The following is a 72089-nucleotide window of genomic DNA, read 5'->3' as shown; positions in this document are numbered from 1 at the left end:
GATGAAAATTACAGGCCTCTCTCATCTTTTTAAGTTGGAGATCTTGCTCAATTGGTGGTTAACTAAATATTTTTTTGCTCCAATGTATATACAGTGCCTTGCGAAAGTATTCGGCCCCCTTGAACTTTGCGACCTTTTGCCACATTTCAGGCTTCAAACATAAAGATATAAAACTGTATTTTTTTGTGAAGAATCAACAACAAGTGGGACACAATCATGAAGTGGAACGACATTTATTGGATATTTCAAACTTTTTTAACAAATCAAAAACTGAAAAATTGGGCGTGCAAAATTATTCAGCCCCTTTACTTTCAGTGCAGCAAACTCTCTCCAGAAGTTCAGTGAGGATCTCTGAATGATCCAATGTTGACCTAAATGACTAATGATGATAAATACAATCCACCTGTGTGTAATCAAGTCTCCGTATAAATGCACCTGCACTGTGATAGTCTCAGAGGTCCGTTAAAAGCGCAGAGAGCATCATGAAGAACAAGGAACACACCAGGCAGGTCCGAGATACTGTTGTGAAGAAGTTTAAAGCCGGATTTGGATACAAAAAGATTTCCCAAGCTTTAAACATCCCAAGGAGCATTGTGCAAGCGATAATATTGAAATGGAAGGAGTATCAGACCACTGCAAATCTACCAAGACCTGGCCGTCCCTCTAAACTTTCAGCTCATACAAGGAGAAGACTGATCAGAGATGCAGCCAAGAGGCCCATGAGATCACTCTGGATGAACTGCAGAGATCTACAGCTGAGGTGGGAGACTCTGTCCATAGGACAACAATCAGTCGTATATTGCACAAATCTGGCCTTTATGGAAGAGTGGCAAGAAGAAAGCCATTTCTTAAAGATATCCATAAAAAGTGTCGTTTAAAGTTTGCCACAAGCCACCTGGGAGACACACCAAACATGTGGAAGAAGGTGCTCTGGTCAGATGAAACCAAAATTGAACTTTTTGGCAACAATGCAAAACGTTATGTTTGGCGTAAAAGCAACACAGCTCATCACCCTGAACACACCATCCCCACTGTCAAACATGGTGGTGGCAGCATCATGGTTTGGGCCTGTTTTTCTTCAGCAGGGACAGGGAAGATGGTTAAAATTGATGGGAAGATGAATGGTGCCAAATACAGGACCATTCTGGAAGAAAACCTGATGGAGTCTGCAAAAGACCTGAGACTGGACGGAGATTTGTCTTCCAACAAGACAATGATCCAAAACATAAAGCAAAATCTACAATGGAATGGTTCAAAAATAACATATCCAGGTGTTAGAATGGCCAGGTCAAAGTCCAGACCTGAATCCAATCGAGAATCTGTGGAAAGAACTGAAAACTGCTGTTCACAAATGCTCTCCATCCAACCTCACTGAGCTCGAGCTGTTTTGCAAGGAGGAATGGGAAAAAATTTCAGTCTCTCGATGTGCAAAACTGATACAGACATACCCCAAGCGACTTACAGCTGTAATCGCAGCAAAAGGTGGCGCTACAAAGTATTAACTTAAGGGGGCTGAATAATTTTGCACGCCTAATTTTTCAGTTTTTGATTTGTTAAAAAAGTTTGAAATATCCAATAAATGTCGTTCCACTTCATGATTGTGTCCCACTTGTTGTTGATTCTTCACAAAAAAATACAGTTTTATATCTTTATGTTTGAAGCCTGAAATGTGGCAAAAGGTCGCAAAGTTCAAGGGGGCCGAATACTTTCGCAAGGCATTGTATGTCAACCACTTGCGTGGAATCCGTAATATTTTAAAAAGGAAATCTTTATTTTTGTATTGTAAGGGTAAGAGTCTTAAATTGAGTCATGAAGCAGATAATACAGGGAGATGAGTTAATCTATTGGTTGATGTCAACCGTGTTCAATTCATTGTTGTAAATACTTATGCTTCCAATAACAGGTCAAGTAACTGTATTTTATTTAAAGACATTGAGAAGAAAATTAGTAAAGTTGTCTAAATTTACATTGGCCAAAGTAATATGGGGTGGAGATTTTAATACAGTATTACATGATCATCTAGATAGATGGCCTCCTAAGGATAGCAATTCTGTTTGTGAGATAAGGAATATATGTCTAAGGTTCGGTGTTCTAGATATTTGGAGACATAAGAACCCAGATAATATTGTTTACATGGGAGTACCAAAGATTTATCTATACAATCCCGTATTGATTTCTGGCTGATATCTGAAGATATGGCTGACAAGGTTGATACAGTCTCGATTGAACCATCGATTTTAACAGACCACAAAGGGATCTCAATACAGAGAAATACGCATGGTTTGTCAAGAAAAAAAAGTTAGTAAAGGTTACTGGAAAATGAACAAGACTTTACTAGAGAATGAAGTATTTAAGAAGGAAGTAGCAGGAATTAATGATAAATACTGGAATTGTGCCTGTGTTATGAATACATTTGGAAGTTACTGGGAGCTAATGAAATTTGATTAAGGCTTTTGGCTATTTCAATGGGGAAAGAAATTGCTCGTGCCATGAGAAAGAATATGACATCATAACGGGAATAATGGATTATACTTAAAAAATAGAACTATCTAATCAGGAATTACTGGAGCTATCATCATTGCAATTGCAGTTAGACTGTATCTACGAGGAAAAGGCCCGGGGAGCGTTTGTAAGATCAAGACGAAAATGGATGGAAGAGGGAGAGAAAAATACAAAATATTTATTTAATTTAGAAAAAAGGGCAGGCGAAAAGACTTCCATATGTAAATGAATGATCAATAATACTCCCAATGAAAATCTAAAATAAATCTCTCAGCACGTTGCCCAGTTTTATCAGAATCTGTATACATCAGCCCAGCCAACTTCCGATATGGATATTTTCTTAGACAATGTAGCAAACATTGCTAAGATAGATAATGATTTCAGGGATTTTTGTGATGAGTTATCTGAAATTGAGTTAAAAGACTGTATTAAAAGCCTTAAGGACAATAGGTCCCCTGGAAATTATGGTTTAATAAGCGAGTTTTATAAAGCATTCAATGATAAATTGATTCCTTACATTCTTGCTATGTTTCAAGAATCAATAGAAAAAGGGGAGTTACCGGCTTCCTTAAAGCAAGGTGTAATTACTTTGATTCCCAAACCTAATATGGATACTCTTTATATAGACAACTGGAGACCCATTAGCCTGTTGAATAATGACGGGAAATGATTTGCCCTTGTATTTGCTAAGAGGTTGAAACAAGGCTTGCATCATATAATTGATGAAGAACAACCTGGTTTTATGCATGGTCGACAAATTAGTAATAACATCCGGCTGATCTTAGAAATGATTGACTATAATGACCTCATCCTTAATGATAGTTTTCCTATGTTTGTTGATTTTTATAAATCTTTTGACACTGTAGAATATGAGTTTATGTTCAAAGCGATACGTTTTTTGGGGTTTGGTGACTTTTTTTAAAAAGCAGTCCAATATAGTGGTTGTACTAGCTCTGTAAAATTAGCTCACGGGACATCCCAAAGATTTGATATTGGCCGTGGCATTAGGCAGGGCTGCCCAATTAGTCCATTTGTATTTTTATTTATTACTCAAATTATGGCTCTTCATATCAAGAAATTGTATTTTCAAGGTGTTTCAGCACTTGGCAAGGAATTTAAACTATGTCAACTGGCTGATGATACCACCATATTTTTAAGAGACAGGAATGACGTTTCTAAAGCAGTTTCCTGTATTGAAGACTTTTCCCTAGTTTCGGGTTTGAAAATGAATATAAATAAGTCAGTCTTATTTCCACTCAAGGATTGTGTTTTACAGGAAGTATATGGTATCCCAATTAAAGATAATGTTACTTATCTTGAAATTGTTATATGCAAGGATGAAAAAAAAATGCGTGAATTGAACTTTAACCCCATTGAGAAAACAAAGAAGAAATTGAACCTCTGGTTGATGAGAGATATATCGTTATACGGTCGGGTTTTATTATCCAAAGCTGAAGGGTTATCCAGGTCGCTTTATGACTCGTTATCTTACCCCCTAAAATTGTAAAGGACTTAGATAAGATTCTTTACAATTTTATTTGGAGGAACAAGCCTCACTATCTACGAAAATATATTCTCACTAATACCCAAGAACAAGGAGGTCTTGAGGTTTTAGATTCCAATACTCTAAATAATACTTTTAAAATAAGTTGGATTCTGAAGTGTGTTAAGAACCAGACACGCATTTGGAATTTCTTCCCTAAGTATTTACTTGACTCTGTTGGTGGTTTAGAATTGTTGCATCAATGTAATTTTGATATTGATAAAATCCCAGTAAAGTTGGCAAAAATTCCATAAGCAGGAAGTTTTAGCTTGGATGTTAGCATATAAACACAATTTTCCCCCTCATAGATACTTTTAATGGAACAACAAATATATACAATTTAAAAATACGTCTCTTTTCGTAACTGGTTTGAGAATAAAATTATTTTGGTTGGTCAGTCACTGAATAAGGATAGATATCTACTCTCATATGGGGGAATTTCTTGATAAGTTTATAATTCCAATAACCCCGACAAATATGCAATTGTTTTTGATGCGATTCCAAGGGGATGGATATATTTTAAATTTGATGTAAGTAACATAGATTTACATGAAAATATATTCATTGGCAATATTAACATCGAAAGATAATTGTAGTAATAAACAGATTAGGAATATTGTTTGTGATACTACAATTCCCTCAGCAAGATTATTTTGGTCAGATATCTATGGTGATATTCAATGATGGAAAGCATGGAAAATTGCTAACAAATATTGTATCAGTAACAAAGTAAAGGAAGTTTCATTTAAAATGTTACATAGAATTTATCCTGTGAAACATGTTTTGGAAAGATTCAAGCTGAATATAACTGATTTCTGTGGAATGGAGAAGGAGACCATTTTGCATTCGTTTTTTTCCTTTATTTATAGCAGAATGTTTGGGATTGACATACAGAATTTTGTTACAAAAAAATAGAACCGTATATACTATAATGGTTTTGATATAATGATTTATTTCAGAAATTCTGACGTAAATAAAAATGTAGTTTAATTAATTCACCTGCTAATAACAATAGGTAAGTTTCATATTCAAAACCTAACTGTTTTCACTTTATAAATGAGTTTAAACAATATGGCACCACTTTAACTAAAATGAAAAACAAAAAGGCAATTAAAACTTGTATTATTAACTAATATGCTTTGTTTGTTTAGGATTCCTGGCAATGTAAATATATTGTTTGTATGCTTGGTTGCATGTGACTATTCCTCTTTTTTTTATGATATTTGTTAATTTAAAAAAAAATTAAATTAAAAAATAATTTTAAAAAGTGCCCTGTAAAAGTTGAAGTCATATTGAACAACCAGAGAGAACCTTCTCTACATAGGAATCGGATACCATATTTTTTCCCATACATCAAAATAATGCTTTATTGTCAATCAGCAATTACTTCCCTAAATAAGGCCTCAACAAGGCCCCAGTTAATGGTTGAAAATAACTTATTTCAGTGTCAATGAGTTACACTGAGTGTATAAATATTAAGAACACTTGTTCTTTCCATGACATATGCTGACCAGGTGATTCCAGCTTAAAGCTATAATCCCTTATGGATGTCACTAGTGAAATCCACTTAAATCAGTGTAGATAAAGAGGAGGAGAAAGGTTTAAAACAAAATTGTAAGCCTTGAGACAATTGAGACATGGATTGTGTATGTATGCCATTCAGAGGGTGAATGGGCAAGACAAAACATTTACGTGCCCGTTGAGGGGCATGCCAGGGGTATCAGTTTGTGTCAAGAACTGCAACTCTGCTGTTTTTTAACGCTCAACAGTTTCCTGTGTGTATCACGAATGGCCCACCACTCAAAAGACATACGGCCAACTTGACACAACTGTGGGAAGCATTGGAGTAAACATGGGCCAGCATTCCTGTGAATGTGTTGTACACTCAGTACATTAATAGTATTGGTACCGTGTTCTTGCAGTAACCTGTAAAACTGGAGCAGCCTGCAAGGCAGGGGGAGGTGTAGGTGATGCCGTTGTCTGAACACACAGGGTCCCACTCCCCAGCCAAGTAAGAGCAGTCTCTGTTACACTCTGATAACAGGCTGCCATCGTACACCAGTGGACCTGGGGAACAGAGTAAATGGCTGGCAATAATGATGTTTCATTAATTTCCGCTGAACTATCATTGACATAGGCACAGTGACAAAACTGCCAGGAATCCTGGCTCAGTAACATCAATACTGTATATTCCCACAAGAGGGAGCCCCGGCACAAGCCCATGTGTGTTTTGGTCTAACTCCCTCATATTCCACTGATCAAAACTTTTGTTTTCATCCACCCACCCACCCACCCACCAACCAACCAATCAGATGTCATATTTACCCGTTGTAGGACACGGTCAGACCAGCCACCTAAACGTTGTCACACTCTTCCGGCGCCGACAGAGATGGCCGCCTCGCTTCGCGTTCCTAGGAAACTATGCAGTTTTTAGTTTTTTTACGTGTTATTTCTTACATTAGTACCCCAGGTCATCTTAGGTTTCATTACATACAGTCGAGAAGAACTACTGAATATAAGATCAGCATCAACTCACCATCAGTACGACCAAGAATATGTTTTTCGCGACGCGGATCCTGTGTTCTGCCTTACAAACAGGACAACGGAGTGGATTCCATGCAGCGACCCAAAAAAAAACAACTCCGAAAAAGAGGGAAACGAGGCGGTCTTCTGGTCAGACTCCGGAGACGGGCACATCGTGCACCACTCCCTAGCATTCTTCTTGCCAATGTCCAGTCTCTTGACAACAAGGTTGATGAAATCCGAGCAAGGGTAGCATTCCAGAGGGACATCAGAGACTGTAACGTTCTTTGCTTCACGGAAACGTGGCTCACTGGAGAGACGCTATCCGAGGCGGTGCAGCCAACGGGTTTCTCCACGCATCGCGCAGACAGAAACAAACATCTTTCTGGTAACAAGAGGGGCGGGGGCGTATGCCTTATGACTAACGTGACATGGTGTGATGAAAGAAACATACAGGAACTCAAATCCTTCTGTTCACCTGATTTAGAATTCCTCACAATCAAATGTAGACCGCATTATCTACCAAGAGAATTCTCTTCGATTATAATCACAGCCGTATATATCCCCCCCCAAGCAGACACATCGATGGCTCTGAATGAACTTTATTTGACTCTTTGCAAACTGGAAACCATTTATCCGGAGGCTGCATTCATTGTAGCTGGGGATTTTAACAAGGCTAATCTGAAAACAAGACTCCCTAAATTTTATCAGCATATCGATTGCGCAACCAGGGGTGGAAAGACCTTGGATCATTGTTACTCTAACTTCCGCGACGCATATAAGGCCCTGCCCCGCCCCCCTTTCGGAAAAGCTGACCACGACTCCATTTTGTTGATCCCTGCCTACAGACAGAAACTAAAACAAGAGGCTCCCATGCTGAGGTCTGTCCAACGCTGGTCCGACCAAGCTGACTCCACACTCCAAGACTGCTTCCACGTGGACTGGGACATGTTTCGTATTGCGTCAGACAACAACATTGACGAATACGCTGATTCGGTGTGCGAGTTCATTAGAACGTGCGTTGAAGATGTCGTTCCCATAGCAACGATTAAAACATTCCCTAACCAGAAACCGTGGATTGATGGCAGCATTCGCGTGAAACTGAAAGCGCGAACCACTGCTTTTAATCAGGGCAAGGTGTCTGGTAACATGACCGAATACAAACAGTGCAGCTATTCCCTCCGCAAGGCTATCAAACAAGCTAAGCGTCAGTACAGAGACAAAGTAGAATCTCAATTCAACGGCTCAGACACAAGAGGCATGTGGCAGGGTCTACAGTCAATCACGGACTACAGGAAGAAATCCAGCCCAGTCACGGACCAGGATGTCCTGCTCCCAGGCAGACTAAATAACTTTTTTGCCCGCTTTGAGGACAATACAGTGCCACTGACACGGCCTGCAACGAAAACATGCGGTCTCTCCTTCACTGCAGCCGAGGTGAGTAAGACATTTAAACGTGTTAACCCTCGCAAGGCTGCAGGCCCAGACGGCATCCCCAGCTGCGCCCTCAGAGCATGCGCAGACCAGCTGGCCGGTGTGTTTACGGACATATTCAATCAATCCCTATACCAGTCTGCTGTTCCCACATGCTTCAAGAGGGCCACCATTGTTCCTGTTCCCAAGAAAGCTAAGGTAACTGAGCTAAACGACTACCGACCCGTAGCACTCACTTCCGTCATCATGAAGTGCTTTGAGAGACTAGTCAAGGACCATATCACCTCCATCCTACCTGACACCCTAGACCCACTCCAATTTGCTTACCGCCCAAACAGGTCCACAGACGATGCAATCTCAACCACACTGCACACCGCCCTAACCCATCTGGACAAGAGGAATACCTATGTGAGAATGCTGTTCATTGACTACAGCTCGGCATTCAACACCATAGTACCCTCCAAGCTCGTCATCAAGCTCGAGACCCTGGGTCTCGACCCCGCCCTGTGCAACTGGGTACTGGACTTCCTGACGGGCCGCCCCCAGGTGGTGAGGGTAGGCAACAACATCTCCCCGCTGATCCTCAACACTGGGGCCCCACAAGGGTGCGTTCTGAGCCCTCTCCTGTACTCCCTGTTCACCCACGACTGCGTGGCCACGCACGCCTCCAACTCAATCATCAAGTTTGCGGACGACACAACAGTGGTAGGCTTGATTACCAACAACGACGAGACGGCCTACAGGGAGGACACACACTGACACTGACTCAACTCCAGCCACTTTAATAATGGGAATTGATGGGAAATGATGTAAATATATCACTAGCCACTTTAAACAATGCTACCTTATATAATGTTACTTACCCTACATTATTCACCTCATATGCATACGTATATACTGTACTCTATATCATCAACTGTATCCTTATGTAATACATGTATCACTAGCCACTTTAACTATGCCACTTTGTTTACATACTCATCTCATATGTATATACTGTACTCGATACCATCTACTGTATCTTGCCTATGCTGCTCTGTACCATCACTCATTCATATATCCTTATGTACATAATCTTTATCCCCTTACACTGTGTACAAGACAGTAGTTTTGGAATTGTTAGTTAGATTACTTGTTGGTTATTACTGCATTGTCGGAACTAGAAGCACAAGCATTTCGCTACACTCGCATTAACATCTGCTAACCATGTGTATGTGACAAATAAAATTTGATTTGATTTGATTTGACTTAGTGCCAGACAGCGGAGGGAGGAGGAGGTAGGCCATGAAGGGGGTGACGAAAGACAACTTGGCTCCAGACACAACGTCAAGCTTATACCTCTTCATCAGTAGACCTTCCAGGAATATCCCCACCGCACAGGCAGGTTCAACTCACCTGGAAAAGTTATACTCAGATGTCTTTAGTGCTACCAGTGTGCTGGAGTTTCATTTCCACTCATGTTCAACAAAACTACAGGGGATGGGAGAGAACAAAAAAAGTGTATTTAATGCCATTCAACATCAGTACTGACAGGAGGGAACATTTCAGCTGGAGCATGTCCAGGTTTCTATGGCTTCGTTGAGACAAGCAGCCCAATTCACAGTAATTTTTTTGAGTAATTTGTATTTTGAGCAATCAGATATGCTCTGAAAAACAGCTGATGCGAAAATATCTAATGTGATTATTCAAAAGACCTATTAGTGGAAAAAATATCATAATTGGGCTGCCTGTCTAAACGCATCCCTTGTCTCTCTGTCTCTGACCCAAACTTCAGTCCTTGCATCGTATACAGAGGGCTAAAAAGGATTACGATCAAGAATCGTTCCCCCCTACCCGATGTCCGCTGCCTTGGAGTTGGCCCTAGGAGCCCAATTCTTCACCAAACTGGACCTCCGCAACGCTTAAAATCTGGTGAGAATCAGGGAGGGAGATGAGTGGAAAACTGCCTTTAACACCCCTAGTGGTGACTGAGTATTTAGTCCTTCAGAATATCGAACTCAATGGCAGTCTTTCAAGCATTGATCAATGACAATCTTAGGGATATGTTGAACCGGTTCGCCTTTGTTTACCTCGACGACATCCTGATCTTCTCCAAAAACCCTTCCGGAACACTTACGGCCCTATCCCACCTCACTCAAGCAGGTTATTGCAGGAATCCCGAGGCTGACAGGGCATTCATAGAGCTTAAGGGACGTTTCACCTTCGGACCCATCCTCGTTCATCCTGATCCTACTCGTCCCTTTGTGGTAGAGGTGGACGCCTCGGACACCGGATCTGGTGCGGTCCTTTCACAGCGGGAATGAGGACAAGGAACTGCGCCCATGCGCCTTTCTCTCCAAGCGGTTCTCGCCAGCGGAAGGGAACTACGATGTAGGCAACCGGGACCTCTTGGCAGTTAAGTGGGCCCTTGAGGGGTGGACACTGGTTGGAACCACTGCTTCATCTTCTGGTCTCTTCTCTGCATCTATTAATCCCTTCTCTTAACATGTATGGCCCCAAAACATAACCAAGCAGCTGACCAATTACACAAGACTTTAGTTCTAAGTTAACTGAGATTAATCAACAACTGGATACATTTCTTTATTTCTAAAGTGAAACTATCCTCTGCATTGGAGCATCTCTACAAGTACAAATTTAACCAGTATTTCAGTTGTTTTACCGTCCCATGAAGAAGTGTGGCAGGCCTGTGAGGAAGGATTCTACAGCCGTTAGGAAACAGCCCATAGCAATCAACCTGGGCCGGTGCAGCTTCGCCCCAAAATGGCTGACCACAGCCAGGAACAGCAGGTTGCCTGCAAGAAATCACAACACTACAGTAGCCAGGAATTGCAAATTATAAACGCTGTTAAAAAAATAAAAATAAAATAAAATAAAATGGCATATCAGTTTGGATACTAGGCTGCAACAACATAGCATCACATAAAATAATGTTAGGGGTTTGACAGTAGAGTCATGGACAAACGGCAGTCAATCAATTAATAGGAACAAATATAAAACTCGACAGTATTGAGAGCAGACTGATTGAACCACAATTTTTTTTTATTATACTGTAGTCTGTATCTGGTTTTTACTACATGAATTCTCAAGCAACTCAATGTTATTGTTGATACCCATCTCAAAGCTACCGCATATGAGTCCGATGAGAGAGCTGGACTGGTCAAAGTGTCTCTCTGAGTGATGGCACTCTTCATGTAGGTCCCTGACAGGGCCACGATGAACTGCTGACAAACACAAGAGAGAGAACATTAGTGTGTGTTTGTCCGTGTGTATGTGCATGCGTGGATGCGTGTGCAGACAGAGTGCATGTGTAGCTGAGGTGGCCGGTAAAAAGAACGGACACAAGTTTACAAATGTTTTTTTTCTCTTGTTCAATTGTCTATTTTCTAGAACTTTGAAAATATTCACATCAAACAAGTGCACACTTAAATTACACAACATAAATGCACTTTACCTAAAGCAGAATTCAAAAACGTTCCACAAATAACCCTGTCTTAGTGTACGGTTTCACATGAAAATCACAATGTATTTCACATTCATACAATAGAAACACCTATATATAAAACCATAAATAACTGAATGTTTTTCTATATACTGCTACCTCTATAGAAAGTGACAACAATACATTCAGCTTTAAGATAGTGGCTGGCACCTCCAGAAAATCGTCTCTCTCTCACTGTATGCAAAAAAGTCCACCAGACTGAGCGTGATCGGCCAGTTTACCAGCTAGTGAGCACAATTTTACACAAAACATCCAGTAACATGTAAAACCAACTCAGAAATCGCTAACAAATAGATTATTGATTAAAAAAATATCCTAGAGAAAATCCAGTACAAGTAAGCTACTCAGTAAACATAGTCTATGTGACTCGTAAATTGTTTTTTACCTCAGCTAGCATCAAGCTAACATATACTCTCACTCAATGTAAATCATGTTCTTCTCTCACTCAGTTCGACACAAAGCTAAAACAAAACCTTTCCTAACGTGATAATATCTTGACAAAGTTGTTAAATATCATGTTATTACATATTGTGTATATATTTGAACGTTTGGAAGTCCTGTTACATACCTGTAATAGTAAAAAGAACAGACACAGTTTACCTCTGTAAAGTTCTGGTCCTTATTCTGCAGAATGGTGAGCGCTTGGCCAGAACTTGCTGTTTCTCCTGCTACAACAGGAGAACAGCGCCATCTATTGGCCTGATGGACTGCTAACGCTAAAGTATGTAGAAAATACCATTTAGATTCATTAAGACGAATACATAAACAAATTAGGGGGGGGGAGATAAATAATAAATGGGTGTCTGTTTTTAGTGAATTTGTTTTCACCCCATTACACATTACACAATCGTACATGTTCATTTTAAAGCATTATTAAGAACCTTGAGTGTGGAACTGCAGTTCGTTTGGTGGCCTGCTTGTCAGGACACACATCTCCTGTTGTCTGATCAGCTTCGTTCTGTCCTCTGCTGAATCACCCGTCCTATCCAGTCAGATACGCAAAAAACACTTAAATTTCTCATGTGAACACGGGAAGTGTTCCAAAACATGTTTTCACATGATTTCACATAAAATGTCAGTTGAAATCATGTGGTTTTAAGGTCAACACCTGTTGTATTCGGCCCATGTGACAAATACAATTAGATTTTTTTTACTTTTGTAGGCTTTTTGAATAGCCTTCTTCGGGCGAAAATGTAGCTCATTGGTCTTCAGTGCAAAAACGTCATAAATGGCATCTGGCCAAAGTAAATTCATTCACAAATATAATTCATATCTTAAATCAACTATTCTCAACTGGTGGGGAGGTTTTGAATGGGTCGTGAGGTGTCAAAAAATTAAAAGGTTCAAAAAAATTTGTAAAGCCAGGTAGAAAGTAATTACATTTAATCTCTTGAACAATTTTTCTTCAATCACAGTTATGACCTATTAGCAGGTTGATTTTGTGTTCTGAAACCAGTGAGTTTTTTACCATTTGTCATCCCAAATATTGGCAAAATTTAATTATTGTACGCTGTTAAAATAATTTTAAACAATTAGAATTAATGACAATGAAAAAGGTAGGAATGCTGTTCCCTTGTCATATAATTGCTACATTTACTATCAATACAACGTGAAATTGTTTTCCAGATTACATTTTGGGATTATTTTTTATTTTCTCCATGCATATATTGGGTTGCGACAGATTACCTGGTTCAATTTAGTTCCCGAGGCAAAACCAGTTGAGAACCACTGTCTTAAATGACTGCATTTTCATGAATTTCTAGATATAATTGGTCAGCCAATTAAAAGATTAGGAGACAGGACCTGGAAGTATGACGTAGGATAGCGTCACTTGTATAGCGTAGACTGATTGTTAATTCATTGTTTGGAATTGTGCTCACGGCAAGCCTTCTGTTCACCATAGGTTCAATGTACAAGTTGAATATGCTTGTGCACGATAGTCATATCAAATAATTTAATTTTAACATGATTCAGGTGTAAACTCTAAATGAAATGTGTCCTTTTCCAAAAATGCCGAGTCAAAGATAAGATTAAAAAAATAGAAATAATGGAACAGTGAATGAAAAGAGTAAAAAATATCATGGCTATATTTAGGGTGTAGAAAATAGCATGTCAACAAATGTTTTTCTTCCCCTCATCAAACTACACACAATACCCAATAATGACAAAGCAAAAACAGTTTTTTAGAAAACGGAAATATCATTTTTAGTATTCAGACCCTTTACTCAGTACTTTGTTGAAGAATCTTTGGCAGCGATTACAGCCTTGAGTCTTCTTGGGTATGACGCTACAAGCTTGGCACACGTGTATTTGGGGAGTTTCTCCTATCCTTCTGTGCAGATCCTCTCAAGCTCTGTCAGGTTGGATGGGGAGCATCGCTGCACAGCTATCTTTAGGTCTCTCCAGAGATGTTCGTTCAGGTTCAAGTCCAGGCTCTGGCTGGGCCACTCAAGGACATTCAGAGACTTGTACCGAAGCCAATCGTGCATTGTCTTGGCTATGTGCTTAGGGTCTTGTCCTATTGGAAGGTGAACCTTCGTTCCCAGCTTGAGGTCCTGAGCCCTCTGGAGCAGGTTTTCATCAAGGATCTGTATTTTGCTTTGTTACTCTTTCCCTCAATCCTGACTAGTCTCCCAGTCCCTGCAGCAGAAAAACATCCCCAAAGCCAGGTTTCCTCCAGATGTGACCCTTGGCATTCAGGCCAAGGATTTCAATCTTGCTTTCATCAGATCTGAAAATCGTATTTCTCATGATCAGAGAGTCTTAAGGTGCCCTTTGGCAAACTCACTGAGGAATGGCTTCTGCATGGCTTCTCTACCATAAAGGCCTGATTGGTGGAGTGCTGCAGAGATGGTTGTCCTTCTGGAAGGTTCCTCCCTTCTCCACAGTGGAACTCTGGAGATCTGTCAGAGTGACCATCGGGTTCTTGGTCACCTCCCTGACCAAGGCCCTTCTCCCCCAATTGCTCAGTTTGGCCGGGCGGCCAGTTCTAGGAAGAGTCTTGGTGTTTCCATTTAAGAATGATGGCCACTTTGTTATTGTTCTTCAATGCTGCAGGCATTTTTTGGTACAATTCCCCAGATCTGTTCCTCGACACAATTCTGTATCGGAGCTCTATGCACAATTCCTTTGACCTCATGGCTTGTTTTTTTGCTCTGACATGCATTGTCAACTGTGGGACCTTATATACACAGGTGTGTGTTTCTTTCCAAATCATGTCCAATCAATTGAATGTAACACAGGTGGACTCCAATCAAGTTGTAGAAACATCTCAAGGATGATCAATGGCAACAGGATGCACCTGAGCTCAATTTCGAGTCTCATAACAAAGGGTCTGAATACTTATGTAAATACGTTTTATTTGTAATACATTTGTAAAAATATCTAAACCTGTTTTTGCTTTTTCATTATGAGTCTGAATGTGTGGCCAGGCCTTTTCTGGTTGTGCCGGGTGGAGATTGTAAGAGTACGTGGTCATTTAAGGCCAGATTGTTCTTCAAGATGTTTAAACGTTCATTGATGACCTGCAGGGTCAAATAATCATCACACTAGTTATAGAGGATGCAACAGGTCAGCACCTCAGGAGTGAATGTCAGTTGACTTTTCATAGCCGAGCATTCAGAGGTAGAGACAGCAGGTGCGGTGGAGAGAGAGGGAGAGAAAGAAAAGTGACTAGCAGCAGCGTATATGGTGAGTGTGAAAGAGCGTGTGGCATCAGTATGCGTGTGTGTGGGTAGAGTCCAATTTAGCCTGCAATTGATACTTGTAAAATATTATGACTGAAGCCATGCTCGTTTAAAGTTTCCCCTTGTCTTTTGTTATGAGCGACGGGCACAGAACATTTGGAAACCTGTTGCAACAACACCACTTTTGCCGCTCATTCATTTAGACTTGCCAATATTTGCAAACTCACCCATCGCTAATCTAAATGAATAATTGTATGCTGGCCACAGACTCCTCTGAACTGATACATGTCAAGGAAGTACATTTTCTGTCTCTGTAATCACATAGGCCTAATTGGTAGAAGTTGCCCATCGATGCTCCAGGGTCAGATGTTTTTTGTTGACCTAAATAGGTCTGCAGATATCATATGTTATTTGTCACATGCGCCGAATACAACAGGTGTAGTAGACCTTACAGTGAAATGCTTACTTACAAGCCCTTAAGCAACAATGTAGTTTTAAGAAAATACATTTTAAAAAGCAAGAGATAAGAATAACAGATAATTAAAGAGCAGCGGTAAATAACAATAGCGGGGATATATACAGGGGGTACCGGTACAGAGTCAATGTGGAGGCTATATACAGGGGGTACCGGTACAGAGTCAATGTGGAGGCTATATACAGGGGGTACCGGTACAGAGTCAACGTGGAGGCTACAGTGCCTTGCGAAAGTATTCGGCCCCCTTGAACTTTGCGACCTTTTGCCACATTTCAGGCTTCAAACATAAAGATATAAAACTGTATTTTTTTGTGAAGAATCAACAACAAGTGGGACACAATCATGAAGTGGAACGACATTTATTGGATATTTCAAACTTTTTTAACAAATCAAAAACTGAAAAATTGGCCGTGCAAAATTATTCAGCCCCTTTACTTTCAATGCAGCAAACTCTCTCCAGAAGTTCAGTGAGGATCTCTGAATGATCCAATGTTGACCTAAATGACTAATGATGATAAATACAATCCACCTGTGTGTAATCAAGTCTCCGTATAAATGCACCTGCACTGTGATAGTCTCAGAGGTCCGTTAAAAGCGCAGAGAGCATCATAAAGAACAAGGAATATGCAAATTTCTGCTTGAAAAAGCTAGCCTTAGCCTCCTGTGTATATTGGTTCCTAACTTCCCTGAAAAGTAGCATATCACGGGGGCTATTCGATGCTAATGCAGTATGCCACAGGATGTTTTTGTGCTGGTCAAGGGCAGTCAGGTCTGGAGTGAACCAAGGGCTATATCTGTTCCTGGTTCTACATTTTTGGAATGGAGCATGCTTATTTAAGATGGTGAGTAAGGCACTTTAAAAGAATAACCAGGCATCCTGTACTGATGGGATGAGGTCAATATCATTCCAGTATACCCCGGCCAGGTCGATTAGAAAGGCCTGCTCGCTGAAGTGTTTTAGGGAGCGTTTGACAGTGATGAGGGGTGGTCGTTTGACCGCAGACCCCTTACGGATGCAGGCAATGAGGCAGTGATCGCTGAGATCTTGGTTGGGACAGCAGAGCTGTATTTGGAGGGCAGGTTGGTTAGGATGATATCTATGAGGGTGCCTGTGTTTACAGATTTGGGGTTGTAGCTGGTAGGTTCATTCATAATTTGTGTGAGATTGAGGGCATCAAGCTTAAATTGTAGGATGGCCGAGGTGTTAAGCATGTCCCAGTTTAGGTCACCTAGCAGCACGAGCTCTGAAAATAGATGGGGGGCAATCAATTCACATGTGGTGTCCAGGGCACAGCTGGGGGCAGAGGGTGGTCTATAGCAAGCGGCAACTGTGAGAGACTTGTTTCTGGAAAGGAGTAATGGGGGCATGCCAGGCCTGTGAAATATATGTAATGTCCAAATAGCTCAATAATTTACTTTGATGTTACTTAAGTGGTTATTTTGGACCCTGTACATGGTCAGGTGTGCTTAGGAGCTACCCACTCCATCAATTCTGTTCAGAAAATAGAAAGTGGCCTTTCATATGAAAGCTACAGCACTTTTATTTTTGAAAATTGAACTTCAATCTTATTGCTGGCAAAAAAAGGCCATAAATCATGTGCAATGGTCAGTTAAGGTCAATTCACCAAAAGTGCAAAACAATTGTTTGAACGGAAAGGGTGGTCATCGCAATGCAGTGCATTTCTTTCTCCATATGCAGTACATGACCTTGAATCCTCCCTCCATATGCGGCGTTGATCTAGCTCACCGTTTACAATGGGTAAGAAGTTAGGAATTTCCTCGGCGGTCTGTGTGTTATTTAAAAAAATTATTGATAACACGAAATCCTCAATCGCTAGGTTCATTTAAGATGTCAGGCTTGAAAATCCACTCAGACATTTTCACAATGTGTCACTACCCAAACCTGGTTTCTTCTACTGCTATCAAGTAGACAAACTGGGAATCATACAGGAAATGTACTAACATCAATGTAAAGGTAGCAACTTCAGCTTTCTACTCGTATGATTTTAGCATGTAAATCTTGGTGGGGCAAAAAATTAAAAAGTGGGATGCATGCACGAAACAATACATTTGCTTAAACAAATGCGGTTTCAAATGACAATTGAGATGTCAACTATGGCATAAGGGGACGATCCGTCATTTTGATTAAGACATTAAAGAGCGAGCTAGGACGGATGTAGTCAATATAACTATTTGTTTATCACTTTTGAAATGTACAGCGACAGAATTCAGAACATGGGTCGTTCTTAGTGTTATCCCTGTACACCAAATCAGAACCGTAAGATGGATAAAGGGGGCGTATAAGCAAATAAGGAAAGCTCTTACAAAATTTGATGATTACATTTCTCTAAAACAGTCTATACGCTACATGTGCACAATCAAGTCAGAACAGTAGGCAAAATTAAGAGGGTTAAACAGACCAAATGATTAGGGTGTGGTACATGGGCTACTAACAGCTTACTACACAACATACCTTCTTAGCTACAGTATACATATATCTCTGACATATCACATTTATGCAGTGAAGGTGACACAGCGGTCCTTTGTGGGCAAATTTTGTCATCAAGGTGTCACGTCTGCTCCTGCTCCTCCCCTCTGGCATACAACGTCGCCAGAGTACTAACTTCCGGTCCTAGCATTGGTCATTACACACACCTGGCACTTGTCATTACGCGCACCTGTGAATCATTCATCATTTCCTCCCCTTTATGTCGCTCTCCCATGTTCACTTACCAGTTGGTATTGTTCTTGTGTATCGGCGTACTGCCTTATGTTAGTGTAGTGTTCGTGGTTTATTAAAACGTTTCACCTGCACCTGCTTCCGACTCACCGCCCAATCATTACAAGGTCTGGCATTCTCTAGATTTATGGTGCTTTCAAGACAACTCGGGGGAAAAAACAAGGTTGAATCATGATGACGTCATTGATCTTCAGGTCGTAGCTCTAGAAAGTGGCCCGAGTTCCCGACTTACAATTTTGAGTTGGATGACCGTTGAAAACGTATTTCCCAGTCGGAGCTCGTTTTTCTGGAATTCCCAGTTGTCTTGAACTCCGAGTTAAGTTGTTTTGTGCGCGGCACAAATCATGCTTCATTGACATGCCAATGTTGAATGTTTATCATTTTAAACTTGGAAAAGAGACACTTAATCCCAAATTTGGAACCACACAGCCACTCCACTGAATAGCAGGCTAGTGATTGCTTTCCAATGCTTGCAGTTAGCCACTGTCATTGATTCCTTCCAAACCAATCATTGTTGAATTTGCGATTTCTAACTTGTTGTGTAACATTTGTGTCCAGTGACCGATGAGCACCTATACGTTTTATCTAGAATTTCTCTTCATATGACAAGGATTTAAAAGGATTTGCCAGTAGATTGTTGACTTGATTCATGGTAATAGCTAGCAAAGATTCTGAAAGTATGATGTTGACATGATCAGTCCAATCAAAACTACTGTAGATATAACGTGATTTGACGTCATTTTATCTGTGGCCAATTACCTTAAGCCTTCTTGAATGGGCACTTCTAATGTAAATCTAGGGGCTTGAATTTGAGGTCTACCCTTAGACTTGGTTGTGACGTACTGTCCCCACTAGTGACAGAACACTAAGCTAATCATGGCGCAACTAGAGAACATTACCAACCCCACCACCACAGAAAGCACTGAGCTAGGCTAAAACACCGGCATTTTGGAGCTGACTTACTCAAGAAAGCAAAAAAGAGACCACGTTGTATGCGTCTTTATACAGTCAATGATAAAAAAATATATATAACAAATGTTTTACGTTATTTGCAAACTGTTATGTGACACGTAATAATGCACTCCTATTGCCTGGGGACTTTAATGCAGGGAAACTTAAATCAGATTTACCTCATTTCTATCAGCATGTTAAATGTGTAATCGGAAGGGAAAAAAATTCTAGACCACCTTTAATCCACACACAGAGATGCGTACAAAGCTCTCCCTCATCCCCCATTTGGCAAATCTGACCATAATTCTATCCTCCTGATTCTTGCTTACAAGCAAAAATTAACGCAGGAAGCACCAGTGACTCGGTCTATAAAAAAGTGGTCAGCTGAAGCAGATGCTAAACTACAGGACTGTTTTGCAAGCACAGACTGGAATATGTTCTGGGATTCTTCCGATAGTATTGAGGAGTACTCCACATCAGTCACTGGATTTATCAATAAGTGCATCGAGGACATCGTCCCCACAATGACTGTACGTACATACCCCAACCAGAAACCATGGATTACAGGCATTATTCGCACTGAGCTAAAGGGTAGAGCTGCCGCTTTCAAGGAGCGGGACTCTAACCCAGAAGCTTATAAGAAATCCCGCTATGCCCTCCGACGAACCATCAAACAGGCAATACATGACTAAGATCAAATCGTACTACACCTGTCTGAGTCTGTAATACCAACACGTTTTAAGCAGACGACCATAGTCCCTGTGCCCAAGGTAACCTGCCTAAATGACTACCAAACCGTAGCATTCACATCTGTAGTCATGAAATGTTTTGAAAGGCTGGTCATGGGTCACATCAACAACATTATCCTAGAAACCATAGACCCACTACAATTTGCATACCGCCCCAACAGATCCACAGATGATGCAATCTCTATTGCACTCCACACTGCCCTTTCACACCTGGACAAAAGGAACATCATGTGAGAATGCTATTCATTGACTACAGTTCAGAGTTCAACGCCATAGTGCCCTCAAAGCTCATCACTAAGCTAAGGACCCTGGGACCAAACACCTCCCTCTGCAACTGGACCCTGGACTTCCTGACGGGCCGCCCCCAGGTGGTAAGGGTAGGTAACAACACATCCGCCACGCTGATCTTCAACACGGGGGCCCCTCAGGGGTTGCGTGCTCAGTCCCCTCCTGTAATCCTTATTCACTCATAACTGTGACATCCATCAGGCCCCTGAGGACTGGAATTGCCCACCCCTGGCCTATAGGGAGGAGGTCAGACTCCTTACAGTGTGATGCAAGGACAACAACCTCTTTACTCAATGTGATCAAGACAAAGGAGATGATTGTGGACCACAGAAAAAGGAGGACCGAGTACGACACCAATCTCATCAACAGGGCTGTAGTGGAGCAGATTTAGAGCTTCAAGTTCCTTGGCATCCACATCACCAACAAACTAACATGGTCCAAGCACACCAAGACAGTCATGAAGAGGGCACGACAAAACCTATTCCCCCTCAGGAGACTGAAAAGATTTGGCATGGGTCCTCAGGTCTAAAGGTTCTACAGCTGCACCATTGAGAGCATCCTGATGGGTTGCATCCCTGCTTGGTATGGCAACTGCTTGGCTTCTGACCGCAAGGCACTACAGAGGGCAGTGCGTACGGCCCAGTACATCACCGGGGCCAAGCTTCCTGCCATCCAGGACCTCTATACCAGGCGGTGTCAGAGGAAGACCCTAAAAATGGTCAGACTCCAGCCACCCTAGTCATAGACTGTTCTTTCTGCTACCACACGGCAAGCAGTACCGGAGCGCCAAGTCTGCCCCCCCTCCCCGGGAAAACTGCTGCTACTCTATTATCTATGCATAGTCACTTTATTAACTCTACCTACATGTACATATTACCTCAATTACCTCGACACCGGTGCCCCTGCAAATTGATTCTGTACCGGTACCCCTTGTGAATAGCCCCGTAATTGTTATTTACTGCTGCTCTTTTGTTATTCTTTTGTTAATCATTTGTTATTCTTATCTCTTTACTTTTTTAAATGTATTTTGTTAACTGCATTGTTGGTTAAGGGCTTGTAAGTAAGCATGTCACTGTAAGGTCTACTACACCTGTTGTATTTGGCGCATGTGATAAATACAATTCTATTTGAAAATAACGTGCAAAACAGGTAAGCCCCCCCAATTTTTTTTATTTTTTTATTTTTATTTATTTAAAAAAAAAATCTTTAGATAAAAATGTGGGTCTCAAAACAGGTATCGGTGCTGAATGACTGGTTGCCACTATTCCTGTAAGACACAAAATGAAAGGCATGGTACATTGCACAAGCTGTGCACTTTTAAAATGGCTGTGTTTCTATGGGAATTTGTGCATGTTTGGATGGCCGACATTAGGTAAAAGACATGACTTAATATAATAATAAACAATTCCTTTTGGACCTGCACGTCGAACATCTCAAAATCATGGGCATTAATAGGGAGTTCGTCCCCCCTTTGCTGCTATAACAGCCTCCACTCTTCTGGGAAGCCTTTCCACCAGATGTTGGAACATTGCATAGGGGTCTTGCTTCCATTCAGCCACAAAAGCATTAGTGAGGTCTGGCACTGATGTTGGGCGATTAGGCCTGGCTGACAGTCGGCGTTCCAATTCATCCCAAAGGTGTTTGATGGGGTTGAGGTCAGGGCTCTGTGCAGGCCATTCAAGTTCTTCCACACAGATCTCGACAAACCATTTCTGTATGGACCTTGCTTTGTGCACGGCGGCATTGTCCTGCTGAAACAGGAAAGGCCTTCCTCAAACTGCCACAAAGTTGGAAGCACAGAATCATCTAGAATGCCATTGCATGCTGTAGCGTTAACTTTGGCGGAGGAGAAATAATGATCGGGGGCTGTTTTTCATGGTTTCCCTTCACTGGCCCCTTAGTTCCAGTGAAGGGAAACCATGAAAAACAGCCCCTGACCATTATTCCTCCTCCGCCAAAGTTTACAGTTGCCACTATGCATTGGGGCAGGTATCGTTCTGCTGGCATCCGCCAAACCCAGATTAGTCCGTTGGACTGTCAGATGCATCATTCATCACTTTAAAGAACGCGTGTCCAATGGCGGCGAGCTTTACACCACTCCAGCTAACACTTAACATTGCGCATGGTGATCTTAGGCTTGTCTGCAGCTGCTCGGCCATGGAACCCCATTTCTTGAAGCTCCCGATGAACAGTACTTGTGCTAATGTTGCTTCCAGAGGCAGTTTGGAACTCGGTAGTGAGTATTGCAACCAAGGAAAGACGATTTTTAAGACGATTTTTATACTAATATATTGTTAAATTACGAGCCTTGTTGGTTAAGCCACAGAAAAAGCTAGCAAACTTCCCACTAGCCTTGATTTAATGAGATAATGACTGAGAGAGGAGTTTGAATTGGTCTGCCATATACAGTTGAATTCGGAAGTTTACATACACTAAGGTTGGAGTCATTAAAACTCATTTTTCAACAACTCCACAAATTTCTTGTTAACAAACTATAGTTGTGGCAAGTCGGTTAGAACATCTACTTTGTGCATGGCTGTTACGACTTCTCCTTGTTCGGGCGGCGTTCGGCGATCGACGTCACCGGCTTTCTAGCCATCGCCGCTCCATTTCTCATATATCCATTTGTTTTGTCTTGTTCCATACACACCTGGTTTTCATTCCCCAATCAATCTACATGTATTTAGTCCTCAGTTTCCCATCATGTCTTTGTGTGTACTTGTTTATTGTGACGTGGGATATTTGTCAGGCGCTGCACTTTTGTTATTAGACCGTGTTTTTGACACTAGTATGTTTTATGTGCTGTCGTTGTTGCCCGGTATTAAAGTGTGCCTTTTTATTATACTCCGCTCTCCTGCACTTGACTTCGCCTCCCATATACACGCCTAACAGAATTACACACCTACTATGGAGTCACCAGGAGCAGGTATCCCGGTTAGAGGAGTCGAGGAGTGCGTCCAGGAACATTCGGCTATGATACATCATCTTGGTGCCATGATGGATCGCCTTGTCCAGACTATGGACCACTGGGAGAGACGGGAAGTCTCTACAGTGCCTCGACCAGCACAACCAGGGTTGCCTCTACCCGTCCCATCCGGAGCCAGTCCCAGTGGGATGCGTTTCTCCCTTCCCAGGGAGTATGATGAGACGGCCACACAGTGCCAGGGAACAGGCTGGAACGACAGGGCCCTCATCGACCACTATCGGTGCAACCTGCGGAAGGACGTCCGACGTGAGCTGGCCTGCAGGGATGCCACCATCTCCTTCGACCAACTGGTGGATTTGTCCATCCGGTTGGATAACCTGCTGGTCACCCGCGGACGTCCAGAGGGGGCTCTGTTGGTGCCATCCTCTAGCACCCCCACTCCGGTGCCCATGGAGTTGGGAGGGGCTGCGCGTAGGGAGACTGGAGGAGCCATCACGTGCACCATCTGTGGCCGCAGAGGGCACACTGCCTGTTGGTGCCGTGTTGGTTCCTAACAGGCAGGGCACTCTGGCGTCACCCCAGGTTAGTCTGCACCACACTCATCCAGAGTCCTATGTTGACCACCTGTTTGTACCTGTTTGTTTCCCTGATTTTTCACCGCATTCCCAGCATAAGGCTCTCGTCGATTCAGGCACAGCTGGGAATTTTATCGACAGAGCGTTAGCCCTTAGTTTAGGGATCCCCATTATTCCTGTAGTTAGACCTTTCCCGGTTCACGCTCTGGATAGTCGACCATTAGGGTCCGGGCTAATCAGGGAAGCCCCCATCTCCCTGGCCATGGAGACGCAGGGGAGTCATGAGGAGATAATTAGTCTCTTCCTCGTTGACTATCCTGCGTTTCCTGTGGTACTAGGCCTTCCCTGGTTAGCTCATCATAACCCCACTATTTCCTGGCAACAGAGGGTTCTCACAGGGTGGTTGCGAGAGTGCTCGGGGAGGTGTGTTGGGGTTTTCGTTGGTGCTACTACGGTGGAAAGTCCAGACCAGGTTTCCACCGTGCGCATCCCCCCAGAATATGCCGATTTGGCTCTTGCCTTCTGTTAAAAGAAGGTGACTCAATTACCACCTCATCGATGGGGGGAGACGCTGCGCTTCCCAGGAGTCACATGTATCCCCTGTCGCAAGCAGGGACGGTGGGTTTGGAGACTTATGTCTATGAATCCCTTTGTCAGGGGTACATTCGGTCATTCACTTCACCCGCCTCCTCGAGTTTATTTTTTGTGAAGAAGAAGGAGGGAGGTCTACGCCCGTGCATAGACTATAGAGGTCTCAATCAAATCACGGTGAGGTACAGTTATCCGCTACCTCTTATCGCCACGGCGAATGAGTCAATGCATGGGGCTCGCTTCTTCACGAAACTGGATCTCAGGAGTGCATATAACTTGGTGCGTATCCAAGAGGGAGACGAGTGGAAGACAGCGTTTAGTTCCACCTCAGGGCATTATGAGTATTTAGTCATGCCGTACGGTGAATGCTCCATCAGTTTTCCAATCCTTTGTAGACGAGATTTTCAGTGACCTGCACGGGCAGGGTGTATATCGATGACATTCTGATATACTCCGCTACACGCGCCGAGCATGTGTCCACGGTACGCAGGGTACTTGGACGATAGTTGGAGCATGACCTGTACGTCAAGGCTGAGAAATGCCTGTTCAGGTGTGGAGATGGAGAGTGACCGCATTGCAGCCATGCGTAATTGGCTGACTCCCACCACAGTAAAGGAGGTGCAGCGATTTTTAGGGTTTGGCAATTCCTACCGGAGATTTATCCAGGGTTTTGGCCAGGTGGCTGCTCCCATTACCTCACTTCTGAAGGGGGATCCCGTACGGTTGCAGTGGTCGGCTGAGGCGGCCAGGGCTTTTGGGCAGCTAAGAGCTCTGTTTACTTCGGCTCCCGTGCTGGTCCTTCCGGATCACACTTTGGCGTTCATAGTGGAGGTGGACGCGTCCGAGGCTGGGATAGGAACCGTGCTCTCACCAAAACTCCGCCCCGTGCTTTGTTCTCGAAGAAGCTCAGCTCAGCGTAACTATGATGTGGGACACGGGAGCTGTTGGCTGTGGTTAAAGCGTTGAAGGCGTGGAGACATTGGCTTGAGGGGGCTAAACACCCTTTCCTCATCTGGACGGACCACCGCAACCTGGAGTAAATCCGGGCAGCGAGGAGACTGAATCCTCGTCAGGCAAGGTGGGCCATGTTCTTTACCCCAATTGTGTTTACCCTGTCCTACAGACCAGGTTCCCAGAATACGAAGGCAGATGCACTGTCCCGGCTGTATGACACAGAGGAGCGGCCCATGGATCAGACTCCCATACTCCCGGCCTCTTGCCTGGTAGCGCCGGTCATGTGGGAGCTGGAGACGGACATTGAGCAGGCGTTGCATACAGAGCCTGCTCCCCTCCAGTGTGCGGTCGGGCGTATGTACGTTCCGTTTGCTGTCCATGACCAGTTAATCTATTGGGCCCACACGTCACCCTCCTCTGGTCATCCGGGGATCAGTGGGACGGTGTGCTGTCTGACTGGGAAGTACTGGTGGCCCACCTTGGCTAAGGACGTGAGGATCTATGTTTCCTCCTGCTCGGTGTGTGCCCAGTGTAAGGCTCCGAGACACCTGCCCAGAGGTAAGCTACACCCCTTACCCGTTCCACAACAACCTTGGTCACACCTGTCTGTGGATTTTTTAAACTGATCTACCTCTTTCATAGGGAAACACTACAATCCTGGTCGTTGTGTATCGTCTCTCTAAGTCCTGTCGTCTCCTCCCTCCGCCCAATCTTCCTATGGCTCTACAGACTGCAGAAGACCTTTTTACTCACGTCTTCCGGCACTACGGAGTAACGTGCAGGAAGAGAAGGTCAACCAGGATGAGGGCAGGTTTCTGCGGTCCTATTGCCAGGACCGGCCGGGGTAGTGGGCGGCGTTCGTGCCCTGGGTCGAGATTGCACAGAACTCGCTTCGCCACTCCTCCACTAACTTCTCCCCCTTTCAGTGCATATTGGGGGACCAGCCGGTTCTGGCGCCGTGGCATCAGGGTCAGACCGAGGCTCCTGCGGTGGACAACTGGTTCAGGCGCACGGAGGAGACATGGGAGGCTGCCCATGTTCACCTCCAGCGCTTCGCCAGAAAACCAGCGCAGACCGTTACCGCAGTGAGACCCCGGTGTTCGCACCGGGGGACCGGGTCTGGCTCTCGACCCAGTTCAGGCACTGCGTCCAGTCCCGCTCCATGGCCGGAGCCTTCCTTTGTGCCGGTGCCCTGTCCAGGCACGGCGTCCAGTACCGCTCCATGGCCGGAGTCTTCCTCTGCGCCGGTGCGCGGATCCGGCTTCCTCTGCGCCGGTGCGCGGATCCGGCTTCATGGCCGGATCCGCAGCCTGAGCGGGTGCTACGTCCCGCACTGGAGCTGCCACTGAAGCTAGTTGCCCACCCTAACCCACCCCATCTAGGTTCAGGTTTTGCGGTCGGAGTCCGCACCTTTGGGGGGGGTTACTGTCACGCCCTGACCATAGAGAGCCCTCGGGGTTCCCTATTCCAAAACCCATACTCCCAACAAGAACTAATCAGAATTAGGCTTGGATTTACTACATTCTACGTGTTACGTTATGTTATGTTACATTTGAAAGCTGACCTCCGAGGCATGAGTCGAAATTCCTAAGCAGCTATCTTCGAAGCAGTGTGCCAATGCGTGTATCTACTTTATCAGAAGTATGTCATCAATGACGTCCGAAACTTCATTTGATCATGTGCTTTTCAAACCATGTGTTGCAAAATGTGAGATCCCACAGATTTCACCGTTGTTCCGGTGCTCTACTGGACACCATACTTACAAATATAGTTAAGATTTCGTACATACATTTTAATCTGATTTGTAGATTAACAGGCAAGAGGAATACCTATATAAGAATGCTGTTCATCAACTACAGCTCAGCATTTAACACCATAGTACCCTCCAAACTTGTCATTAAGCTCGAGACCCTGGGTCTCGACCTCTCCCTGTGCAGCTGGTCCTAGACTTTCTGATGGGCCACCCACAAGTGGTGAGGGTAGAAAACAATATCACCACCCAGCTTATCCTCAACACTGGGGCCCCACAAGGGTGCGTTCTCAGCCATCTCCTGTACTCCCTGTTCACCCATGTCTGCGTGGCCATGCACGCCTCCCACTCAATCATCAAGTTTGCAGACGATACCACAGTGGTAGACTTGATTACGAACAACGACCAGACAGCCTACAGGGAGGAGGTGAGGGCCCTCGGAGTGTGGTGTCAGGAAAATAACCTCACACTCAACGTCAACAAAACAAAGGAGATGATCGTGGACTTCATGAAACAGCAGCGGGAGCACCCCCCTATCCACATCGACGGGACAGTAGTGAAGGTGGAAAGTTTTAAGTTCCTTGCAGCACACATCACGGACAAATTGAAATGGTTCACCCACACAGACAGCATGGTGAAGAAGGCGCAACAGCGCCTCTTCAACCTCAGGAAGCTGAAGAAATTTGGCTTGTCACCCAAAACCCTGACAAACTTTTACATTTGCACAATCGACAGCATACTGTCAGGCTGTATCACCACCTGGTCCGGCAAGTGCTCTGCCCACAACCATAAGGCTCTCCAGAGGGTAGTGAGGTCTGCATAACGCATCACCGGGGGCAAACTTCCTGCCCTCCAGGACACCTACACCACCCGATGTCACAGGAAGGCCATAAAGATAATCAAGAACAACATCCACCTGAGCCACTGCCTGTTCACCCCGCTATCATGCAAAAGGTGAGGTCTGTACAGGTCCATCAAAGCTGGGACCGGGAGACTGAAAAACAGCTTCTATCTCAAGGCCATCAGAATGTTAAACAGCCATCACTATCATTGAGTGGCTGCTGCCAATATACAAACTCAAATCTCTTGCTACTTTAATAATTAAAAATTGGGATGTAATAAATGTATCACTAGTCACTTTAAAAATGACACTTTATATAATGTTTACATACCCTACATTACTCATCTCATATGTATGTACTGTATTTATACCATCTACTGCATCTTGCCTATGCCGCACGGCCATCACTCATCCATATATTTACAGGTGAAGTCGGAAGTTTACGTACACTTAGGTTGGAGTCAATAAAACTTGTTTTTCAACCACACCACAACTTTCTTGTTAACAAACTGTAGTTTTGACAAGTCGGTTAGGACATCTACTTTGTGCATGCAACAATTGTTTACAGACAGATGATTTAACTTATAATTCACTATATCACAATTCCAGTGGGTCAGAAGATTACATACGCCTTGAGTACGCCTTTAAACAATTGTGTTTACCCTGTCCTACAGACCAGGTTCCCAGAATACGAAGGCAGATGCACTGTCCCGGCTGTATGACACAGAGGAGCGGCCCATGGATCAGACTCCCATACTCCCGGCCTCTTGCCTGGTAGCGCCGGTCATGTGGGAGCTGGAGACGGACATTGAGCAGGCGTTGCATACAGAGCCTGCTCCCCTCCAGTGTGCGGTCGGGCGTATGTACGTTCCGTTTGCTGTCCATGACCAGTTAATCTATTGGGCCCACACGTCACCCTCCTCTGGTCATCCGGGGATCAGTGGGACGGTGTGCTGTCTGACTGGGAAGTACTGGTGGCCCACCTTGGCTAAGGACGTGAGGATCTATGTTTCCTCCTGCTCGGTGTGTGCCCAGTGTAAGGCTCCGAGACACCTGCCCAGAGGTAAGCTACACCCCTTACCCGTTCCACAACAACCTTGGTCACACCTGTCTGTGGATTTTTTAAACTGATCTACCTCTTTCATAGGGAAACACTACAATCCTGGTCGTTGTGTATCGTCTCTCTAAGTCCTGTCGTCTCCTCCCTCCGCCCAATCTTCCTATGGCTCTACAGACTGCAGAAGACCTTTTTACTCACGTCTTCCGGCACTACGGAGTAACGTGCAGGAAGAGAAGGTCAACCAGGATGAGGGCAGGTTTCTGCGGTCCTATTGCCAGGACCGGCCGGGGTAGTGGGCGGCGTTCGTGCCCTGGGTCGAGATTGCACAGAACTCGCTTCGCCACTCCTCCACTAACTTCTCCCCCTTTCAGTGCATATTGGGGGACCAGCCGGTTCTGGCGCCGTGGCATCAGGGTCAGACCGAGGCTCCTGCGGTGGACAACTGGTTCAGGCGCACGGAGGAGACATGGGAGGCTGCCCATGTTCACCTCCAGCGCTTCGCCAGAAAACCAGCGCAGACCGTTACCGCAGTGAGACCCCGGTGTTCGCACCGGGGGACCGGGTCTGGCTCTCGACCCAGTTCAGGCACTGCGTCCAGTCCCGCTCCATGGCCGGAGCCTTCCTTTGTGCCGGTGCCCTGTCCAGGCACGGCGTCCAGTACCGCTCCATGGCCGGAGTCTTCCTCTGCGCCGGATGGCCGGATCCGCAGCCTGAGCGGGTGCTACGTCCCGCACTGGAGCTGCCACTGAAGCTAGTTGCCCACCCTAACCCACCCCATCTAGGTTCAGGTTTTGCGGTCGGAGTCCGCACCTTTGGGGGGGGTTACTGTCACGCCCTGACCATAGAGAGCCCTCGGGGTTCCCTATTCCAAAACCCATACTCCCAACAAGAACTAATCAGAATTAGGCTTGGATTTACTACATTCTACGTGTTACGTTATGTTATGTTACATTTGAAAGCTGACCTCCGAGGCATGAGTCGAAATTCCTAAGCAGCTATCTTCGAAGCAGTGTGCCAATGCGTGTATCTACTTTATCAGAAGTATGTCATCAATGACGTCCGAAACTTCATTTGATCATGTGCTTTTCAAACCATGTGTTGCAAAATGTGAGATCCCACAGATTTCACCGTTGTTCCGGTGCTCTACTGGACACCATACTTACAAATATAGTTAAGATTTCGTACATACATTTTAATCTGATTTGTAGATTAACAGGCAAGAGGAATACCTATATAAGAATGCTGTTCATCAACTACAGCTCAGCATTTAACACCATAGTACCCTCCAAACTTGTCATTAAGCTCGAGACCCTGGGTCTCGACCTCTCCCTGTGCAGCTGGTCCTAGACTTTCTGATGGGCCACCCACAAGTGGTGAGGGTAGAAAACAATATCACCACCCAGCTTATCCTCAACACTGGGTCCCCACAAGGGTGCGTTCTCAGCCATCTCCTGTACTCCCTGTTCACCCATGTCTGCGTGGCCATGCACGCCTCCCACTCAATCATCAAGTTTGCAGACGATACCACAGTGGTAGACTTGATTACGAACAACGACCAGACAGCCTACAGGGAGGAGGTGAGGGCCCTCGGAGTGTGGTGTCAGGAAAATAACCTCACACTCAACGTCAACAAAACAAAGGAGATGATCGTGGACTTCAGGAAACAGCAGCGGGAGCACCCCCCTATCCACATCGACGGGACAGTAGTGAAGGTGGAAAGTTTTAAGTTCCTTGCAGCACACATCACGGACAAATTGAAATGGTTCACCCACACAGACAGCATGGTGAAGAAGGCGCAACAGCGCCTCTTCAACCTCAGGAAGCTGAAGAAATTTGGATTGTCACCCAAAACCCTGACAAACTTTTACATTTGCACAATCGACAGCATACTGTCAGGCTGTATCACCACCTGGTCCGGCAAGTGCTCTGCCCACAACCATAAGGCTCTCCAGAGGGTAGTGAGGTCTGCATAACGCATCACCGGGGGCAAACTTCCTGCCCTCCAGGACACCTACACCACCCGATGTCACAGGAAGGCCATAAAGATAATCAAGAACAACATCCACCTGAGCCACTGCCTGTTCACCCCGCTATCATGCAAAAGGTGAGGTCTGTACAGGTCCATCAAAGCTGGGACCGGGAGACTGAAAAACAGCTTCTATCTCAAGGCCATCAGAATGTTAAACAGCCATCACTATCATTGAGTGGCTGCTGCCAATATACAAACTCAAATCTCTTGCTACTTTAATAATTAAAAATTGGGATGTAATAAATGTATCACTAGTCACTTTAAAAATGACACTTTATATAATGTTTACATACCCTACATTACTCATCTCATATGTATGTACTGTATTTATACCATCTACTGCATCTTGCCTATGCCGCACGGCCATCACTCATCCATATATTTACAGGTGAAGTCGGAAGTTTACGTACACTTAGGTTGGAGTCAATAAAACTTGTTTTTCAACCACACCACAACTTTCTTGTTAACAAACTGTAGTTTTGACAAGTCGGTTAGGACATCTACTTTGTGCATGCAACAATTGTTTACAGACAGATGATTTAACAAATAAATCACTATATCACAATTCCAGTGGGTCAGAAGATTACATACGCCTTGAGTACGCCTTTAAACAGTTGGAAAAATCCAGAAAATTATGTCATGGCATTAGAATCTTCTGATAGGCTAATTGACATAATTTGAGTCAATTGGAGGTGTACCTGTGGATGTATTTCAAGGCCTACCTTCAAACTCAGGGTCTCTTTGCTTGACATCATGGGAAAATCGAAAGAAATCAGCCAAAACATTGTAGACCTCCACAAGTCTGGTTGATCCTTGGGAGCAATTTCCAAACGCCCGAAGGTACCACATTAATCTGTACAAACAATAGTATGCAAGTATAAACACTGCTCAGGAAGGAGACTCGTTCTGTATCCTAGAGATGAATGTACTTTTGTGCGAAAAGTGCAAATCAATCCCAGAACAACGGCAAAGGACCTTGTGAAGATGTTGGAGGAAACAGGTACAAAAGTATCTATGTCCACAGTAAAATGACTTCAATCCTATAGAAGATTTGTGGGCAGAACTGAAAAAGCGTGTGCGAGCAAGGAGGCCTTACAAACCTGACTCAGTTACACCAGCTTTGTCAGGAGGAATGGGCCAATATTCACCCAATTTATTGTGGGAAGCTTGTGGAAGGCTACCGAAACATTTGACCATTTGACAATTTCAAGGCAATGCTACCAAATACTAATTGAGTGTATGTAAACTTCTGACACACTGGGAATGTGATGAAAGAAATAAAAGCTGAAATAAATAATTATCTGTACTATTATTTTGACATTTTACATTCTTAAAATAAAGTGGTGATCCTAACTGACCTAAAACAGGGAATTTTTAACAGGATTAAATGTCAGGAATTGTGAAAAACTGCGTTTAATATGTAAACTTCCTACTTCAACTGTATATGTACATATTCTGATTCATCCATTTACACTTGTGTGTGTACAAGGTAGTTGTTGTGAAATTGTTAGATTACTTGTTAGATTTTAATGCACTGTCGATCTAGAAGCACAAGCATTTCGCTACACTCACATTAACATCTGTATGTAACCAATCAAATTATATTTGAATTTGAGATAGGTGTTCCTTTTTGTCCATGTGGGAAAGGGCAGTGTGGAGTGCGATTGAGATTGCATCATTTGTGGATCTGTTGGGGCGGTTTGCGAATTGGAGTGGATCTAGGGTATCAGGGAGGTTGCTGTTGATGTGAGCCATGACCAGCCTTTCAAAGCACTTCATGGCTACCGACATGAGTGCTACGGGCCTGTAATCATTTAGACAGTTTACCTTCGCTTCCTTGGGCACAGGGACTATGGTGGTCTGCTTGAAACATGTAGGTATTACAGACTCGGTCAGGGAGAGGTTGAACATGTCAGTCAAGGCACTTGCCAGTTGGTCCGCACATGCTTTGAGTATACGTCCTGGTGATCCGTCTGGCTTTGTGAATGTTGACCTGTTTAAAGGTCTTGCTCACATCGGCTACCTAGAGCATTATCACACAGTCATCCAGAACAGCTGGTGCTCTCGTGCATGCTTCAGTGTTGCTTTCCTCGAAGCGAGCATAAAAGGCATTTAGCTCGTCTGGTAGGCTCGCGTCTCGGTATCCCTTTGTAGTCCGTTATAGTTTTCAAGCCTGTATTGACGCTTTGCTTGTTTGATGGTTCGTCTGAGGGCATACCTTGAAAGCGGCTGCTCTAGCCTTTAGCTCGATGCAGATGTTGCCTGTAATCCATGGCTTCTGGTTGGGATATGTACGTACAGTCACTGAGGGGACGACGTCGTCGATGCACTTATTGATGAAGCAGATGACTGAGGCGGTATACTCCTCAATGCCACTGGATGAATCCCGGGAACATATTCCAGTTTGTGCTAGCAAAATAGTTGTGTAGTGTAGCATCCGCGTCATCTAACCACATCCGTATTGAGTAAATCACTGGTACTTCCTGCTTTAGTTTCTGCTTGTAAGCAGGAATCAGGGGGATATAATTATGGTCAGATTTGCCAAATGGAGGGTGGGGGAGAGCTTGGTATGCATCTCTTTGTGTGGAATAAACTTTGACTGTGGTCAAATATGTTTGCCTGGTGTCTCTGGACACTATACGGTACTTATAAAGCACTGTGCAGGAAAAAACAATTGATTGTGTCCATAAAACAATGGTCCAGTCTGAACTTTTGTACACTCGCTTTAAGGGCTGTAGAAACCTTTTACTGCAACATTGTATTTAAGATGATTTTTCCACTCTTTAAGGGCTGCAGAAGAAGCAGCGACGCTCTTCTGGGTGTAAACTCTGTGGATTTGGAAACTAGAAGTGCTCCTGAGTAGAATGGGCCACCCTTTTACAGCGACACAACATACATCAAATTGTGCACGGTGCAATAAATGATAGTACACACACAAAAAACATTGTTGACCAAAAATACTTTTCATTAATCCATGTATAATAACTAGTATGAAATGTAAAGATAGTTGTGCATATTTTCCATCATTTTCAGCCTAATTATTGCTTTACAAAGCATACGGCAGGGTAGCCTAGTGGTTAGATTGTTGGACTAGTAACCAAAAGGTTGCAAGTTCAAATCCCCAAGCTGACAAGGTACAAATCTGTTGTTCTGCCCCTGAACACTGTTCCTAGGTTGTCATTGAAAATAAGAATGTGTTCTTAATTAACTGACTTGCCTAGTTAAATAAAGGTAAAAAAAAACTAATAATAATAATAAAAAAAAATACAGGACGGGACTCTTATTCTGAAAGATTTCAAAAATCCATGACCCGGAACTACTTAATTATTATTGCCTGCTTCACAGCGGTGGATTCGGTCATAGCTTTAGGGTTGCATACAAACAGAGCTGGAGGAAATGCGAGAGGGGACCAATTAATTCGATTTACAATTCATCGGGTAAGCAACCCTCAAACGAATCACTCGATTGATAATGAAATGCATGGCCTCAGACGACCACTAGTTTCCATGGGAGTTATGAGGGTGCATGGGATATTTGTGTATAAAACTGTTTTGTTGTTTGCATTTAAAATGCATGTCAAACAGACCATATACATTCCCTTCCTTTGTTCGCCTGCGCCGTTTTTGCACACCGATGCGGGGTTTGTATGTACTGCTGGTTCAACATGGCTGACATTGTTAGAATCTAGTCAATCCACCTATTTGGCAATTTAAGCGAATCATTGCTTCAGGATGCACATGTGTTTACAAATGCAATCGCAAGCAAATACTTCCTCCCTTTGACTTTATTTATTATATAAATGGCAATCCTATACGTTCTTGGGTCACTACAGAGAATATTGAGTAGATTTACTTAGCTATAACTGCTCTCCATGTCTGTTAAATAAAAGTATAGTTTGGTCGGGGGCAGTGAGACAGATACACATTGTTTCAATGTTATCTGTAGGTACATTTTTTTTGAAAAACCATGAATGAACTGGGCGGGGCTAATTCTAATCCCAATTGTGTATACATTTTCAGGAATGACAGCCTATTAGGCTAGTGGCAAGGCTCCCACATTTTCTTGATACCCACACCCAAGGTAAAATAAACCACGTTTTTTCCATATCTCTAAGGTCTCATGTATGAAGTGGATGGTTGTGTGAATTTTTTTTACTGCAAAAGTGGTTAAATTGATAGATATTGTGATATTGTGACACATCCCCTTAACATCCCCTTAACTCAAGCAGTGCTAAATGATCCAGTAACACTTTTTATTTTATGTTGTGGCTATTGTAATCTGCTCTAAAGAATACACTCCCCCTAAACTCAAAAAGTGCAGAATAAGGGAGTGGTATACATAAACTCATGTAACCCAATATTGCAAGCTCTGATATTGCTCTAATTTGGAATACAAGTATTCACCTGTCAGCCCTACATGCATAAACAAACAGCATTAGGCTTTCTGAATGCATCTTAGAAAAATAGACCTGTAAACACACAGATACAATAGGTGGAAATATCTATTATATATATATATATATATATCATTTATTTATTTATGATGAATGTAAACTTCACGTTTTGGTAGCTAGCTATTCAATAGAGAACTATCCATGTAAAATGTGCTCTCATTCAGTGCTGTATGGTCATTCAGTGCTGTATGATCCTGCCTGACAAGAACATTCAAACAGAAAGGCTACACGTTTTTTCGTGTTGTGACTATTGTAATTGGCTCTAAGGAAAACAAATGGGCTCAGACATCAAAATACATTTTTGGGGGGTCTAATGTTCCTTAAAGGACTTTGTATCTTTTAGCCCCTAGTATTTCGATTAAGTCATGGGGCCATCACATATTATCTTTATATTTTGCCTCATTCAATGTGCCATCCAAAATTCATTTTTTTCCCCAGAATTGTGTAGTTTACAACACTTGACTATAAAGGCTGGTGTGAATCATTTTTATTCTGAATCCAATATAGCCAACATGATTACACTCCAACACCTTCACCTGCACGTAAGTAGCACTTGTTCATTTTGTATGTATTATTCTGTCTTTAAAAATGGTTTCGTAAGGGTCTTGGTATATCTAACTATGAGTGGCACTGCCATGCCTCTGTGTTTGAATAGCCAAAGCCAACTTCAATGTGTTTGTTTTAATCTCATTCACACACTTACAGCATATCAACAATGGGCAATTCTACAAAATATAATAACAAGCCTTTCACGACACAAACACACAGTAGCGTAACCAAGTTACAGGAAAGCAACCATAATACCACACTCAGCTACTCTAGTAGTGTATACGTACAGCCCTCTTTTACCCACAAAAATTAAGTGTGCAAGGTTGATCCAAAGTCTTTGAGGTCTTCATAAAATGAGTGTGTTTTTAATAAAGGGAGAGGAGACGAAGTAGCCAGTTGTGGTTGTAGTTCTGGGGCCTGATCAGCTTGCACAGCTAACTGGTCCTTCTGGGCAAGCTGCAGCGACATGGGTGGTATCCTTCCTGTATGACTGGCGGGGTATTGGGGCTGTTGGGTGATCAGTTTCCATTTATACGGTTCACTATAGGCAGTCAGCAGATGCAGCTTGCATACCAAAGAGACCCATTGACTAACTGGAATGTTACCCCAGCCTGAATGACAATGGGGATACTCCAGTAGTGGAATGGTTGGTTGTCTGGTTGTGAGGGAAAGTCTGTGAAAGGGCTGTCACAGACTGACTTGCCTTTAGATTAACCGTGCATGGTTGGCATTGATTACGGACTGGGGCACGCCCAGCAGAAGTGGAGAGTGACCAAACCTGTGAGGGGGACCTAGCTAGATATTTGTATTTATTAGGGAACCCCATTAGCTGCTGCCAAGGTAGCAGCTACTCTTCCTGGGTTCCAAACATATCAATGAACTTACATTACATGTGAAACAAAATATAAAACAGTACATCATATAACATTATTACTCCACTACATAGCTACAGTACTAAATGTTTAATACCACCATACAACAATTAGACCATGTGTGCGTATGCATGTGTCTGTACTTTTGTGTGTGTGTCTCTTCACAGTCCCCATTGTTCTATAAGGTGTATTACCAGTTTTTTAAAATCTGATTCTACTGCTTGTATCAGTTACCTGATGTGGAATATAGTTCCATGTAGTCATGGCTTTATGTAGTACAAATCCTAGTATTGGAACAGTTTTAATTCTAAGTGATTGATTTAATATTAGTATGCATAATTTCTGCCTGGGCACACTTTTAAGATGCTGGAACGGTCCACATCTGCCAACAAAACTAGTAATGATTAGAAAAGTCTGACAACCAGGGACTGACTTAGATTTGGGACACCAGGTGGGTGCAATTCATTATCAGGTACAGTAGAACAGAGAACCAGTAGGCTCCGGACCTCATAAGGTAAGAGTTGAATACCTCTGGTGTTGGATAAAGGCAACTCCAAAAGCCTGCAAAGGTTGTGAAATATGAACACCAGAATTTTCAAATGCTTTTGAAAATATAGTATATATTTTTATTTTACAGAAGTTTACTAAGGTTGGTAACAGGCTGATTGGTTGGCTATTTGAGCCAGCCTGAGGGCACACACTTTCTAGTAGGCTTAAATTGAAGATGTGGCAATATCGTCCATTATTATCCTCAGTCAATTTCCATCCAGATTGTCAGACCCCGGTGGCTTGTCGTTGTTTATAGACAACAACAAAAAAATGCACCTATTCCACACTGACATTACGGAATGCAAAAGTTTATTGTCATTCATAATTTGGTCAGATATATTTGGATGTGTGGGTGATTCTCATGAAATCTTGGTTTCAAAGATTTCAAACATGAAATCTTTAAAAAGACATGCATCAACAAATTTCCTTTTTAGGCATTAATAACAAAGTCTGAAGTGTTTGTGAGCATTAGTTTAAAAATATTTACTGACAATTTAACACCTTTTTGAACATATTTTCCAAAACAAGTCCTCTGAAAACGTCAAGACCGTTAGGAAAGCTAATACATTTTTAATTATTTTTTTATTAAGTCATGCACAGTTACTTGAAACTGTGAAATAATATATATTTTTGAATTACATTTTTTATTTAATTTTGACTGATTTCTCTCACAACTTCCGCAATCTACAACCTAATATTTTTTATGTCCGGTTTCAATGAAATATTTTCAAAATGATGTGGCAAGCCTGATGGAACGTAACGTATAGATTCCGCACATGCATTTAAAAGCAAACTACTATTTCTTCCATTCATTAAATTAATATTAAATGAACACCTGTTGCGGTAATGATATATAGATTCGGAAATTAGGTTGATTTCAGTAATGATAATAAGTATACTAAGACTGAGGTATGGTTAAAAACACGATATTTAATATAGAAAATAAATGAGATAATATTGTCACAATCATGGATTCAAGTTCAATCAATTTCAATGTGCAGTGCTTCAAAAGAACATAACATACATTGGCTAAAAACAGAGAACACATAAAAACAACACATACGAGAACATTAGAACAGTACGTCATCGTCACTACACACACTGGCCTGTACAGTGTCCCTTGGGGTTGATGTTTCTATGGCCACAAGTTGGTGCAGCTTCATCTTCAAACCAAAGTTTTCATGTGTTTTGCAAGCACTTGTTTTTCTGTCTGTGACTCTTCGCAGGCCAATCCAAAATGGTTTAAGTTTAAAGAGTTGAAAAGGTTGTCCCTTGGATTCTCAGATAGAAGTCTTCTATGAAGATTTGCCATGGTGTCCGTTAAGGCTCTATTGAGGAATATCTGTCCCTTTTTCCCGATTTCCCCGGATTTCCCATTTATTACAGTGAAGATTTCATTTTGACGAAGGAAGCGGCTAACAAGTTTGCGGATTATTCTTCTCTGGCTGTTATTGGATAATTCTTCTGGACCTCTCTGCCTTCCATGTTGACAATTACCTGCTTCCTCTTGGCCATCACCTCAAGTATTTTCTTTAGGTTGACCATCTCCTTGGTCCTCTCCAGCAGTTTCTCTTCTGTGTCGTGCAACTTTGACCTCAATTTTGATAGTGTTTTCTTGCTTCTGTTCCTCTTTTTGGGTGATTCCTTTGGGTTAGATGTATTCACTGGTCCTGGTGTCTCTTATTTTAGGAGTTGAGTTGATGGCAGGGACATTTACCTGCTGAGGTTAGAATGTCTGTTCTCTTGTCTGCTCTCAACTTGTTCATTTTTCTTCTTGAACATGTTGAAGTGTATCCTCTTCCTTGCTTTATTGTGTTATGTCCAATACAGCTTTTAGATGTTTCTCTTTTCTGTAATACCTTTGAGTTTTCCTGTCACTGGTTTTTCTTCTTTTTATGTGGCTTCTTTGTCAGATCTGGAGTTTTCTTGATTTTGCTTTCGTTTTTGATATCTGGAGATGGAAAGGAACCATGACATGAAATGAGCATGTCTAGAAACATGTGAAAAATCTTACTGTTATGGACACGTCATTCTATAGCAGAGACTGAATGGCTTACTGACTGTGTGTGTGTGTACACATCCTATAGCAGAGACTGAATGGCTTACTGACTGTGTGTGTGTGTACACATCCTATAGTAGAGACTGAATGGCTTACTGACTGTGTGTGTACACATCCTATAGTAGAGACTGAATGGCTTACTGACTGTGTGTGTACACATCCTATAGTAGAGACTGGAAGGCTTACTGACTGTGTGTCTGTGTACACATCCTACAGTAGGGACTGCATGGCTTACAGACTGTGTGTGTGTACACATCCTACAGTAGGGACTGAATGGTTTACTGACTGTGTGTGTGTACACATCCTACAGTAGGGACTGAATGGCTTACTGACTGTGTGTGTGTGTGTACACATCCTATAGTAGGGACTGAATGGTTTACTGACTGTGTGTGTGTGTACACATCCTACAGTAGGGACTGAATGGCTTACTGACTGTGTGTGTACACATCCTACAGTAGGGGCTGAATGGCTTACTGACTGTGTGTGTGTACACATCCTATAGTAGGGACTGAATGGCTTACTGATTCTGTGTGTGTGGGACCGTGCGCATGTGTGGTGGATGTGTGTGCGCGCATGTGTAGACTTCTAAACACTGTAGGGTATTGACTTCCTATAGACAGTGTGAGAGGGCGTAGTCTCCCTATAGACATATATGCTAATTACTCTTGCTGTAACCTCTCCAACCCCTAACATCTTCTCTCGCCTTCCTTCTGTACTCTTCCAGTAGTTCTGGGTTGGTGTAAACTTTTTCTCAGAATTCAGTCTAGCCTTCGCTAAAGCTAACTGTCTGCAATTAAACAGGACATAAAGCAAAATATCAACAGTTAATAAATAATATTTAAATTAATAGTTCATTATATATATTAAAAAATATATAGTCTGTATGATACAATTCTCATTACCAAAACAGAGGTTCTCTCTACCACAAATTGCAGCGGTAAGTGAGAATGGTGTTGCGGAGAATGAGGAAGCTTAGCATGTTTTGCTAACTATAGAGAAGACATGATGGCTAAGCAAATTTTACTCAATGTACATAATTAGACATTAATGAAGTATATTTTCATAGAACATTTTTAATCTAACGTTTTTCTAAATGTGGAAAACTACCTGTATCGGTAATGATAATCAATACTGTCATGTACGCAGTCTGACGTGATTGTTTAACTTTTTAACTGGAGAAATATAAAGAGATCTGCTTACCTGGTAGCCATCTTGAAGGTACTCGCAGATGTGTTGCTTCATTCAAAATCAAACTTTATTTAAAATTCTCAGTCCTTCAAAAATGTTGCGGAGGATGACAACATCAGTCACGGACACTTGATTTTTCCACTTTTTTCATTATTATCATACATGAATATTTAGTTAATACTTTTTCTGTCATTTGAAAACATCTATTAGAACATTATTTATTTTTTCAAAATATTTAAAATTTACTCTGTTTAAATTACAACATGACATGCATTTTTTTATTTTTTATTTCACCTTTATTTAACCAGGTAGGCTAGTTGAGAACAAGTTCTCATTTACAACTGCGACCTGGCCAATATAAAGCATAGCAGTGTGAACAGACAACACAGTTACACATGGAGTAAACAATTAACAAGTCAATAACACAGTAGGAAAAAAGAGAGTCTATATACATTGTGTGCAAAAGGCATGAGGAGGTAGGCGAATAATTACAATTTTGCAGATTAACACTGGAGTGATAAATGATCAGATGGTCATGTACAGGTAGACATACTGGTGTGCAAAAGAGCAGAAAAGTAAATAAATATAAACAGTATGGGGATGAGGTAGGTAAATTGGGTGGGCTATTTACCGATAGACTATGTACAGCTGCAGCGATCGGTTAGCTGCTCAGATAGCAGATGTTTAAAGGTTAGTGAGGGAGATAAAAGTCTCCAACTTCAGCGATTTTTTTGCAATTCGTTCCAGTCACAGGCAGCTGAGAACTGGAACGAAAGGCTGCCAAATGAGGTGTTGGCTTTAGGGATGATCAGTGAGATACACCTGCTGGAGCGCGTGCTACCGGTGGGTGTTGACATCGTGACCAGTGAACTGAGATAAGGCGGAGCTTTACCTAGCATGGACTTGTAGATGACCTGGAGCCAGTGGGTCTGGGGACGAAAATGTAGCGAGGGCCAACCGACTAGAGCATACAGGTCGCAGTGGTGAGTGGTATAAGGTGCTTTAGTAACAAAACGGATGGCACTGTGATAAACTGCATCCAGTTTGCTGAGTAGAGTATTGGAAGCTATTTTGTAGATGACATCGCCGAAGTCGAGGATCGGTAGGATAGTCAGTTTTACTAGGGTAAGTTTGGCGGCGTGAGTGAAGCAGGCTTTGATGCGGAATAGAAAGCCGACTAGATTTAATTTTAGATTGGAGATGTTTGATATGAGTCTTGAAGGAGAGTTTACAGTCTAGCCAGACACCTAGGTACTTATAGATGTCCACATATTCTAGGTCGGAACCATCCAGGGTGGTGATGCTAGTCGGGAGTGCTGGTGCAGGCAGCGAACGGTTGAAAAGCATGCATTTGGTTTTACTAGCGTTTAAGAGCAGTTGGAGGCCACGGAAGGAGTGTTGTATGGCGTTGAAGCTCGTTTGGAGGTTAGATAGCACAGTGTCCAAGAACGGGCCGGAAGTATACAGAATGGTGTCGTCTGCGTAGAGGTGGATCAGGGAATCGCCCGCAGCAAGAGCAACATCATTGATATATACAGAGAAAAGAGTCGTCCCGAGAATTGAACCCTGTGGCACCCCCATAGAGACTGCCAGAGGACCGGACAACATGCCCTCCGATTTGACACACTGAACTCTGTCTGCAAAGTAGTTAGTGAACCAGGCAAGGCATTCATTAGAAAAACCGAGGCTACTGAGTCTGCCGATAAGAATATGGTGATTGACAGAGTCGAAAGCCTTGGCCAGGTCGATGAAGACGGCTGCACAGTACTGTCTTTTATTGATGGCGGTTATGATATCGTTTAGTACCTTGAGCGTGGCTGAGGTGCACCCGTGACCGGCTCGGAAACCAGATTACACAGCGGAGAAGGTACGGTGGGATTCGAGATAGTCAGTGACCTGTTTGTTGACTTGGCTTTCAAAGACCTTAGATAGGCAGGGCAGGATGGATATAGGTCTGTAACAGTTTTGGTCCAGGGTGTCTCCCCCTTTGAAGAGGGGGATGACTGCGGCAGCTTTCCAATCCTTGGGGATCTCAGACGATATGAAAGAGAGTTTGAACAGGCTGGTAAAAGGGGTTGCGACAATGGCGGCGGATAGTTTCAGAAATAGAGGGTCCAGATTGTCAAGCCCAGCTGATTTGTACGGGTCCAGGTTTTGCAGCTCTTTCAGAACATCTGCTATCTGGATTTGGTAAAAGGAGAACCTGGAGAGGCTTGGGCGAGTAGCTGCGGGGGAGGAAGAGCTGTTGGCCGAGGTTGGAGTAGCCAGGAGGAAGGCATGGCCAGCCGTTGAGAAATGCTTGTTGAAGTTTTCGATAATCATGGATTTATCGGTGGTGACCGTGTTACCTAGCCTCAGTGCAGTGGGCAGCTGGGAGGAGGTGCTCTTGTTCTCCATGGACTTTACAGTGTCCCATAACTTTTTGGAGTTAGAGCTACAGGATGCAAATTTATGCCTGAAAAAGCTGGCCTTGGCTTTCCTGACTGACTGCATGTATTGGTTCCTGACTTCCCTGAACAGTTGCATATCGCGGGGACTATTCGATGCTATTGCAGTCCGCCACAGGATGTTTTTGTGCTGGTCGAGGGCAGTCAGGTCTGGAGTGAACCAAGGGCTGTATCTGTTCTTAGTTCTGCATTTTTTGAACGGAGCATGCTTATCTAAAATGGTGAGGAAGTTACTTTTAAAGAATGACCAGGCATCCTTAACTGACGGGATGAGGTCAATATACTTCCAGGATACCCGGGCCAGGTCGATTAGAAAGGAATTAGAAAGAAGTGTTTTAGGGAGCATTTGACAGTGATGAGGGGTGGTCGGTTGACTGCGGATCCGTAGCGGATACAGGCAATGAGGCAGTGATCGCTGAGATCCTGTTTGAAGACAGCGGAGGTGTATGTGGAGGGCCAGTTGGTCAGGATGACGTCTATGAGGGTGCCCTTGTTTACAGATTTAGGGTTGTACCTGGTGGGTTCCTTGATGACTTGTGTGAGATTGAGGGCATCTAGCTTAAATTGTAGGACTTCCGGGGTGTTAAGTATATCCCAGTTTAGGTCACCTAACAGAACAAACTCTGAAGCTAGATGGGGGGCGATCAATTCACAAATGGTGTTCAGGGCACAGCTGGGAGCTGAGGGGGGTCGGTAGCAGGCGGCAACAGTGAGAGACTTATTTCTGGAGAGAGTAATTTTTAAAATTAGTAGTTCGAACTGTTTGGGTATGGACCTGGAAAGTATGACGTTAGTTTGCAGGCTATCTCTGCAGTAGACTGCAACTCCTCCCCGTTGGCAGTTCTATCTTGACGGAAAATGTTATAGTTGGGTATGGAAATCTCCGAATTTTTGGTGGCCTTCCTAAGCCAGGATTCAGACACGGCAAGGACATCAGGGTTAGCAGAGTGTGCTAAAGCAGTGAGTAAATCAAACTTAGGAAGGAGGCTTCTGATGTTGACATGCATGAAACCAAGGCTTTTTCGATCACAGAAGTCAATGAATGAGGGTGCCTGGGGACATGCAGGGCCTGGGTTTACCTCCACATCACCCGCGGAACAGAGGAGGAGTAGTATGAGGGTGCGACTAAAAGCTATCAAAACTGGTCGCCTAGAGCGTTGGTGACAAAGAATAAAAGGAGCAGATTTCTGGGCATGGTAGAATATATTCAGGGCATAATGCGCAGACAGGGGTATGGTGGGGTATGGGTACAGCAGAGGTAATCCCAGGCACTGGGTGATGATAATAGAGGTTGTATCTCTGGACATGCTGGTTGTAATGGGTGAGGTCACTGCATGTGTGGGAGGTGGGACAAAGGAGGTATCAGAGGTATGAAGAGTGGAACTAGGGGCTCCATTGTAAACTCAAACAATGATAACTAACCTAAAAAAACAACAGTATACAAGGCATATTGACATTTGAGAGAGACATACAGCGAGGCATACAGTAATCGCAGGTGTTGATTGGGAGAGCTAGCTAAAACAGCAGGTGAGACAACAACAGCTAATCAGCTAGCACAACAACAGCAGGTAAAATGGCGTTGACTAGGCAGAGAGGGTCGGATTAACTACACACAGAGCCTGAGTGCGGCTGGGGCCGACAGATAAAAACATAAACAAACAGAATGGAGTACCGTGATTAATGGCATCAGCTATGTAGCCAATGATCAGTGTCCAGCTAGCATCAGCTATGTAGCCAAGTTTACAGCAAGGATCCGGTGGAGTATTGGGCTCTAGCCGTGTATTTATTTATTTTTTATTTTACCTTTATTTAACTAGGCAAGTCAGTTAAGAACAAATTCTTATTTTCAATGACGGCCTAGGAACAGTGGGTTAACTGCCTGTTCAGGGGCAGAACGACAGATTTGTACCTTGTCAGCTCGGGGATATGAGTGTGGTTCGGGTGAACAGATGAGTAAGCTGGGAAGTGGGCCTCAGGGATAGCTTCGGTACTGCGTGCAAGCTAGCTGTGAAGATCAGAAGTAGTGGTCCAGGGATTACGGCAGGAATCCGGCATTGTTGTGGAGAGACAGTTATCCAGGCAAAAAAAAAACTGGCTGGCTGTGCAGAAGGTAAAAGCCGCTAGCAGTGGCTAACAATGACTAAATAGCTTGTAGCTAGTTAGCTGGTTAGCTTCTGGAGGGTCTTGAATGTGTTCTAAAAATGTAAAATAATAGCGATTCCGTATCACATTGGGTGAGGCAGGTTACCGGAAGGTATAATCGAATTAAAAATCGAAAAGAGATTGAAAATAAATATGGGTCCGGTGAGTGGTTGGGCTAGTTGGGGACACGGCGATTCAGACAGTTAGCAGGCCTGTGCTAACAAGCTAACAGTTAGTAGGCCGGGGCTAAACAAGCTAGCAGTTAGCAGACCGGGGCTAAACAAGCTAGCTGTCAGTAGACCGGGGCAGGCTAGCAGTTAGCAGGCCGAATTAGCAAGCAATCAGATAGCAAGGGCTAGAAAGTTAGCCTTTGGGGGACGTCGCGATGGGGTTAAGTCTGTTTATGCCTCTTCATTCGGTGAGATCGATAGACCGGTCGTGGGTCCGGATATTGTAGCCTAGGAGTATGCTTCGGTGGTAGCACAGGAGCTCTGGCCGGGCTAGCTTCAAGCTAAGTGGATGGAAACGCTAGCCAGGAGTAGTCATCCGGGGTTGCGGTTAGCTAGTTGTGATGATCCAGATGAAAATGTTCCGTTTGCGGTGGGAATCCGGGGATAAAAATAAAAGGTCCGTTATGCTCTGGTTAGAGTCGCGTTGTTCGAACTGGCGAGAGCTTTCCGAGCTAAAGGTTAGCTGATGACCACTAGCAATGGTTTGCTGACTGATAGCTGGTAGTTAGCTGGCTAGCTTCAGTTGAAGGGTTCCAGATCCGTAGTAAATATAAATACTTTAGAAGAAAAAAAAGAAGATCCACGCTACATTGGGTGAGGCGGGTTGCAGGAGAGTATTTAGATGTTGAGGTTTAGCAAAATATTTTAAAAGATATGCGAAGAAAACTATGTGAAAACGATATATACAAGGGACACGACAGGACAAGACGTCTGACTGCTACGCCATCTTGGATCATTCAGACAAATCAAATCAAATGTATTTATATAGCCCTTCGTACATCAGCTGATATCTCAAAGTGCTGTACAGAAACCCAGCCTAAAACCCCAAACAGCAAGCAATGCAGGTGTAGAAGCATGTTGGCTAGGAAAAACTCCCTAGGAAGAAACCTAGAGAGGAACCAGGCTATGAGCGGTGGCTAGTCCTCTTCTGGCTGTGCCGGGTGGAGATTGTAACAGAACATGGCCAAGATGTTCAAATGTTCATAAATGACCAGCATGGTCAATTAATAATAATCACAGTAGATGTCGAGGGTGCAGCAGGTCAGCACCTCAGGAGTAATTGTCAGTTGGCTTTTCATAGCCGATCATTAAGAGTATCTCTACCACTCCTGCTGTCTCTAGAGAGTTGAAAACAGCAGGTCTGGGACAGGTAGCAGAGCTGGACGAGACAGAGCTGGATGTGTTGCGGTAATGAGAATTTCAGCAGATAATGCAATAAAATACAAAAATAATTCATTCCTATGTTGAAATTACTCTTTGTGCAAGGTAGAGAACACTTATCTTTATTATGATATTTTGTTATATTACTAAATTACATGTTTTATATTTAAAAACATTACTGCCATGGTGTTTTAATGGTTTCATGAGAATTACCCGTGTAGTGTCAGCATTTTTGTTACTGGCATGTCATACCTAAGTTTGCTTATCTTGCCAATGAAAAAGTAATTAAAGTAGTTGGCTATATCAGTGGGTTTTGATGAATGGGCCATCTGATTCAATGAATGATGGCGCTGAGTTTGCCTTTTTCCCAAAATGTAATTTAAGGTGCTCTAACTTTTTACTATCATTCTTTATATCAATTATTTTTTGTTTCATAGTATAGTTTATTTTTATTTAGTTTAGTCACATGATTTCTTATTTGCAGTACGTTTGCCAGTTGGACTTTCAGACTTATTTGTCATACCTTTTGCCTCATCCCTCTCAACCATACAGTTTTTCAAATCTTCATCAATCCAAGGGACAACCTACCGGACAACTAGGACAAGCTCAAACCAAGTTTATTCACCCAATGGGTCAGACTGTTGAACAGACAAAAGACATGTTCCCACCAGAACAAGTATGTATTCCCCACTTTAGGTGATGTCTCCTCCTTTTCTCTAAACATTACATATTTATTGCTAGGCAGGAAGTTTAAGTGATGTGGGTAATAAACTGTTCCTTCTCCCTTAATGTGACCTAACCTCGGCCCCCATTCTTCACTAATCCACAGCTCTCCACCCTTATCAGTGACAACAACCATGTGATTGCCTTTTCCCTTACTTTGTAACATTCTAAGCCCCTGACTCATATTCAACCATAATTGACCCCCATTCCCCCTACAGATAACCATTAACTTCTGGTGTAGCAAGTTTTCCAAATTGCAACCCAACAACTGAAACCAGACTGTGGCCATTCTCCTTTCCATAGGATACCTGATGTCTAACAATAACATGTTCTGACAGAATGTAAACGTTCTGCATTCCCCTCTCTCCCTTAGTGACTTGATTAAGGATATTTCAGGTTTATAGTCAGAACCCATCACAGTTTTTACAGTAATTGTCTTAATGGGTGCATGCTTATTATTAGCTGGAATAAGCAATTTGATAAATGTGTCGAGTGCAGCGTGTGGTTGCTCCTAATTAAACACCACAGACAAGCAAATATTCTTTACTTCAACAACATATGAATCACTACAAAACATATTGTATGACCTCTTATTCACTATATTAGGCCCAGCCTTTGGAACTTTAGTGCTACTATATTGTGATCACTACATCCTGTGGATTGGATACTGCTTTAAAGCAAATTTCTGCAGCATTAGTAAAGATGTGATCAATACATGTTGATGATTTAATTCCTGTGCTGTTTGTAACTACCCTGGTAGGTTGACTGACAACATATTTTCTTGAGTGGGCAGCTTGATGAGAGCCAGTCTATTTAAATCACCCAGAAAATATACTTCTCTGTTGATATCACATGCATTTCACACACATTATGCAAATACTGACTGTTAGCACTTGGTGGTCTATAGCAGCTTCCCACAAGAATGGTCTTTAGGTGAGGCAGATGAATCTGTAGCCAATTAAAACATTTCCCCTCAATGTCGGCACTAAGGCAATTCCTCAAAATACACAACATGAGCAGCATCAGATTAGCAAAAAATGAAATGGCACATCATCTAAACAGGTTGTTGAATGGAAGCCTTTAGCCTAGTGTATTTACTTCATAAAAAGTCTGCATAAATTCAAAGCACACACATAATTGACACTGCCGGGCTGCACATGCGACCCGAATGCAGTCCAAACCCTGGGTCTCGACCCCGTCCTGTGCAACTGGGTACTGGACTTCTTGACAGGCCGCCCCCAGGTGGTGAGGGTAGGTAACATCTCTACCCCGCTGATCCTCAACACTGGGGCCCCACAAGGGTGCGTTCCGAGCCCTCTCCTGTACTCCCTGTTCACCCACGACTGCGTGGCCATGCACGCCTCCAACTCAATCATCAAGTTTGCAGACGACACTACAGTGGAAGGCTTGATTACCAACAACGACGAGACGGCCTACAGGGAGGAGGTGAGGGCCCTCGGAGTGGGCTGTCAGGAAAACAACCTCACACACAACGTCAACAAAACAAAGGAGATGATTGTGGACTTCAGGAAACAGCAGAGGGAGCACCCCCCCTATCCACATCGACGGGACAGTAGTGGAGAGGGTAGTATGTTTTAAGTTCCTCGGCGTACACATCACGGACAAACTGAATTGGTCCACCCACACAGACAGCGTGGAGGCTGACGAAATTCGGCTTGTCACCAAAAGCACTCACAAACTTCTACAGATGCACAATCGAGAGCATCCTGTCGGCTGTATCACCGCCTGGTACGGCAACTGCTCCTCCCACAACCGGCTCTCCAGAGGGTAGTGAGGTCTGCGCATTGCATCACCGGGGGCAAACTACCTGCCCTCCAGGACACCTACACCACCCGATGTCACAGGAAGGCCAAAAAGATAATCAAGGACAACATCCATCCAAGCCACTGCCTGTTCACCTCGCTATCATCCAGAAGGCGAGGTCAGTACAGGTGCATCAAAGCAGGGACCGAGAGACTGATAAACAGCTTCTATCTCTAGGCCTTCGGACTGTTTAACAGCCACCACTAACATTGAGTGGCTGCTGCCAACATACTGACTCAACTCCAGCCACTTTAATAATGGAAAAATGTATGTAATAAATATATCACTAGACACTTTAAACAATGCCACTAAATATGTTTACATACCCTACATTACTCATCTCATATGTATATACTGTACTCGATACCATCTACTGCATCTTGCCTATGCCGTTTTGTATCATCTCTCATTCATATATTTTTTTGTACATATTCTTCATCCCTTTACACTTGTGTGTATACGGTAGTTGTTGTGAAATTGTTAGGTTAGATTACTTGTTGGTTATCCCTGCATTGTCGGAACTAGAAGCACAAGCATTTCGCCAGACTCACATTAACATCTGCTAACCATGTGTATGGGACAAATAAAATTTGATTTGATTTTTGATTTGAATTTTATGTAAACAATGTTTAAATGCACATCTTTACATCTTCGCATGAAAATCTGTCGCCAATTGGATGGAAACCTAGCTAATGAGTTGACATGAGGAATCCAAAGAAATTGTCAAAAGCCTGCCACGGACCCAACACATCCCACCCCACAACTAATACTGTATATAGTATCAGTTCTCTATGTCTGACAAGTCGTATATAGCTGCGGCTCAGATTATTGTTTATTCATCCAATGTAATGTATTTCCAGTGAATGTTGTTTTTTCCGAGCCCTGTTCTGAGAAATTAGTAATTGAAGTGGTTACAATTCTACATCCTAATATTACCAAGTTCTGTGCACTACATGGTGCTGTTCCAGTTTTTTAAAGAACCCCCCCCCCCCACCACCCATTGGATTTGTGCATTTGAAACATTGGTCAGGTAAACAACCAAAGCATGGGTTACTGTCATACCTTGTCCATAAACTGCTAACAGGGTAAGGAAGCCAGTATGTGATTTGGTGAACTATCCCTTTAACATTGGGGGTGGGGGGTGTAAACTTTAAAAATAAATAACATAGTAGGAACAACACTATCTAGTGGTCAGAACCTGGTAATGACAGTATGTAGGATGTGACATGAAATTAAATGAACAATTTCTCTGAAAAGATGGGGGGGAACACCAAATTTAATGATAATACATTACATAGGATGAAGAAACAATACTCAGAGCTGCAGCTCCATACTACTTATTAGACATGGAGAACTGATTGATACTGTATACTTATTCTCACGATGGGTTGGGGGGTCCATAGGTGGCTTTTGACAATTACTTTGGATTCTTCATGTCTTACACATAGTAAATAAAATAAAAAAGGTGGTCCAAATTGGATGTTAGGTACTATATTTATTGAATGTTATATGAATCCTATAAATTTAAAATATGTATTTCGGGTGCAATCAATTAGCTTAATTTTTCAAAGCTCAAATTATATTTCAACCAAAAAATGTTGCAGGAATGCTTATCTTATCTAACTACAGAAATTACTTCAGAACAATCTGAGACGGTGGGTGTCATGGCTTGCTGAAATGACAGGATGTTGGGATTATTGCAGTGTAACTATGCATTTTTGTCAGGCAGGACCATACAGCACTGAATGAGCAAATTTGACTTTGCAAGCTGTATATTGAACCGCTACCAAAAAGTTAAGTTTACGTTCATCGTTAAAATTCATGTTGTATCTGTGTGTTTACAGGTCTATTTCCAAGATGCAAATAAAATGTTATTCGTCGCATGCTTCATAAAAAACAAGTGAAGATCAACAGTGAAATGCTTATTTAAGGGCCATTCCCAACAATGTACAGAAATAAAGTAATAACGCTTAATGAAAAATACACAATGAGTAACGATAACTTGGCTATATACACGGGGTAGCAGTACTGAGTTGGTGGAGAGATTTGAGGTAGATATGCACAGTTGAAGTCAGAAGTTTAAATACAGGTTGGAAGTCATTAACACGTTTTTCAACCACAACACAAATTTCTTCTGAACAAACTATGGCAAGTTGCTTCGGACATTTACTTTGTGCATGGCACAAAAAACATTTCCAACAATTGTTTACAGACTGATTATTTCACCTATAATTAACTTGATCACGTTTTACATACACTAAGTTGACTGTGCCTTTTAAACAGCTTGGAAAATGAAAATGTCAAGTCTTTAGAAACTTCTGATTGCCTAGTTGACATAATTTGAGTCAATTGGAGGTGTACCTGTGGATGTATTTCAAGGCCTACCTTCAAACTCAGTGCCTCTTTGCTTGACATCATGGGGAAATCAAAAGAAATCAGCCAAGACCTCAGAAAACAATTTGTAGACCTCCACAAGTCTGGTTTACCCTTAGGAGCAATTTCCAAATGCTTGAAGGTACAATGTTCATCTGTACAAACAATAGTACGCAAGTATAAACACCATGGGACCTCACAGCCGTCATACCGCTCAGGAAGGAGACATGTTCTGTCTCCTAGAGATGAACGTACTTTGGTGCGAAAAGTGCAAATCAATCCCAGAACAAAGGACCTTGTGAATATGCTGGAGGAAACCGGTACAAAACTATCTAAATCCACAGTAAAACGAGTCCTATATCGACATAACCTGAAAGGCCATTCTTCAAGGAAGATGCCACTGCCTCAAAACTATACTGAATAAAAATATAAACGCAACATGCAACATTTTCAAAGATTTTACTGAGTTACAGTCCATATAAGGAAAACGGTTAGGCCCGACTCTATGAATTTCACATGACTGGGAATACAGATATGCATCTGTCCCACTCCTCTTCAATGGCTGCTGGATATTGGCGGGAACTGGAACACGCTGTCTTACATGTCGAACCATAGCATCCCAAACATGCTCAATGGGTGACATGTCTGAGTAAGCAGGCCAGCTTCCAGGAATTATGTCTGCAGCTTATGCCTGCCCAACCCCATAACCCCAACGACTCCATACACGTGGTCTGCGATTGTGAGGCCGTTTGGACATACTGCCATTTTCTCTAAAAAGACATTGGTAGAGAAATGGTCATAAAATTCCCTGGCAACAGCTCTGCTGGACATTCCTGCAGTAAGCATGCCAATTGCACACAACCTCAACTTAAGACATCTGTAGCATTGTGGTGTGTGACAAAACTGCGTCTATGAACTTATTAATGAAGCCGATGACTGACTGATAACTCCTCAATGCCATTTGATGAATCACGGAACATATTCCAGTCCTGATAGGCTAGCAAAACAATCCTGTAATTTAGCATCCGCTTCATCGGACCAATTGTGTTTGTTGTCCGTAGCTTATGCCTGCCCATACCATAACCCCACCACCACCGTGGAGGTCCTGGGCTGGCATTTTTACACGTGGTTGTGATGCCGGTTGGACGTATTGCCAAATTTTAAAAAACGACAAAACAACGAGAAATTAACATTTAGTTTTCTTGCAACCGCTCTGGTGGACATTCCTGCGGTCAGCATGCCAATTGTTTGCTCCCTCAAAGCTTGAGACATTTGTGGCATTGCTGTGTGAAGAACAAAAAAGTTTACCTGTGTAATGATCATGCTGTTTAATCAGCTTCTTTAATGCCACACCTGTCAGATGGATTAATTATTTTGGCAAAGGAGAAATGTTCACTAGCAGGGATGTAAACACATTTGTCATCATTTGAGAGAAATAAACTTTGTGCATATGGATGATTTTATGGGATATTTTATTTCATCTCATAAAACATGGGACCAACACTTTACATGTTGGGTTCATATTTTTGTTCAGTGTAAATGGTCTATTGACCTCAGTGTGGTTAGGCTTACCTGGTCTCTGCTGTAATTATGCCTCACTGAATCTATCTTATTTTATATATATATATATATATATATATATATATATATATAAATAAATTAACTAGTTTCCTTTCCTATGGTGTGTTAGACTTAAGGGCTCTACACAGTCTACGCAACGGCTCCGACAGAGGTTTGTTTACAAAGCTCTAAGTAGTTCTACGTATTGTTTTGCAACAGAATTTTTGGAATACGATACAAACTGTACTCTGTAGCTCCGCTTGCATAGACTGTGAAATCATTGTGGATGGCGTTGCAATGGATAGCTGCTTTTTTACGGGGACTCAATTCTGTTGTGTGTTTCGTTTCCTACGACCAAAAATCGCTTCTGGACATTCTGGCACAGGACAAACTGCTCACCCTGGACCAGGCCCTAATCCCAGAGACTCGGGAAAGGAAAAGACGGCAAAAGAGAGGCCAACGTGTAGGCTCTCGGATGAAACTAAGTCGGCAAATAAATAATCTGCCTCTACCTTCCGTTCTATTCGCGAATGTACCACCACTGGAGAACAAACAGGACGAACTCCGTTCGACACTATCCTATCAATGGGACCTGAAGAACTGTAATATCCTAGGTTTCTCTGAGTCGTGGCTGGACATGGATAATATACATCTAGCAGTTTTTTTCTAAGCGTTGTCAAGACCGTACGGCAGCGTTGGGTAAGGTTAGGGGGATGGATGTGTCTCTTTGTCAACAACAAATGCTCGTGCTCGTGCAATCTCTATTATTAAGGAAATCTCGAGTTTCTTCTCTCCTGCGTTTTAGAATACTTCATGATAAGCAGTAGACCATATATTTACCAATAGAGTTGATCTATATTTTTAGTAGCAGTCTATTTACCACCACAAACCGATGCTGGCGGTAAGACAACACTCAACGAGCAGTATTAGGACATAAGCAAACAAGAAAATACTCTCAGGGAAACTGAAATCCATTTTACCTAATTTCTACTAGCATGTCACCTGCGCAACTAGAGGACCTTTACTCCACACACAGAAACACATACAAAGCTCGCCCTCTATTTGGCAAATCTGACCATAACTCTATCCTCCTGATTCCTGTTTACAAGCAAAAACTCAAACGGGAAGTATTTGAACAGGAAGTACCAATAATGAAGTGGTCCGATGAAACAGATGCTAGGCTACAGGACTGTTTTGGTAGCAAAGAATGGAATATGTTATGGGATTCATCCAATGTCATTAAGGAATTTACAATATCAGTCACTGGCTTCGTTAAAAAGTGCATTGACGTCGTCGTCCCCACATTGACCATATGTACATATTCTATCCAGAAACAATGGATTACAAGCAACAGCCGCTAAAGGATGGAGCTGCCGCTTTCAAGGAGTGGGTCACTAATCTGGATGCTTATCCACACTGCCCTCTCCCACCTGGACAAGAGGAACACCTATGTGAGATTGATCTTCATTGATACAGCTCAGCGTTCAACACCAAAGTGCCCTCCAAGTTCATCACTAAGCTATGGACCCTGCATCACAGCTTGGTATGGGAACTGCTTGGCATCCAGCCGCAGAGGGTAGTGCATACGGGGCCGAACTCCATGGTTGCTTAGTCACTTTATTCCTAGTTATATGTACAAATCTACCTCGATTATCTTGTACCACTCCACATCGACTCAGGACTGTTACCCCGTGTATATAGCCAAGTTATTATTTCTTATTGTCTATGTATTATTACTTTTATTACATGTTATTAGTTTTCTATTATTTCTCTATTTTATCTCTGCGTTGTTTGGAAAGGCCCGTAAATAGTTTACTGTTAGTCTACACCTGTTGTTTACGACACAAAACAGTTTGACTTGAAAGCCTTTAAGTAACACTGCAACAAAATGATTTACTGTTCTGCCATTGTTTTTAGGTAGCTAAACTATATGATTGTGTAATTGCTGAAGGATATGTCTATAGCACACATGAGTCAACATGACTAACTGTGTTCATATCAGTTAAATTTGGAGATAATTGCTAATTATGGCATTTTCTACACCAAAGTTATTCATCATAATGTTGCAGAGTTTCTCTGTGCCCCATGTTTAACACATGTTCATTTTTCAACAGTCTGCTTTCCTGCACTGGATGGGAGTGATCCTCCCACCTAGTGCCACCACCTGCATTCTGTCCCTCTCTCTCCTAATTCCCTAGTAGATACATTGTCACCCTATAGTCTGGTAGCCTGGCTGCTCACCTACATGTATATCAATGAAGACCCCATTTGGAAAGACGCCAGGCCAGCGCCCCAGAGCTGATGGGGGTGAGAGAAACTCACGGCTTATGTACATGAATGTAGCTGAAAAATTACACATGACAGCCTACAAAACCATATGGGTTTTTTAAGATATAAGTATGATACAGTAATATGCACTGCCTTCAGAAAGATATTCACACCCCTTTACTTTTTCAACATTTTGTTCTGTTACAGCCCGAATTTAAAATTGATTACATTTAGATTTTTTGTCAATGCTCTACACACAATACCCCATAATATCAAAGTGGTATTATGTTTTTACATAATGTTTACAAATGAATAAAAAAATGTAAGCTGAAATGCCTTGATAAATGTAAGTATTCAACCCCGTCTTCACAAAAATGTGCTTAACAAGTCACATAAGTTGCATTGACTCACTCTGTGTGCAATAATAATGCTAAACATGATCTTTGAATGACCTCATCTCTGTACCCAACACATACAATTATCTTTAAGGTCCCTTAATAGTGAATTTCAAACCGATTCAACCACAAAGACCAGGGAGGTTTTTCAATGCCTTGCAAATAAGGGCACCTATTGGTAGATGGGAGAAAAAAAATATCCCATTGAGCATGGTGAAGTTAATAATTACACTTTAATTGGTGTATTAAAACACCCAGTCACTACAAAGATATAGGCGTCCTTCCTAACACAATTGCCAGAGAGGAAGGAAACGGCTCAGGGATTTCACCATGAGGCCAATGGTGACTTTAAAACCGAGTTTAATTGCTGTGATATGAGAAAACTGAGGATGGATCAACTACATTGTAGTTACTCTACAATACTAACCTAATTGACAGAGTGAAAAGAAGGAAGCCTGTACAGAATAAAAATGTTCCAAAACCTGCATCCTGTTTGCAACAAGGCACTAAAGTAATACTGCAAAATATGTGGCAAAGCAATATATTTTTTGTCCTGAATACAAAGTGTAATGTTTGGGATAAATACAACACATTACTGAGTACCACGCTCCATATTTTGGTGGTAGGTATGCTTGTAATCGTTCAGGACTGGAGTTTGTATGGCCGAGTTACAATTAATTTTTATTTTTTTTACCCCTTTTTCTCCCCAATTTCGTGGTATCCAATTGTTTTAGTAGGTACTATCTTGTCTCATCGCTACAACTCCTGTACGGGCTCGGGAGAGACAAAGGTTGAAAGTCATGCGTCCTCCGATACACAACCCAACCAAGCCTTCTTAACACAGCGCCATCCAACCCAGAAGCCAGCCGCACCAATGTGTCGGAGGAAACAGCATGCACCTGGCAACCTTGGTTAGCGTGCACTGCGCCCGGCCCGCCACAGGAGTCGCTGGTGCGCGATGAGACAAGGATTTCCCTACCGGCCAAACCCTCCCTAACCCGGACGACGCTAGGCCAATTGTGCGTCGCCCCACGGACCTCCCGGTCGCGTCCGGTTACGACAGAGCCTGGGAGCGAACCCAGAGTCTCTGGTGGCACAGCTGGCGCTGCAGTACTGCGCCCTTAACCACTGTGCCACCCGGGAGCAAGTTACAATTTTGACTTAAATCTGCTTGAAAGTCTATGGCAAGACTCAGGGCTGTGAATACGTATGTAAATTAGATTTACAGTTAAAGTCGGAAGTTTACATACACTTAGGTTGGAGTCATTAAAACTTGTTTTTCAACCACTCCACAAATTTCTTGTTAACAAACTATAGTTTTGGCAAGTCGGTTAGGACATCTACTTTGTGCATGACACAAGACATTTTTCCAACAATTATTTACAAACAGATTATTTCACTTATAATTCACTGTATCACAATTCCAGTGGGTCAGAAGTTGATATACAGTGAGGAGAACAAGTATTTGATACACTGCCGATTTTGCAGGTTTTCCTACTTACAAAGCATGTAGAGGTCTGTAATTTTTATCATAAGTACACTTCAACTGTGAGAAGAGACAGAATCTAAAACAAAAATCCAGAAAATCACATTGTATGATTTTTAAGTAATTAATTTTCATTTTATTGCATGACATAGGTATTTGATACATCAGAAAAGCAGAACTTAATATTTGGTACAGAAACCTTTGTTTGCAATTACAGAGATCATACGTTTCCTGTAGTTCTTGACCAGGTTTGCACACACTGCAGCAGGGATTTTGGCCCACTCCTCCATACAGACCTTCTCCAGATCCTTCAGGTTTCGGGGCTGTCGCCGGGTAATACGGACTTTCAGCTCCCTCCAAAGATTTTCTATTGGTTTCAGGTCTGGAGACTGGCTCGGCCACTCCAGGACCTTGAGATGCTTCTTACTGAGCCACTCCTTAGTTGCCCTGGCTTTGTGTTTCGGGTCGTTGTCATGCTGGAAGACCCAGCCATGACCCATCTTCAATGCTCTTACTGAGGGAAGGAGGTTGTTGGCCAAGATCTCGCGATACATGGCCCCATCCATCCTCCCCTCAATACGGTGCAGTCATCCTGTCCCCTTTGCAGAAAAGCATCCCCAAAGAATGATGTTTCCACCTCCATTCTTCACGGTTGGGATGGTGTTCTTGGGGTTGTACTCATCCTTCTTTTTCCTCCAAACACGGCGAGTGGAGTTTAGACCAAAAAGCTATATTTTTGTCTCATCAGACCACATGACCTTCTCCCATTCCTCCTCTGGATCATCCAGATGGTCATTGGCAAACTTCAGACGGGCCTGGACATGCGCTGGCTTGAGCAGGGGGACCTTGCGTGCGCTGCAGGATTTTAATCCATGACGGCGTAGTGTGTTACAAATGGTTTTCTTTGAGACTGTGGTCCCAGCTCTCTTCAGGTCATTGACCAGGTCCTGCCGTGTAGTTCTGGGCTGATCCCTCACCTTCCTCATGATCATTGATGCCCCACGAGGTGAGATCTTGCATGGAGCCCCAGACCGAGGGTGATTGACCGTCATCTTGAACTTCTTCCATTTTCTAATAATTGCGCCAACACTTGTTGCCTTCTTACCAAGCTGCTTGCCTATTGTCCTGTAGCCCTCCCAGCCTTGTGCAGGTCTACAATTTTAACCCTGATGTCCTTACACAGCTCTCTGGTCTTGGCCATTGTGGAGAGGTTGGAGTCTGTTTGACTGAGTGTGTGGACATGTGACTTTTATACAGGTATACAGGGTTCAAACAGGTGCAGTTAATACAGATAATGAGTGGAGAACAGGAGGGCTTCTTAAAGAAAAACGAACAGGTCTGTGAGAGACGGAATTCTTACTGGTTGGTAGGTAAATACTTGTCATGCACTAAAATGCAAATTAATTACTTAAAAATCATACAATGTGAATTTCTGGATTTTTGTTTTAGGTTCCGTCTCTCACAGTTGAAGTGTACCTATGATAAATATTACAGACCTTTACATGCTTTGTAAGTAGGAAACACTGCCGATTTTGCAGGTTATCAAATACTTGTTCTCCCCACTGTACACTAAGTTGACTGCCTTTAAACAGCTTGGAAAATTCCAGAAAATGTTGTCATGGCATTAGAAGCTTCTGATTGGCTAATTGACATAATTTGAGTCAATTGGAGGTGTACCTGTGGATGTATTTCAAGGCCTACCTTCAAACTAAGTGCCTCTTTGCTTGACATCATGGGAAAATCAAAAGAAATCAGCCAAAACCGGCATGAAAAAGCCAGACTACGGTTTGCAACTGCACATGGGGACAAAGATTGTATTTTTGGGAGAAATGTCCTCTCCTCTGATGAAACAAAAATAGATCTGTTTGGACATAATCACCATCGTTTATGTATGGAAGAAAAAGGGGGAGGCTTGCAAGCCGAAGAATACCATCCCAACCCTGAAGCATGGGGGTGGCAGCATCATCTTGTGGTGGTTCTTTGCTGCAGGAGGGACTGATGCGCATCACAAAATAGATGGCATCAAGAGGAAAGGAAATTGTGGATATATTGAAGCAACATCTGGACATCAGTCAGGAAGTTAAAGCTTGGTTGCAAATGTGTATTCAAAATGGACAATGACCCCAAGCATACTTCCAAAGTTGTGGCAAAATGGCTTAAGGACAACAAAGTCAAGGTATTGGAGTGGCCATCCCAAAACCCTGACCTCAATCCCATAGAAAATTTGTGGTCAGAACTGAATAAGCATGTGCGAGGCCTACATTCCTGACTCAGCTACACCAGCTCTGTCAGGAGGAATGGGCCAAAATTCACCCAACTAATTGTTAAACAATTTAAAGGCAATGCTACCAAATACTAATTGAGTGTATGCAAACTTCTGACCCACTGGGAATGTGATGAAATAAATAAAAGCTAAAATAAATCATTCTCTATTATTCTGACATTTTACATTCTTAAAATAAAGTGGTGATCCTAACTAACCTAAGACATGGACTTTTTTTTCTTGGATTAAATGTCAGGAATTGTGAAACACTTAGTTTAAATGTATTTGGCTAAGGTGTATGTAAGCTTCCGACTTCAACTGTATGTATTTCATTTTCAATACATTTCTCAATTTCAAAAAACATGTTTACACTTTGTCATTATGGGGTATTTAGGAAAAATATATATTTAATACATATATAATTCAGGCTGTAACAACAAATTTGAATAAGCCAAGAGCTGTGAATACTTTCTGTAGGCTGATTTATTGTAATTTTGGGGAGATATTTCATGCACACGTTTGTTTGCCATTTTAGGTAATATTGGGGTTTCTGCAAATCTGATCAAGAGGAAAAATTCCCACAAGTAAGTTCTCATTGTGTAGACACAGCATAAGACCAAAAGCAGGTTGCCTTCCAAACAGACAGATGTGTGGATATATTGATTTGACATTACGTACTTCCTTCCAAATTGGGATCTCTATAGGAAGCAGAAGAATGTTGGTCCAAGCAAGCCTATTGCCCAACCCAGACGAAACATAGTGGGTTGCAGGATAACGCACCAGTGGAAGGAAGATACCAAGGTTTCCCAGTGGAAAGGAACAGTTCTCGATCAAGTCCCTGTCAACCCATCTCTCTACCTGATCAAGTATGATGGATTTGACTGCATCTATGGACTTGAGCTTCACAAAGATGAGAGGGTGCAAGGCCTGGAGGTTTTACCAGACAGAGTTGGTAGGTATTGTGAAAACTTAACGTGTAAATATTTGTATGAACATAGATTCAACAAGTGAGACATAAACTGAACAAGTTCCACAGACATGTGACTAACAGCAATTGAATAATGTGTCCCTGAACAAAGGGGGGGTCAAAATCAAAAGTAACAGTATCTGGTGTATGGTGTGGCCACCAGCTGCATTATGTACTGCAGTGCATCTCCTCTTCATGGACTGCACCAGATTTGCCAGTTCTTGCTGTGAGATGTTACCCCACTCTTCCACCAAGGCACCTGCGGGTTCCTGGACATTTCTGGGGGGAATGTCCCTAGCCCTCACCCTCCGATCCAACAGTTCCCAGACGTGCTCAATGGGATTGAGATCTGGGCTCTTCGCTGGCCTAGGCCTAACACTGACATTCCTGTCTTGCAGGAAATCATGCACAGAACGAGCAGTATGGCTGGTGACATTGTCATGCTGAAGCATCATGTCAGGATGAGCCTGCAGGAAGAGTACCACATGAGGGAGGCGGATGTCTTCCCTGTAATGCACCGCGTTGAGATTGCCTGCAATGACAACAAGCTCAGTCCGAGGATGCTGTGACACACCACCCCAGACCATGACGGACCCTCCACCTCCAAATCGATCCCGCTCCAGAGTGCAGGCCTCGGTGTAACGCTCATTCCTTCGACGATAAACGCAAATCCGACTAAACCGTGACTCGTCAGTGAAGAACACTTTTTGCCAGTCCAGCGACGGTGGGTTTGCGCCCATAGGCGACATTGTTGCCGGAGATGTCTTATATCAGGCCAACAAGCCCTCAGTCCAGCCTCTCTCAGCCTATTGCGGACAGTCTGAGCACTGATGGAGTGATTGTGAATTCCTGGTGTAACTCGGGCAGTTGTTGTTGCCATCCTGTACCTGTCCTGCAGGTGTTGTTACACGTGGTCTGCCACTGTCCGTCCTGTGTCCCTGTAGCACTGTCTTAGAGTACAGTACGGACATTGCAATTTATTGCCCTGGCCACATCTGCAGTCCTCATGCCTCCTTGCAGCATGCCTGAGGCACGTTCACGCATATGAGCAGGGACCCTGGACATCTTTCTTTTGGTGTTTTCCAGTCAGTAAAAAGGCCTGTTTAGTGTCCTAAGTTTTCATAACTGTGACCTTAATTGCCTACCATCTGTAAGCTGTTAGTGTCTTAACGACCTTTCCACAGGTGCATGTTCATTAATTATTTATGGTTCATTGAACACGCATGGGAAACAGTGTTTAAACCCTTTACAATGAAGATCTGTGAAGTTATTTGGATTTTTACAAATTCTTTGAAAGACAGGGTCCTGAAAAAGGGACGTTTCTTTTTTTGCTGAGTTTGTTACAAATTAATTTACATATTTTCATAGCCATATTTACTATTCATTTGAAACTGCTCTCTGTAATGCAGCTCCAGCTCGCGTCAGTGATGCACAGCTAGCAGAAACCATGATAGGCAAAGCAGTGGAGCACATGTTTGAGCAAGATGAAGGACCAAAGGAGGAGTGGAGGGGCATGGTGCTAGCACGGGCTCCCATTATGAACACATGGTTCTACATCACTTACGAAAAGGACCCTGTATTGTACATGTACCAGCTCTTGGATGACTACAAAGAGGGGGATCTCCGGATAATGCCTGATTCAAGTGAGTCCATCAGAAATTACATTTTGTGTTAACACTGTAGGCATCATTTATGGTCTCCATACCACTCTTTCTTTAAAAACATGTAATTCTAAGTTGTATTACGGTAGATACAATAATACTACATAAATGTTGTCAACAAATTCTCTCACTAAAGCTGGTAATATTCTATGCTTTTGCAGATGACTCGACCCCATCAGAGAGAGAGCCTGGCGAAGTGGTGGATAGCCTTGTTGGCAAACAAGTGGAATATGCCAAAGAGGATGGCGGCAAAAGGACAGGCATGGTTATCCATCAGGTTGATGCCAAACCCTCTGTTTATTTCATCAAGTTTGATGACGACTTTCACATCTACGTCTACGATTTAGTAAAAACGTCTTAGGGCATTGAGAAAATCATTGATTCACAGACCGTGGCAAATGTTTTCAGGATTTCTTTGAGACAAGATCAATTTCCAGTTAAATGGACAATTCTTTCACAGGCTACGAATGTGAAACTTCCTGTTTCCCGTGTCACTGCTTCCAATGCGAAAGCTATTAGTGTACTTTGTCTGAAGTCCACTTTTGTTTGAAGAAGAAGAGACCTCTGCAGAATTCACCATGTCTGAACATTTACTCTGTTCAATTGGGCCAGACACCAGGAGCCTAATCCAAAGTTTTTCTTAACATGATAGAAAAGTGAGAATTTTGTGGGGGGGTTTCTTGTCTATGATGCTGTAAATGAATTATTGAGAGGTTCTCGTAACATGTTTCTACCACTTGTGTTGACTTGTGGGTTTAACATGCTCAGAATTTAGCATGCATCAGTCTAACAAATGTGGTCCTTTGTAGCTCAGTTGGTAGAGCAGGGTAGTGGATTCGATTCCCCCATCCATATGTCAAATGTATGCACGCGTGACTAAGTCGCTTTGGATAAAAGCGTCTGCTAAATGGCACATTACTGTATCAGTCAAACACCCTAGTAATCAGTTTAAATTCTGTGATTTAATTTTATTCCTTAATTCTCTACTTGTATGAACTGCCATTTTGAAATTGTCCTTCACATAAGGCTAGTTTCTGAGACCAAGGAAATCCAAGAGCTTCTTCTTTTTAGTTTTTAATCAGTGTTATTTTATGTCGGCGACGCTTGCATTCTCCCGAAATGGTTGTCTAGACCTCTACTACTCTGTCAAATCGAAATTGTATTAGAGTAATTTGGCTGATTGGTTGTGCAAAGTTCAACAATTATTTTAATTCTAATATTTTTAGTTTACTGTGGCTTTTAGATTCGATTTTAATTCCCTTCAACCTGAAATTATTTGTTTTGTTATGTAATACTCTATCATTCAAATCTGATTTCAAATTTGTATTATCACATTTCACTCTTACTCCTTTGCTAGAGCTACTGTATTGCACATAACTAACTATACACTGAGTGGACAAAACATTAAGAACACCTTCCTAATATTGAGTTCCACCTACTACCATACCCCGCCCTGGCACCTACTAACCTCGTCCATTGGCACTTAAATGGGCACTTGCCTATTCACCCTTTGAATGGCACGCATACACAAGCCATGTCTCAAGGCTTAAAAATCATTTTTTTAACCTGTCTTCTCCTCTTCATCTACACTTGTGGTGTATTGAACAGGTGACATCAATAAGGGGATCATAGCTTTCACCTGATCAGTTTGTCATGAAAAGAGCAGGTGTTCTTAATGTTTTTGTGTACTCAATGTACATGAAAGACGATTATAAATGCGGCTTACAAGAAATATAGTGTATCAATTATCTTGTTAGCATTGTGATCCATTTGGAAGTATTTTTACGACTTACCTTCAATTCTTCATGCCTGTTTCATGTGCCATATATTTTCAGAGTGATAGATCTCAGAAATGTTTCTATCAAAGAACGTGTGGTCTAAATTGATTAAGCAAAGGGCCTGTTAATGTTCTAATGGATTTTGGGTCATATGCCACTGAGCCACCTACCATCAGTTAATTTTGAAAATGTCATTGTTTAATTGAATTCAGAATCAATCCAATCCAATCCAATTATTTCTCATTTAAGCAAATATGAATTGTTTGCTGTTTTCTGACCTGAGCCTAGGTTGATTTCATGATTTAACTTGATACTGTATAATAGTATTAGACATCACTTGCAACATTTTGAATTTCATCCAAGGAATTAGAAATATATTTAAATGGTCAACATGTCATGGTTATTTTAGAATTGCTGTATTGTTAGCATGTTCAAATTGTGTTACTGAAGCCTACGGTGCATTTGGAAAGTATTCAGACCCCTTGACTTTTTCCACATTTTGTTATGTTACAGCCTTATTCTAAAATTGATTAAATATTTGTTTTCCCCTATTCAATCTACACACGATACCCCTTTAATAACAAAAGCAAAAACAGTTTTTTAGAAATGTATTAAAAATGGAAACATCATATTTACATAAGTATTCAGACCCTTTACTCAGTAATTTTGTTGAAGCACCTTTGGCAATGATTACAGCCTCAAGTCTTCTTCGGTATGACGCTAAACGCTTGGCACACCTGTATTTGGAGTTTCTCCCATTATTCTCTGCAGATCCTCTCAACCTCTGTCAGGTTGGATGGGGAGCGTCTACATAGCTATTTTCAGGTCTCTCCAGAGATGTTTGATAGGATTCAAGTCCGGGCTCTGGCTGGGCCACTCAAGGACATTCAGAGGCTTGTCCCGAAGCCACTGCTACGTTGTCCTGTTGGAAGATGAATCTTCACCCTAGTCCTGAGCGCTCTGGAGCAGGTTTTCATCAAGGATCCCTCTGTACTTTTTTCCTTTCATCTTTCCCTCGATCCTGACTAATTTTCCAGTCTCTGCCGCTGAAAAACATCCGCAACACATGATGCTGCCACCACCATGCTTCACCATATGGATGGTGCCAGGTTTCCTCCATAGGTGATGCTTGGCATTCAGGCCAAAGAGTTCAATCTTGGTTTCATTGGACCAGAGAATCTTGTTTCTCATGGTCTTCGAGTCTTTAGGTGCCTTTTGGCAAACTCAAAGCGGGCTGTCGTGCCTTTTACTGAGGAGTGGCTTCCCGTCTGGCCACTCTACCATAAAGGCCTGATTTGGTGGAGTGTTGCAGTGGTTGTTCTTCTGGAAGGTTATCCCAATTCCACAGAGGAACTCTGCAGCTCTGAACCCATTGAACCCATTGGGTTCTTGGTCACATCCCTGACCAAGGCCCTTCTCCCCCGATTGCGCAGTTTGGCCAGTAGGCCAGCTCTAGGAAGTCTTGGTGGTTCCAAACTTCTTCCATTTTAAGAATGATGGAAGCCACTGTGTTCTTGGGGACCTTCAATGCTGCAGACATTTTTTTGGTACCCTTCTCCAGATCTGTGACTCGACAGAATCCTGTCTCGGAGCTCAACGGACAATTCCTTTGACCTCGTGGCTTGGTTTTTGCTCTGACATGCACTGCCAACTGTGGGACTTATATAGACACGTGGGCATTTCCAAATCATGTCCAATCAATTGAATTTGGAGTCCACAGGTGGAATCATGTTCTAGAAACATCTCAAGGATGTTCAATGGAAACAGAATGTACTTGAGCTCAATTTTGAGTCTCATAGCAAAACTGCCTTTATTTTTTTTATACATTTACCTGTTTTTGCTTTTGTCATTATGGGGTATTGTGAATAGATTGATGATTTAATACATTTTAGAATAAGGCTGTAACCTAACAAAATGTGAAAAAAGGTTGCATGCATATAGCTAAATGTACGTTGATGTGAGTTGCATGTCAGTTATTAGCGTATGTCAATTGTGACATTTTGTTGTTTTTGTACTGTGCATTACATTAACCAACGCACTGATAATTCTAAATGAGTGCCAACTAAACGTGCCAGTCTTGTACAGAATTTAAGGGGTGATAGTTCTAAATAAATCATTTGTCAGTTTATTTTAAAAAAAAGTTGCTGGATTATTTATATGTATCCATAAAGAACTTTCCTTATTTGATTGGGAGAAATTTGTGTGCATGTAAGGATGGACCTTGTGCGTACATATTCAGTCAGTCGTTATATGTTAAAATAGGATTAACATATTTTGAGTTGAAATGGAAGAAATTTAATTACGGGACAGTACTTTTCTGCTATTTGTATATGTTTATATATCAAAATATAGAGGTAAAATTATGTCTTAATGGCCTTGTGTTCTAAATAATATTTTTTTAAATAAATGGTAACAGTTTAGTCATCTGGCACAAACACTTTAATGTTACTGAATTCTGTAAGAAAATTTGATAATGGACTATCCTGAATATTAAAATAAATAAGTAGGCCTATGTAATGTTTATTTTTTGTAATGTTATGTTTCCTTTTAACACAACACTGGAAGATCCAGTATTTGTGCGGCAGGTATAGTAGTCCAAATGGGGTCCATGGAAAAGCTTTCATACAATTGAGTGTTGCAGAACACACATACTAGCCATTCCCTTTGTCATGCAAACTCTGAGAAATATTCATATAATTACATGCATAATATAAATGGTAGGATCTTTGTATTTAGCTGCAGAATATTTTCAAAGCTGGTATAATTTATTAGCTAATTACTTTTATAAATACGTATGCATATCGTGAGTAGAAACAATAGTCTAGCAGCTAGGCCTTAAGTACTGCTTAAGTAGTTTTTTGGGCTACATTATTTTACTATTTTATATTTTTTATAACTTTTACTCCACTACATTCCTAAAGAAAATATGTACTTTTTACTCACATTTTCCCTGACACCCAAAAGTTAAATTTGTAATGTTCAGGCAGGACAGCAATATGGTCCAATTCGCACACCTATCCATATAACGCGTTGTCATTCCTACTGCCTCTCATCTGGCAGACTCACTAAACACAAATACTGCGTTTGTGATGTCTGAGGGTTGGACTGTGGCCCTGGCTGTCCATAAATAAAAATATAAAAACAAGATAATCGTGCTGACTGATTTGCTTAATATAAGGAATTGGATGTATAATATTTGAGTACTTTTTCCACCACTGTACTTATATTTAAAACCAGAAACTTTTACTCAAAGTAATATTTTACTGGTGGACTTTTACTTGAGTCATTTTAGTTTTTTACAGATATTTTGTTAAATATAGTACATTATTCATATACTTTACATACATGGTACTTTTATATACAGTATTACATGATTGGAATACAGTTTGACATACACATGAAATGGTACTCATTATTACATTCTCTTGCAATAAGTGCCATGAGATCTTTAGTGATCAAAGAGTTGGGACACCCATTTTAAGTCCCGTCTTCTTCAAGTAACATTCCATTGTTAGTTAGTACTTCAACATTATTAAAATGAAATTAATTTTGTACAAATGTATGGTATAAATTAGTGATCTGTCGTAGAAATGACTGCCGCCTTGTTCATTTCAGCAGCTTATTTCTCTTTGGCTTTTGCCTTTCCCCAGGTGGCACACAACTTGAAACGGAACACCATTGAATGGGAGACTTTTACTCTCCCAACTTTGTTTTTTTTCCTTCCAAAGGCTGTGCACGTGTTGAAGGTCAAGATTGTGATATTACTATCGTGCTTCTACACCTGCATTGCTTGCTGTTTGGGGTTTTAGGCTGGGTTTCTGTACAGCACTTTGAGATATCAGCTGATGTACGAAGGGCTATATAAATACATTTTATTTTATTTATTTTAACCTTCCTCTATCAAATAGAATAACTCCTCTGTGCTTGGAATGGAATCCCTTATGTTACACTAGCTAGCTAGCTCACTCATTTTAGATAACTAGTAGCTAGCTTTTGCTACTCTTATCTGAAAAAGAAAAGACAACTGAATTATGTGAAATATGGCGGTGGAAACGCTTGATATAACACATTTTCTGACAAGCAAGCACTTAGATATGGACATTTTTACGTTTACATACATTCATAGAATGTTTGGGAATGTTTAACAATATACTGTGTGAAGCGGCCGTGCATTTGGACAATGAATAGACACTGCAGTAAATAAACCTGATAAAAACATCTGTCTTGTCCAGGACCAGAGTCTACACAGGCTGATGGGCCATAGCCAATCAGAGCTATAGTAGGCCTTTATGGCCCAACAGTAGAGGTTTCATAATACCCATAAAACCTAGTGGTCAAACAGGGAAATGGTTCCAATTGTTTTTCCACCATTCATTTTTCACATAGGGTATTTTAGAAACACTTAAAATAAGGGGTGTGTTTTGTGTAGGCCTACCCTGGAATGCCGTTTTGATAACCATGTATATCTTGGACAAGGTGACTTTTGTCAATGTATTTGGTCCCAGATTTGAAAATGCTAACTAGTATCAAAGTAGACATGCAAAACTACAAATCCCTGCAAGCTCCTGCACGTCATCTCTAGCTGATACCTTTGCTAATAGGTATTGTAAATTTAAAACTTGCACAAGAACGTTCACAGAATTGGCCATTTAAAGAAATGTAGATTATTTATTAATGACTACGGTTAGCTAACATTACATAGAGTGCATTCGGAAAGTATTCAGACCATTGACCTTTTCCACATTTTGTTACATTACAGCCTTATTCTAAAATAGATTGATTGATTTTTTGTTTTAGCTACACACAATACCCCATAATGACAAAGCAAAAACAGGTTTTTAGACATTTTTGCAAATATATACAAAATAAATAACATACCTTATTTAAATAACTATTCAGACCCTTTCCTATGAAACTCGAAATTGATCTCAGGTGCATCCTGTTTCTATTGATCATCCTTGAGATGTTTCTACAACTTGATTGGAGTCCACCTGTGGTAAATTCAATTGATTGGACATGATTTGGAAAGGCATACACCTGTCTACATAAGGTCCGACAGTAGACAGTGCATGTCAGAGAAGGAAAAAAAATCTGCAGCATTGAAGGTCCCCAACAACACAGTGGCCTCCATCATTCTTAAATGGAAGAAGTTTGGAACCACCAAGACTCTTCCTAGAGCTGGCCGCCTGACCAAACTGAGCAATTGGGTCTTTATGACCAGACGGAAGCCACTCCTCAGTAAAAGGCACATGACCGCCCGCTTTGAGTTTGCCAAAAGGCAACTAATGAACAAGATTCTGTGGTCTGATGAAACCAAGATTAAACTCTTCGGCCTGAATGCCAAGCGTCACATGTAGTGGAAACCTGGCACCATCCCTATGGTGAAGCATGGTGGTGGCAGCATCAGGATGTTTTTCAGTGGCAGGGACTGGGAGACTAGTCAGGACTGAGGGAAAGATGTACGGAGCAAAGTATAGAGAGATCCTTGATGACAACCAGTTCCGGAGCGCTCAGGACCTCAGACTGGGGTCGAAGGTTCACCTTCCAACAGGACAATGACCCTAAGCACACAGCCAAGACAACGCAGAAGTGGCTTAAGGACATTCAGAGCCTTGTTCCGGAGTCGCACAGCCAGAGCCTGGACTTGAACCCGATCTAACATCTCTGGAGAGACCTGAAAATAGGTGTGCAGCGACGCTCCCCAATACAACCTGACAGAGCTTGAGAGGATCTGCAGAGAAGAATGGTGGAAACTCCCCAAATACAGGTGTGCCAAGCTTGTAGTGTCATACCCAAGAAGACTCCAGGCATTAATCGCTGCCAAAGGTGCTTCAATAAAGTACCGAGTAAAGGTTCTGAATACTTATGTAAATGTAATATTATTTTTTTTATGTTGTATAAATGTGCAAAAACTTCTAAAAACCTGTTTTTGCTTTGTCAATATTGGATATTGTGTGTAGATTGATGAGGGAAAAAAACTATAATCCATTTTAGAATAAGGCGTAATGTAACAATGTGGAAAATGTCAATGGGTCTGAATACTTTCCAAATGCACCCGTAGTTAATCCAGAGATTCTTACCTTTGCCTCAATTTGGATGTCTCATCCAGATCATCATGGCATTTGTATTTTATGATAACCATAATAACAGCAAATTAGCGTTTCATTTTGGGGGGGGTAAATACAGGCGAATATACTGATAAAAGTTATCTTGTCCTAGAGAGATTTACACGGTTATCTAAATGTCAGGCCAGGGTAAATCTACATGAAACACATCCCTTATTTGAGCTAAACGACTATCCCTTAACTGAGCTAAACGACTATCCCCGTAGCACTCACTTCCTTCATCATGAAGTGCTTTGAGAGACTAGTCAAGGATCATATCACCTCCACGCTATCTGACACCCTAGACCCACTCCAATTTGCTTACCACCCCAATAGGTCCACAGACGACGCAATCGTAATCACACTGCACACTGCCCTAACCCATCTGGACAAGAGGAATACCTATGTAAGAATGCTGTTCATCGACTACAGCTCAGCATTTAACACCATAGTACCCTCCAAACTCATCATAGAGCTCGATACCCTGGGTCTCGACCCCGCCCTGTGCAACTGGGTTCTGGACTTTCTTACGGGATGCACCCAGGTGGTGAGGGTAGGAAACAACATCTCCACCCACTGATCCTGAACACTGGGGCCCCACAAGGGTGCACTCTCAGCCCTCTCCTGTACTCCCTGTTCACTCATGACTGCGTGGCCATGCATGCCTCCAACTCAATCATCAAGTTAGCAGACGACACTACAGTGGTAGGCTTGATTGCCAACAACAACGAGACGGCCTACAGGAAGGAGGTGAGCGCCCTCTGAGTGTGGTGTCAGGAAAATAACCTCACACTCAACAAAACAAAGGAGATGATCGTGGACTTCAGGAAACAGCAGAGGGAGCACCCCCCTATCCACATCGACGGCACAGTAGTGGAGAGGGTAGTACGTTTTAAATTCCTTAGCGTACACATCCCGGACAAACTGAAATGGTCCACCAACACAGACAGCATGGCGAAGAAGGCGCAACAGCGCCTCTTCAACCTTAGGAGGCTGAAGAAATTTGGCTTGTCACCAAAAACACTCACAAACTTTTACAGATGCACAATCGAGAGCATCCTGTCAGGCTGTATCACCGCCTGGTACGACAACTGCCCGCCAGGACACCTACACCACCCGATGTCACAGGAAGGCCAAAAAGATAATCAAGGACAACAACCACCCCCCCACCAGCCACTGCCTGTTCACCCCGAAGGCGCGGTCAGTACAGGTGCATCAAAGCAGGGACCGAGGGACTGAAATACAGCTTCTATCTCAAGGCCATCAGACTGTTAAACACCCATCACTAACATTGGCTGTGTGGCTGCTGCCAACATACTGACTCAAATCTCTATCCACTTTAATAATAAAAAATTGGATGTAATAAATGTATCACTAGTCACTTTAAACAATGATACGTTATATAATGTTTACATGCCCTACATTACTCATCTCATATGTATATACTGTACTCTATACCATCTACTGAATCAAACATTATTCTGATAATCTCAAATGTATATACTGTTATCTATACCATCTACTGCATCTTGCCTATGCCATTCGGCCATCGCTCATCCATATATATGTACATAAACACTTATTCATTCCTTTACACTTGTGTGTAAAAGTTAGTTCTAAATTGTTAGATTACTTGTTAGATATTACTGCATGGTCGAAACTAGAAGCACAAGCATTTTGCTACACTCGCACTAACATCTGCTAACCATGTGTATGTGACCAATAAGATTTTATTTGATTTATTATAAGTGCTTCTAAAATCCCCTATGGGAAAAATGAAGGGAACCATTTCCCTGTTTGATCTCTTGGTTTTATGGGTATTGTTGATAATGGGATATGTAGGAGGGTGAGCCGGTCAAGGATCGATTCAGACAAGGTGGTCTATTGTATGACAAGTGACAGTTTAATTATGAGTAAAGAT

At 42.4% G+C, this 72089-nt stretch overlaps 1 protein-coding gene across 2 annotated transcripts; it reads left to right on the top strand.

The window, feature by feature from the left end:
• Window positions 1-34457: 34457 nt before the first annotated feature.
• LOC139389276 (spindlin-Z-like) lies at window positions 34458-67209 on the top strand. 2 transcript variants are annotated; one of them, XM_071135851.1, is made up of 9 exons: window positions 34458-34553; window positions 35136-35196; window positions 36077-36111; window positions 47319-47442; window positions 55361-55553; window positions 60194-60242; window positions 60363-60610; window positions 62035-62268; window positions 62448-67209. In XM_071135851.1, the coding sequence occupies exons 5-9, from the start codon at window positions 55502-55504 to the stop codon at window positions 62645-62647; spliced, it is 783 nt and encodes a 260-aa protein (XP_070991952.1). In that variant the 5' UTR covers window positions 34458-34553; window positions 35136-35196; window positions 36077-36111; window positions 47319-47442; window positions 55361-55501; the 3' UTR covers window positions 62648-67209. The 2 variants fall into 2 exon arrangements, with proteins under 2 accessions (XP_070991952.1, XP_070991951.1); XM_071135850.1 differs by lacking the exons at window positions 36077-36111; window positions 47319-47442.
• Window positions 67210-72089: the final 4880 nt, after the last annotated feature.

The sequence above is a fragment of the Oncorhynchus clarkii genome, chromosome 30, assembly GCF_045791955.1.
Source record: "Oncorhynchus clarkii lewisi isolate Uvic-CL-2024 chromosome 30, UVic_Ocla_1.0, whole genome shotgun sequence".
NCBI classification, from domain to species: Eukaryota; Metazoa; Chordata; class Actinopteri; order Salmoniformes; family Salmonidae; genus Oncorhynchus; species Oncorhynchus clarkii.
This window is presented reverse-complemented; position numbering and strand designations above follow the sequence as displayed.

What these genes read in the sequence shown, in the direction of transcription:
- LOC139389276 (XM_071135850.1), top strand. Translation starts at nt 55,502, where the DNA reads ATGAAGACCCCATTTGGAAAGACGCCAGGCCAGCGCCCCAGAGCTGAT. An exon ending in GCGCCCCAGAGCTGATGGGG is followed by an intron (nt 55,554 to 60,193) that starts GTGAGAGAAACT and finishes TTGCCATTTTAG; the next exon opens with GTAATATTGGGGTTTCTGCA. An exon ending in AAGAGGAAAAATTCCCACAA is followed by an intron (nt 60,243 to 60,362) that starts GTAAGTTCTCAT and finishes GGATCTCTATAG; the next exon opens with GAAGCAGAAGAATGTTGGTC.